The sequence below is a fragment of the Embiotoca jacksoni genome, unplaced genomic scaffold, assembly GCF_022577435.1.
Source record: "Embiotoca jacksoni isolate LCO1_2020_lvr unplaced genomic scaffold, fEmbJac1.0.p SCAF_2, whole genome shotgun sequence".
Classification (NCBI taxonomy): domain Eukaryota; kingdom Metazoa; phylum Chordata; class Actinopteri; family Embiotocidae; genus Embiotoca; species Embiotoca jacksoni.
The window spans coordinates 22,223,593-22,295,681 of NW_027185340.1; the positions used below are offsets into that span (position 1 = coordinate 22,223,593).

At 41.0% G+C, this 72,089-nt stretch overlaps 2 protein-coding genes across 3 annotated transcripts; one reads left to right on the forward strand and one right to left on the reverse strand.

The window, feature by feature from the left end:
• Positions 1–5,153: 5,153 nt before the first annotated feature.
• wdr3 (WD repeat domain 3) lies at positions 5,154–21,265 on the reverse strand. Its single transcript, XM_069155068.1, has 27 exons — positions 21,163–21,265; positions 19,497–19,698; positions 19,194–19,403; positions 18,796–18,914; positions 17,762–17,840; positions 16,989–17,084; positions 16,666–16,776; positions 16,211–16,312; positions 14,666–14,766; positions 13,998–14,102; positions 13,559–13,789; positions 13,377–13,470; positions 13,016–13,117; positions 12,758–12,840; positions 12,324–12,462; positions 12,155–12,211; positions 10,952–11,052; positions 10,324–10,435; positions 8,956–9,090; positions 8,818–8,868; positions 7,323–7,388; positions 6,983–7,075; positions 6,526–6,576; positions 6,305–6,348; positions 6,064–6,192; positions 5,595–5,688; positions 5,154–5,459 (listed from the first exon to the last, which is right to left on the reverse strand). The coding sequence occupies exons 2-27, from the start codon at positions 19,668–19,670 to the stop codon at positions 5,304–5,306; spliced, it is 2,835 nt and encodes a 944-aa protein (XP_069011169.1). The 5' UTR covers positions 19,671–19,698; positions 21,163–21,265; the 3' UTR covers positions 5,154–5,303.
• Positions 21,266–22,622: 1,357 nt separating this feature from the next.
• gdap2 (ganglioside induced differentiation associated protein 2) lies at positions 22,623–58,836 on the forward strand. 2 transcript variants are annotated; one of them, XM_069155070.1, is made up of 14 exons: positions 22,623–22,966; positions 24,622–24,831; positions 31,664–31,803; positions 33,447–33,600; positions 34,437–34,525; positions 34,820–34,896; positions 35,197–35,356; positions 38,520–38,670; positions 39,015–39,091; positions 41,092–41,168; positions 41,693–41,832; positions 47,925–47,979; positions 49,110–49,253; positions 55,900–58,836. In XM_069155070.1, the coding sequence occupies exons 2-14, from the start codon at positions 24,650–24,652 to the stop codon at positions 55,939–55,941; spliced, it is 1,488 nt and encodes a 495-aa protein (XP_069011171.1). In that variant the 5' UTR covers positions 22,623–22,966; positions 24,622–24,649; the 3' UTR covers positions 55,942–58,836. The 2 variants fall into 2 exon arrangements, with proteins under 2 accessions (XP_069011171.1, XP_069011170.1); XM_069155069.1 differs by having other exon boundaries at positions 22,624–22,966; positions 24,617–24,831.
• The last annotated feature ends 13,253 nt before the right edge of the window (positions 58,837–72,089 follow it).

Here is a 72,089-nt window from a genome sequence, read left to right on the forward strand (position 1 = left end):
TGTTACAGTACTCCACTTCAGTCAGACTGTTTGAGTCGCTGTGTAAACTGCTCAGCGGAGGAGCGGTCGCTGCTGTAAGACGAGGCCTCTCACTGCCAGCAGCATCTGTCTCAACTGTGGGTCACACATTTATAGCTCCTATCACATTCAGCGGCTACAGACACCACCATATCAAGTCAGCATCTATGAGTCGATGTTATCCTGCGCGACATAATGTCATACAGACCATATGATGACAGACTATAGCAGCGCAAACCACATACAGTAACACAATCTCCTGTCCATCAAAATGAAATGTAAATAGAGGCCATAAAACAACGCATATGGGTGTTGGAGGGGCGCTGCACGCCCACTGCCTGGTGGCTCCTTCCAAGGAGAAATAATCTGTTACACAGGAAGTGATATGTTTTACAAGTCCCATTTGTTTACAGTATAGGAACTATAGATAATTAGCAGTGAAAGCTTTCAGCCCCACCTTCCAAAAAACAGACAGTCAGTCAGTGACTGAGTGCAGGTATACAGGGCAGATTCTCTTGTGACCTGCACACATGGTAGCTGTGGTAAAATGTGCCAAAGGCGATCAACATTAAAAGTGCCGATGATGCCATGTGTGGACGTCGGTGCAGAGATGACTTCCCCTCTGATCTGAGCGCTGCAGCAGGTGGCAGGAGGCGTGAGCTCTGAATATGGAGCAAGATGTGAGCCCAGATACCAAAAGGTGACAACCTGAAACCGGTTTAAGAAAAGGCAAGACTGCCATCTAGTGAATGAAGGAAATGTTTCGGTTTCTCCTTTCTTTGGTCTTTTCACTACTGAAATAAAAGCGACTGCTGCCTTCTGACAGTTTATTACAGTTTATGATGGGACTGATTTCACAACCTAATCAAACTTTGAGTCATGATTTCAAATAATTTAAGCTAATTTAAAGAAAATAACCTGCCAAGTGATGGAAAATGTTTTAAGTTTCACATGACATTAAAGACTGTACAGCATGTACACATAAGGCAAAGCCAGATGAAGAGGCTGGATGGAGCACATTACACAGCTCATGAATGGATGGAAGGCATTATCATACGGGTCAAAAGAAAAGAAAAGAAAAGTTTGTGAAAGTCAAAAACATACCACAATCCAGTGGTGGAGGAAGTACTCAGATCTTTTAAGTCAAAACACAATGAAAATTTAAACTGCAAGCAGTGCTATGCGGCCCTCGCACGCTGCACGTCGGGGATCCAGCGGGTCGGGGCCGCCGGCTCCCCGACGTGCAGCGTGCGAGGGTCCGCATATTTCCACTTGCAGTTTAAACTTTTTTTCTCGATCTCGTTCCTTATCCTTCTTTTAAGAAAAAAAGGCTTTTTTTTTGGCGGCTTTAACATCTTCAAAAACTCGTGAAAGTTGGTGCCTGTGCAAAGTTTCGTGAGGTTTGGAGCATCGTTTGACCTGAAACATTAACTTCCTGTACTATATACAAACATTTATTTTGGGTCACTTTTTGGACAACATGCTATAGTATGACTTTTTGGAGTATGACCTTTAGTCTGTGTGGATTATCTTGAGCGGGGCTCGAACCCACATCCTCATGAGGTCATTTCCAGCTCTGAGGTGGTGATCTTAGAGCACTGGATTATCTTCAGCGCTGAAGAATGAGTGGTGGCGGAGAAAGTGTTTCACAGAGTTCACTCAGAGCTTCCAGTGACTCAGCCGACAGTCTGGTTAACTCAACAGGTAAAAGATTCTACTTCACCAAGGTTACTATTAATGGTTCAGATTCCACCTTGGCCTGTTGATGGTGATTCAACTTTTAGTGAAGTTGAAACATTTGGAGGAATTGAAAAAGTTTTGCATACACTACACATTACAGGGAGATATTTAATATCACTGCAGACCCTCTTGAAAACACGTATATCTACTATCCAAAGAATGTCTGTAGCAATTTTGGTCGCATTTGAATGAATATTTGTGGACGGTGGAGTTATAGGTTGCAGTGAGCCAAGGATATGTCTCAATGCAGAATATCTCCTGAGGAGATTGGTGGTGCACCAATCTCCTCAGGAGATATTCTGCCGTGCTAACCACTGGTGCAGTGGTTAGCACAGCTGCCTCTCAGCAAGAAGGTTTGTGGTTGGTTCGAGCACCCTCTTTGTCGTTACTTTAAAAAAATAAATCGTACTATACCATGTTGTCCAAATTATGAAAAGAAAGTCATGTTTAGGGAGCGCCAGCGAGCCATTAGGCCACGGCCACTCGCAACTCCACTAAAATAAAAAAATGTTCACCTGGAGAGACATGTGTACCAACTTTCATGAGTTTTTCAACATAATAAAGCTGCCAAAAATGCAGTTGTTTACGGAGAATAATAACCGCAGAATAATAATTCCTTTTTGCACTATCGGTGCTCAGGCCCTAAAAACTAAATTACAAGTAAAAGTCCAGTATTCAAAATACCATGATTTGAAAGTCAACATGGAGAGTTTAAAAATATTAATTAGAACAGATTTGATACCCAAAAAAAGAGAAAAGAAAACAGAAACATAAGGGAGTTGTTTGATATTCAGGTCAATATGAGAATCTGAAACAGATTAAGGAATAAAAAAAAAGAGCTGCAGTATCTTTGTGCATGAGCTCATGCTGCCTATTACATTTTTCACTGTGACAATGCCCCGCCTGTCCCTTCTCATTGAAATGTGTCCTTGTAGAGCAAATACAGTGGTAAAAGTGCATAAGTACTGTCAGAAAAATGTTACTTAAAATATAAAAAGTAAAAATGCTCATTATTTAAACTAGCTTAGTTTAAAGTGTTATATTTATCAGATATAAATATGACTTCTTTTTCATGGAGCCTACATGGATAGTTTTTTAAATGCTGTCATGGTTGAGCTGATTTCACCACATGATGCTGCTGAAGTGTCCAATCAATGTACATTAATGTATATATAGAAATTGAAAATGTGTTTTATTTATAAAATATTGATCTGACAAGTAACAGGTAACTAAAGTTGTCAGATAAATGTGGTGGAGGAGCAAAACAATATTTACCAGTGGAAGTTGATGTATAAAGTAGCATCAAACTCAGGTAAAGTACAAGTATCAGAGACCTAATTCCTTCCTTTGAAGGGCCCAAAATTAATCTGGACGGAGGGCTGCGGTCCAAAAACAAATATTTATGTTATGTGAAATTACATTTCAGGAAAGTGTAAATTATTTTTCAGAAAATTTGCGTTCCAAATCTGAAATAAATAATCTGCGTCTCTGTCTTGTCAATTTGTTCTAAATGTTGTTTTGTCTTTGAGCCACTGCCTCAATCTCTCATGTTGACTGGCAGCTCAAAGTCAGTGAATTTTTCTTTTTGTTCTTTTTTTAATGGATTATAAATGACCTCGGTAATCTTTTTTGTGTTGGAATTAAAAACTTAATTTTGTAAAGTATAGTCTTATTTCACCTTAATGTTGTATAGGGGTTTTAAGAATGTATTTAGTTGTGTTTGTAGAAAGGTTTCTTTTGAACCACTTTCTTCGCATTCTCTTTGTGTTGATCTTTGTTTTGGTTTATTTTTCTTGTAAACGTTTTCATTTTTCTTTAACTTTTGTGCTGTTTTTGTTTAAGTCCACAATGCAGGACTCACTAACAGCACATGAGCATCAGCAAGAGAGAGACAACATTATCTTTCTTTGTAGATTAGATGTCAACCAATGTAATTTAATAGGGAAGCTTGACAGCACTTGCAGTAAAACTCATATTCTGTACATTTTAAGTCCACAAAGTTTATGGTTCGTATTCGTAGAGAATAAGCACAAGCTTGTCAAATGCTGTTGTGGGCTAAAATAAATCCTTAGAAAAGCAGTCTTCATTATATTTAAATGTTTAAGCATCTGCTCATAAATCAAGATGATGTATTTAGGGTTAGGTCATTTAACATTTTACTAGAAATAGATTGGAAATACAAGTCAAACCTAAAGCCTGATGTAAACACCACAAACTTGAAAATGAGGTTTGCAGTTACTCGCTCACAAACACACTGGTGTGTAAAACATTGTAAAAAAAAAAAAAGAAGAAGACTGTTGGGCAGATAAGTAAAGTTCATTTAATTTCCTTTGCATTAGATTCTGTTGCTGATCAAAACACACCTCAAAAATACAGCATTTAGATTTCATATTCAGATGATCGCAACTACATGTTGTACTCTCACCTCTCTACGGTTCAGTTAAATGTCACAGTGATTCACATTTTGGCACAAATTAAAATGAATCACACTGGCAGATTGAAAGCTCTCACTTAATTGCTGCATTTTAATCAGTTGGTGACGATTGATCTAAACCCCTGCTGGGTGCTAATACCGTGTCAGTGCTGTGAGAGTGTGTGAGAGCGCGGCCCAGGATTTTCCCGAAGAATTTTTAATTTTGGAAAGGTGTGACATTTACAGCTTTGAGACCAAATCCAGCCTCATAAAGAGCTGCAGGCTTTTTTTTTGTTTCTTTACAACCCTCTAAATACAGTTAATTTGTTTTTTGTCCTCTGTGAGATTAAAACATGAACAGTGAGCGAGAGGTGTTTTATCTTCAGGGGAATAAACACACCTGTGGAAAATGAAGTGTCTGATGTGGGTGTGAAACTTCTCTGAAGGCCAAAGGATTAACATTCAAAAAACATTTTCAGCAACACACACAACTGAAAACTGAGAAGCAAGATTTTTCTCCCCGGCTATGAAATATATTTACCACATCTACAGGGCCATGGGATCATAAATTCAGGTCAAGTTACTGCAGCCATAAAGTCAAGCCACATCTCCCTGGTTTCAGTGGTGGATGGCAGCAGTGAGGCCACAGGAATCATGGGAGTTTAGCTCAGTGGTCACACCCAGGTGGTCTGCAGCTCAGGTAGTCTCTGACAGGTTTCCAAACTCCATTCATGTCCAGACCATCTTTAACCCGGTCCGGCTCCGGGCCCGAATGGCTCCCTGTAGGCTTGTAGGACAGAAAGCATCTTAAATCATACGTGTTCTTTGTGTGTGGTGTTCATGAACGCAGCGCTGGCATCCATTTAAAGATGAAGTGTAGAAGCAGGGGGAGCTGCTGCTGCGTATGCTCACTACATTTCTCTCTGTCGTGGAGGATTTATTTGTTTTTTAAGGCCCCCAATAAAACCCGAAGAGCTGTGAGAAAAGCTTGGACGCCGTTTATTTGGGAAATGAAGCGTGTCTCTGAAGAACACTTGGTTACATCAGGATTTCATAACATACAAAAAATGAAGCTGAAAGAGATGAAGAGTTGATGTTTCTGCAGAAACAAATCAATAATCTTCATTATAATTCAGGCGATGGTGAGGACGGCCTTCTCCCTCTTCCTCCTCCTCCTCTTCTTCTCGTCCAGTCGGCCTGTGGCGTCAGCGAAGAAGGTCACGTCCTCTTTGCTCTCAATCTCCCGCTGGAGGAACTGCAGGGCGGCGCTGTTAAAGCCCATCACATCCTGAAACACAGGGAGAGAAGAGCTGGTGAGGAAACGGGACGGTGACGATATGTAACGAAGACGAGACTCTGTGAAGGTTAAAACCACCAACAGCTTTGTTTGGTGACTAAATTCTCGTTTCCAGATGTTACTTACTCTGATTTCTCGCACTTTTGAGAGCGTGTTGGTCCGCAGCTCGTCGATGACAGAAACCAGCATCTGGTTACTGGAGATCTGACCAAAGTGGATCCTACAAAGAAACAAACAACAGTGTCAGCTAACAACAATGAACAGCAGCTACATTAACTATTGGCTTTGCTCTACCAAACCTGGAGAAGCAGACAAAGAAATTCCTCACACAGACATATTTTGTATGTTTTTTCTCAGCTCAAAGTTTTGGAGGCTAACTGGTGACCAGGAGCAAACAGAATTAATATTTCATTTAAATACCACACAAAAAATATTTTCTTTTTCCAAATCCCACCACTCCACAAAACTGTGCTGAGAGCTGCACAACAGCAGCAGAGCGCTCGCGCGCGCACACACACACACACACACACACACACACACACACACACACACACACACACACACACACACACACACACACACGAGTAGGTCTCACTTAAGAAGGAAGAACAGGCAGCGGCAGACGAGCTCCACCTGCAGGCCCTGCTGGATGTAGCTGTTGAAAAGCTTCAGCAGCTGGGGAACGTAAGGGAACGGCAGCACCAGCAGAGAAACCTCCAGCTCACTGGGGTCACAAAGAAAAGGAGGGAAAAACCCCACAGGGTGTTTTTAAATGCACAGAACAATACGGACGGATGGAAATCAGCTTCACCGGAAAAATCTGAGTGAAATCTCACCTCGATCGGACCTTCCTTATGACTTCTAAAACGTAGCGGGACGGCTAAAAGAGGGATGATAGAGACTCAGTTATCAGATAAAACAACTTCAACAATAAGATGTTTAGGTTTATTTTTTTATATATCAATTCATATAATATCTATATTACTGATATAAATAATATCAGGTAGGTAGAGGCAATGTTAGCCAGACATTTTTTCTTCATCGTCGTCTCACTTACTGAAATATTTCCAAAGGCCACAAGGATAGGATTAGGTTTTGGTGGAGGAAGCTGCAAAACAAAAAAATGATAACACTGACATCAGTAAAATGAAAGAAAGAAAGAAAGAAAGAAAGAAAGAAAGAAAGAAAGAAAGAAAGAAAGAAAGAAAGAAAGAAAGAAAGAAAGAAAGAAAGAAAAAAAGAAAGAAAGAAAAAGAAATATAATGAAGCTGAAAGAAAGTTCAAAAAACAATAAATCTATTTAATACAATTTACAGCATCACAGCAAAGTTTTGTATTTGTTCAAAAACAACAACAACAAAAAACTCAGTTTTAGCTGCTGGACCAATCAAACCTGCACAGCATCGACCTGCCTTATTCAGACAGGATGTTAAGCTCCACCCCCTCACACCTAATGTTTCTAACATGGGGAACACCCAAGCTTGCAAAAAGTACAATTAGTGAATCATGTCTACCTCTTTGCCTGCATGTTCACAGGCATATTTGTGCTCCTCCATCTTCCAGCCTTCCTCTTTGTAAAGCTCCAGAGCCTCCATGATCCGTTCTGCCTGCAAAGAGATCGCACAACAGGAAGAATATCAACAAAGAGCACAAAAACCTGCTAATCTGCAGATTTAACCATCAGAGACGTGGTTTTCACCTGCCTGAGTACCCGACAGGAGGGTTTGGAGTACAACTAATTCATTATTATATTGTCAGCAACATCAACTACAGCCTAAAACTAAAAGCTACAATCTTAAACTGTCTTGATATTCACATCACATATTCATGGTAGAAGAGGTGAAGTGAACTCACAGCTTTGACTGTCTCTACGGTCTTCTTGCTGGCCGGTGCCGCCTCTCCCTGAGTCTCTCCGGGTACCTGTGGAGGAAAACACTGCTTAGCACAACAGATTTAGACAGGCAACCAAACCAAACAAGCTGGTGGTCATTCTTAATTTTCTTAAATTCACCTAACTGAGCAGGTGAGAATAAGTCTATTGTTTAATTGGGACTATGTACAGCATGAATACACATAAAAGGTGTTAACTTAAGAGCTAACTGTGTTGTTTTTACAGCTGAGAATCCACTCTGACACAGATACTGTAGAGGACATGAGTCTACGATGCAGCGATGTCGGGTTGTGTTTTATTAGCAGATACTGTGAACTTGTCATCTAAGCAGGACTTTTGACTGGTTGGTTATGGGCTGTCATTTTTGGCAGAGTGTAGTTAATACACTGCAGACACTGTGTCTGTGGTTGTAACCAAGTAAAATAATGTTATATTGAGATATATAATCTACGTGGTTTATTTGTAATTGTTTTGTATAAATGGATCATATAAGCTTCCTCAGGAAGATCATTTGACTTAATTCAAGTAAATATCACTTCACTTTTCCCGATAAGCTTCTTTGTCTTTATTTAAGTTACTTTTAACTGGATACAAGGAAAATGTCTGTAAAACTTTACAGCTGTAGAAGCCTTACTTTAAGCAGCGTGTCTTGAAACTACAATTACTAACACTATAAAGACTTACAGACTAGTTAGAGCACGTTTCCCAGTAATTGTTAAGTCATTGGATGGATCGATTCCCAGTGGCGCACTGAATCCCAAGAGGGTCCTGACCATTTGTGTGTGTGTGTGTGTGTGTGTGTGTGTGTGTGTGTGTGTGTGTGTGTGTGTGTGTGTGTGTGTGTGTGTGTGTGTGTGTGAATAGTTGAATGTCAAATTGGAAATCTTTAAATTAAGTTCTGGTATTAAATCAAAATTAAAATATGTGCTTGAGGCAACTTGTTTCAAGTCACTACTAAATGAAGTCATTTCAACTTAAATTAGTGATTTATTCTCTTGTTCCTTCCTTTTTTAGTGTGGTAGTATTATTTATAAAAAAAAAAATTATAAAGATTTTTGCTAATATTCTGTGTGTTTCTCTTATTACTCTGCTGTAGTGAATCTGATCTCAAGTCATTTCATCTAAAAAAAAAAATGTTTTCTCTCAATAATCAGAGTTTAATTATTTCTACACTGGAACCAACTTAATTTAAGTTTTCATGTAATATATAATAAACTAGCAGCATAGACAGATAATTTCATTAGTATTCAGTCATTATTTCCTCAAATTCAGTCCTTTCTTCTTGTATTTTGGCCAAATCTTTTGCAGTTTACAGGAACTGGAATCTGGTTTTGAACCATCCCTACAACCAAAATCTCTAATCTGACTCTAGAAAAAGGCCAGTGAGAGGCGATGTCATTCATGTAGGAAACATTAAGATGGCTGATTAGATTTGGAGGTTGAAAACGGGGCGCTCACCACAGGCACATCTCCTTTAGCCATGCTCTCCTCAAACTCTGCCTCTCGCTCCTGTGAACACAGACATTTGTTTTAACAAAGTGCATTTATGTCAATCATTGTTCATATGTCTGCGTCAGCTCCGCCCTCCAACCTCACCATCTCCCGCTCCTCCTCCAGGATGATGGGCTCCCGCGTCCTCTCCCACAGACGCAGAGACTTGTCGTGAGATGAGGACACGAGGTGGTCGCCGTTTGGGCTGATGGCCAGACACCAAACCTCCCGATGGTGGCCCTGCGAGGAACAGAGGACAGGAACAGTGTTACAGTGCAGACGAAACACAACGGTACAATTCATGCTGTGTAAAGACACAAACTGCACAGCTAGAAACATGGACTTCCTGCCAACTATCAAGAACCATCTAGAAACAATCTAGTAACACCCTAAAAACCACCATCAGTCCATCTAGAATTGAAACCATTTAACAACTATTGGATGGCTTGCCATAAAATTTGGTGCCGACATTCAGGGTCACCTGAGGATCAACTCTTTCGATTTCTGTAACAAAGTGACGTTTTCCTCTGATGCTAGTTTCAGGTCAAATCTTTTTACAAAATTGTGTCATAATGTACATTAAATGTTTATTTTTAACTGACTATTGACAACCTACCAACCTGGGGGATCCCCAGAAATCCTTTGCTGTATTGTCGGCCAACACATGGAATCCAGTTTACGAGTTATATTTTAATGAAGGTGCATTTAGGATGTCTCCAAATCATCTTGGTTAAAGAGGAGAGGAGTGCAAGTACAACATACATACAGTACATGGATTAAAGAGGTGTTACTTACTTCTTTAATGAATATTAGGTATGTTTTGGGAGTATCATAAAATAATGAGACCGTCATCTTCCGTTCCTTTTAAAAGCAACGTTCACATGCAGCTTGGCAGATTGCTATTATAACAGCAGATTTGCCAAATAGTGGGAAAGAATGCTTCTCTGTAGAGGAAATGGATCTGATTGGGCAAACACTGATATAAACAAGAATAATCTTTCACGTTGTCGTTCTATTTTTCATGGTTGTGTGCTGCTTTTCATCCTTGTGTGTGTAACGAGCAATGAGTTTGTGAAGTTGCAATAAAAACTGCACCAGCGACATTAGACCAAGTTTTTGTTGGTCTGTCACTTCCTGCTGCCTCAAGATAGATGTGCAGCAACAATGCACCTGACCAAACCTCATTTTATGATCGATCAGAGCTCAGATGAGCGCAAGCACAATTTGCTATTTAAACAATGTGGGGCTGGACAGTGAATGAAAACTGCCTCAGTCTGAGACTAATTAAAGACACTTGTGTTGAGCTTTTGTTGGCACCAGGTGTTGGATACATCACTTTGTGTGGTCAATCTGTTTCACAGCTGATGAAGGAGGTGTAGTCAGTATTTCATATCAGTATTTGGGTTATGAAGGAACCCTGCCAGGTGACCTTTAGGCACTGGAGCCTAAACATCATGGAGAGAAGAGAGTCACCTCAAGTGTTTGGATGAGCTCAAACTTGTCGGCGTCCCATTGTTTGATCTTCTTGTCCTTCCCCGCTGTGAAGAATAAATGAGTCTTGGGGAGAAACTGGAGGAACATGACGCTGCAGAGACACAAAACAGAAAGATGGAGGAGAACAGATGTCAGACAAGTAAATAAGAAATCATTTGAATAATTTGTAAAAGTAACAAAAAGACAGAATGACAAAATCAGCAGGAACTCAAAAGGAGGAAACAACGAGAAGCAGGAGGGAACGCAGATCAAAAAGGACACGAGGAGGGAAAACTAAGATGGAAAAACAGAAAGAAATTGATAAAATAAAAGGCTGAAAGTAAAATAAACACTGAAGAAATCAAAATGTATGAAAAGGCTGACAAAGAAAACACCAAGGACAGGAAGTGAGATGATCCATGACAGAACAGATGAGCGGTGAGATCAGAGAACAGCTCGGGTGAAGTCACAGGACGAGTTACAGGACACGGATCAGAGTCCCTGAGTACGACACACGAGGTCAGAGCTTGAAACTAAACAGCTCTGAAAATGATGTCATCACCACATATTTGATCAAAAACCGTCCTTGTTGCAGTGACCCTCTGACTGTTTGGCTGTCGGGCGGTACCTGTCGTCGTGAGCAAACATGGAGCGGTGACAGTCGCCGAAGTCCAAACCCCAGATCTTCACGTTTCTGTCGGCGGAGCCAGTGGCAATAAGAGTGCTATCCTGGTTAACACAAACAAAAGGTCGGGGGGGGGGGGGGGGGAGGGGGGGGGGTTATAGTATTAGTAAATAAAGAAGTCTTGAGAAATTTTTAAAGGTTCACTGGAGTTTTGGAGCTCTAGTAGAGCTATGGAGCTGTTTTTTGCAATTTTAGGAACTGTTGGAGGAAGTAAAACTGTTTTGTGTCGCACTACAGGAAATAAGAAACATCATAGTTCTAAGGAGTAAGTGGACGGTGATTGGGTCCCTGTTTTACCTTGCCATTAGACACCTGTTCTCTTTAAAGCCACCAGACTCTTACTCTTACAGTCGCTGTTGGTCCACTGATGCCTCAATCGGTGACTTTGGTGTTGTTTAAACTTATGCTACTAGTTTTGGTTAAAGGAGTCTGGTGGCTTTGAAGAGATACAATGCTACAGAATGGGCTGTCTGACAGGGTGAAAATATTCTAAATATATTGACCAAATGGATCATTGTTGTTGTTGTCTGTCTGTCTGTCTGTCTGTCTGTCTGTCTGTTATCTACTAGCGGAAAGCTTCCAGCATTTCAGTGTTGCTATTGGCAGTGTGAATGCAGACAGAAAAAAAAGCCCTTGAAGGTGTGTAGTTCTAGTGGGAGGTTCCTCTCAGGGGGTCCCTCAATCTGTTTGGTGCCAGAAAGAAGAAGGCTGCTAGAAAGTAAACATGATGCACGATGTTTCTCAGACCTCAGGGATGCTCAGAATGCATTTTGGTGCAGAAACACTGAATATAAACAAAACTTTTGTTTGCTTACAAGAAAACTCCACAGGACCTCTTTAAATGATCACAAAGGCAGAATTACACAACAGATCTGATCAAGTTAAGATTACTAGAAAATTCAACTGTTTCTAGAGCTGATTAAAAAAAACCACAACAACAGAGTACTTCATCCCAGCTTAGATGTGACCATAATGAATGGAGATTGGAAACTGGAAATGATCTGGCTACTAGTTTTTTTTTTTTTTTTTTTTTTTAAATGGGTACTAATTGTTATACTTGTTGACTATGACTGTGTTCCAAAGTAAAGTGTATCATCACCCTTGTTATTATTATTATTGTTAAAAGCAGCTGATAAGAGTACTCACATGAGTGATGTCCAGACAGAGCACAGGCAGCTTGTGTCCATACAGAGACAAGAAGAACTGAAGGGAAGGAGAGCGGTTAGTTATGATGTATACATGATCTGACACCACTCATAAACACTGAGTACATCACACACGCTGTTGTATTCTTCTGTGTGGAGTGTGTGTGTACCTTCAGTGTGTCTGTGAAGAAGACCTTCACAGTACAGTCTAACAGAGACACAGCCAGCAGTCTGTGGTCAGGAGAGAACTTCACACACAGGACGTCCTCCTCCAGCTGCAGCGTGCGAGTGTGTTGCACCGTCAGCCTCCTGTATCACACACACACACGCGCGCGCGCGCACACACACACACACACACACACATACACACACACACAGAAGTCGTCTCATGACTTAAAACCAACTACTTCTTTGTAAAAGCTAAACTAAAGACTGTTTTTCCACATCTTCAATTCAATGATAAAAGAAGTAAAGACACTTTCTACCAAGAAAAAAAAGTTTTGTTGCAGTAGAAAACCCCTGTTGCAGTTGATGACTTGATTTAAGATGTAAGGGTCATATGAGGTCATTTGAAATCTACCAAAAGAACAAGGTTTTGACTTACTTCTGGCCCGTCATCTGGTCCTTTATCAGCTCAAACTCCCAGAACTTCACCTTCTTATCTGCACTTCCTGAGATGATCCCCCTCTACAGGACACACACACACACACACACACACACACACACACACACACACACAACAAATGAAGCACCATACAAAAGCCAACAATTCTAATGTAAAGATATGATGTATTAGGAACTAATAAGAAAAAGGATAGGACTGCAGACAGACACTCAGCCAGACCAGCAGGGTGAGGTTTACCTGGTCCGGGGCGAGGCACAGGGACCACACGGCTCCGTTATGGGCATCTACAGTCTCCAGAAGGCTTCCTGAGGCCAGCTCGAAGATCTGCAGCTTCCCGCTCTGTCACGGGGAAAACAGCATTCAGCGACCACAAAGATGAGCAAGAGACAATTTTTAACAGGCATAAAAGTCTACAGCCTCACAAACAGCACCTTCCCCACAGGTAGTGATTAAATGACACGTCAGATTAAAATACAAAAACTGGGATCTGCTCAGGTCTACATGGATGAAAATTTAAGCCTAAATGTTTCCTACAAATTACATCAACATTTGAAGTGACGTCTGACTGAGTTGAGCAAATGGGTTTATGTCCAAATACCTTTGTTCCCAGGATTATCTGTCTGTCTCCGGGCACAAAGAGGGAGCAGAGGGCGTATTCGCAGGCCATGGTGCGAATCACCTGCAGAGTTGACCTGTGACAGGATGGGTGGGCGGGACAGTTAGAAGACCAATCACAATCACAGACATGTCCAGGACTCGCTGGGTCTGAGGCCGCGTCACCTGTTCCACACTTTGACTGTGTCTCCGGAGGCGGAGAGGACGGCCAGGTTGTCGGAGCTGAAGGACAGCGTGCGGACGTCGGTGCGGTGACCGCCGAGCGTGAGGCGAGCCGTCTTGTCGGCCGTCGGGGTTTTGTTGGAAGTCTTCAGGCTGTAGGTCTCGATGGTGTTGTTCTGCAGCAGCAGCGCCACCTTCAGCTCACCGCCCGCACACGACAGGCAGTCCACCCATCTAACAGGGGACAGAGGAGATGTTTGTTACCAGTCATATTACAGCTAACACAGGTAATTCAGAGTTTAATTTGGGGGACTCGACTGAGCTTTTCAGTGCTTCATTTGGCGTTTTTCTAAGTCTGTCTGGAGTTCAAACCTGGAGTCTGCTGGCCACATGATCACCTCTCTAACCTCTAAAGTGTTGATATGTTTTGCTCCACACTGACCTGATCTTGGCAGAGGCATTGATGTTTGTTAGTCTGATGATCTCGTCCTTCAGCACCCTCTCCACCACCAGCTCTGCAGTTTCCTCGCCTGCATCCTCCTGAGCTCTACAGCAGGGGGCAGCAACACAGCATGTAACAACATTCGACTGCATTTATGGGCGAAGTAATGTCATTGTCATTGGATTTTGCCTCCCTGCTCTATATGTAAATAAACACATTCATCATTTTCATTTGACCAAAATACATTGTTGATTTTAACGTGTTGGGAGGCAACAACGCACTTTCACTGACTCATCTGAAGTAAATTAAAAAAAGAAGAAGAAATCAAAACAAGTGGCTTCTTCTTCTTGTTTCGTACTGTAATATGACATCATTGGCCCGTGAATGAATTCCTACTTCTGCTTATGAAGAGGATGTATGCTGAGTAGGTGGTTGTTCAATGTAGCTTAGGAGATATTTGTGTTCACACTGCTAAAAGAACAGGACCATGTGTCCCAGACCCCGTCTGAATGAGGTCTGAGCAGATCTCAATGGGTGCGTTCACAGGGTCAAAGTGTATACTCAGCATTATTATCAGTGGTATTAGCTGCAGCAGTGGTAACAGCAAAAGAAAACATGTAAACCTCCCAAAGGAACTAAACAGAAGTAACAGTCATGTGTGTTCTTACTTGGCTGCCTTCTTCTTGGCTTTCTTCAGCTTCTTGTTCATCCTTCTCTGCACTTCCTGCTCTGACAGCACGGTGAAGAGCTCCAGCACCGAGTCATTGCCCTGGCAGAGGCGAGAGGGGTACGTATAGCATTAATTAGCCTGTAACTACAGTGGAAAGTCAATATCAACCATTCATTTAAAGTCCCAAAGTGCACTGACTGTATTTAAAACTACTAAACAACAATGTTAAGATGTCCCAGTGAATCCAGCTTCTGAGCCTGCAGACGATAACAAAGTGCTGCTTCAAACTGCTTCATGTAAATGGAACCGTTTATTTTACAGCTGGCAGCCAGCTGAGTGCTGAGACGCACCAGTCAGCATGAGAGGAAATCAACTGTTAGCAAACAGCGTTCCTGTTTAAAAAAACAACAACAAAAAAACAAGGCAAATAAATATTTTGAGTCCATCTTGAATCGTATTAAACAGCCCAGTCATGTGGGCAGAGGTAAAAAAAAAATAATAATAATAGGACAACAGTTGGCAGTTGAATCTGAACATTTTCTTCCTTCAGCATCATTTACAAAAAACAGTTCTGATATCTGAGCATGTGATGGTAAAATGATGACCTTTATATGATATAATGAGCATTCCTTCTGCAAAGGGACTTTCATAAACTGAAAACACATTTCTACATCTCAGTATAAGATGCAATCAAATAGTTGCCAGACTGCTCCTGTCGCACATTAAGGAATACAGCAGTGATACACGTCAATCAATATCAGCGCCGTTACATGTGTTTTTGGGACTACGGGTGTATTTGAGACCTGAACACAATGTGCATATCAGATTTTGCGTCAAACTTAGAAAATCAATAACTGGAACTCTTGAAATGCTTCAGAAAGTGTTTTGAGTGACATTTGCATTTCAAGAAGGGCAGAACTTCACTGTCCAAGACAGGTTGCATCAGGTCTGGAGCTCAACCAGGAGCAAGCTGGTGGTTCTCTTTGACATTGGCAGGGTTGTGTACCGTGAATTTGTCCCCCAGAGTCCAACTGTGAACAATGAGTTGTACTTTGATTTTCGGAGGCGTCTGACGGGAAAACATTCGCTGCAGACTACCTGAACTGCGGCACAATGGCACTTCGGTTCTCCAACATGGGAATCTGCCAGCTCATACCGACACCATCGTCTGTCCCCGCAACACCTACTTGTTAGATTTGGCTCCCTGCAACTTCTCATTGTTCCCCAAAATGAAGTTCAAGCTGCAGGATCACTGTTTGATGCCGTGTGAATCACAGATGGTGCTTGACCTCCAGGTGGTGTTCCCAGCATTCAGTAGTGTCGGGAGCAGTGTATCGCTGCACATGGGGGCCACTTCGAAGGGCATGCTGGCCAGATTTAAATCAGGTACAGTTTTTTTTGGTTGTTATAGATGTGGATTATATTACATTTGGTTTCTCTTAAAATTCTCCGACTCTGAAGGAACTCAAGACATTTTCTGCACTGTGTGTTCCAGACATTTCATGACCAGTCTGAGGGAACCCGAAGACGCATCGACACTCACGTGGCATGCGATGACTCTGGCCTTGGAGTCTGTGGTCAGCGAGACGGCTCGGTCTCTGGCTTCTCTCAGGATGGAGCCGGCCTTCTTGCAACTCAGGATACGCTACGGAAGAAAGACAGACGAGACAACATTTAAAGACAAGAACAGGAAGAAAAGATTTGAGTTCGGTAAGATATTTTGCTGTTGTTGGGAAATGTGAAACATTGTTGGAAGCCTCCGCATAAAAAAATCATCAGCGAGAGTAAAAATCTGGAAGTACATCTTAAAATGAATCACATTTAAACCGACTTTGTTGCTTCCTAGTTTGAGAGAGTGACTCATGGCTCCATCTGATCAACCAGAGATGCATTCTCTATCCGTCTGACACATTTATTACGATTAAAAGGAACAGAGTCCTGTTGAAAATTTGATTGCAGTGTTTTCTCAAAAGAATAAATTAATGACTACGACCGTACCTCTTCAAGACTTTCATCCACCGCTTCCTCATTGTTTTCATCATCATCATCATCATCATCATTCAACAGAGTTTTCCCCTTCTTCACCTTTGGCTCTCCCTTTGCTTTTTCCTGAGCAGGATGGAAGCACATAAACAGAGTCTTTACAACATTGCAACAGCTGCGACAAATCCTAAAAGGACTGTTCGATTTCTCTTTTGGTAAAGTTTCCGTAGGTGGAGCTTTTTATTCTGCCGTGCTGGTTATAAGTTTCAGGCAAACTTCCCAAGTTAGTGAGTAGAAAAGCTGCTGAGAACAAAGGTGCCTGCTGAGTTCTTCCTCACCTCCTCCAGGTAGCTGATGTCCCAGGCTCGAAGCTCGCTGTCTGCCGAGCCTGTTAACAGTCTGTTCTGCTGGTTCAACAGCACCATGCCCCACACCTGAGACACACACACACACACACACACACACACACACACACACACACACACACACACACACACAAGTATATACTGTCACATAGATTCGGTAGGACAAAGCCAAGTTAGACATAATATTAACATTCCACTGGGATGTTTTTGTTTGCAGCCGATGAAGAATCTTAGAAGACCAAAGAAAAACCTCTAAAACTAAAACATGTAGTGCAGATGTTAAATATAGTTAGTGTCACTATCCAACACATAATATCTTCCCCTGACTATAACTAACTTTCAGTGAACATGGAGACTCAAACTACATTAGATTTGCTCCAGGAACCAGCAGGACTGAAAAGCCAGAGGAAATCAAGGTGCGTGTCAGTAACGTGGGCTTTATATTAAACAGGGTTTAACTAATTCAGACTAATGTTTGCCAGATAAAATAATCCAGGTAATCTGGTTCTTCTACTACGTACCTCCTTGGTCCAAACCATTTGTGTCATCCTCTAACCACCAAGTAAGGCTTCCTTCTTTTGGTCAATTTAGAACCGTTACTTAAGGAAGTCAATGCGGATCAGCGTCAGGTGCTGATTGGAGGAGAGCCGTTTTATTCCTCTACAGCATCCTCTGTGAGGCTTTTAAAATGTAGCAGTCAGTGCAGTTATGAATGACCGTATGTCGAGTAGTAGGAAGCCTCTCACCTCACTGCGATGGCCAACCATGGTCTTGAAGCAGTGCTGTGTGTCCAAATCCCACCACTTCACAAAACTGTCCTTAGAGCTGCACAACACACACACGCACACACACACGCACACACACACACACACACACACACACACACACACACACACACACACTGTTAGTAACACTGTAGTTACTAAGACTTGTTTTGAGCAGTCTTACCTGAGGGTGTACTTAATGTTATTAAAGGTTATATTTGTAGAATCCACGACTAGATTACATAAAACATAATTTATCACATCCCATCTAAGATCATAATGTTTGAGTCATTTTATCTAAAAGTATAAATTAAACCCACATACAGGTTTTAAAAGCGGCCTCTTTGCATCGAGGTCATGTAGTGGAGCAACTCAGCACATCACTGTACGTGTCATTACAAAATTACCAAATAGATAGGATCAGCGGGACGATCAGTTGTTATGGTTTTTAGGGTTTTTTTTGACAGTGAGACAACCAATCACAGCAGTGTAGTCAGAGCCAATCACTGGACCGCCATGCTGCCCCTAAATAGTCCAGAGAAACCTCTGCTTATCTTCACTATGTGTCCTCACAGATCCTCGTTGAAATATTTTCAGTTATCTATTAACCAAAAACTTCAGAGACTGCACCTGTGACAAACCAAAAAGGTCTTGAGCAGTGAAGTTCTTCCCCTCAAAACACCTCAACCGGCTCATTGCTTCATCGCCGTAAACTTTCTGAAGCATAAAGGGTCTAATTGGCCAATTTTTGGAGTTTCACACAAACTTTGATGCACACCTTTGCTCAAATCCATAGTGCTGATCAAGCTGATCAAGCGACATAATTTGGAATACTTACAACAGTTTTATCTTCCCACCGCTTCATGTGCATCACTGTGCTGCACTCCATTCACGCACAACAGGAGCAGTCTCTGAACTTTTTAATCGCACCTTCTGTTGTGTTGTTTTTAGAGCCTACTTTATATCAGTAAATCAATCAGTCAAGACATCAGGGCTTCAGGTGCAAGGACAATTACCATGTGACCAGGAGGTTCTTGTCTTTAAGGAACAAGGCCTGTGTGATGAGGTCTTTGTGGCCCTTCAGCCTGTACAACCCGCACTCGTTGATGATGTCCCACACGATCACATCTGTGTCCTGATGGAAGAGAGAAGACATAATAGTGTGGCAACCAATCAACAAAAGAAGAAGCAGTTTTTTTAGAGCAAGCAAAACCCGTCAACAATCTGAACGCCAATTTATCTTCTTCTGATTTGAACACATTTGTCTTTGGTGACATTTTATATCATGTGTAATTAAATTCTCATCTTGATCTCTGGGGTTGCTGTTTCCTCAACACCCCGTCACAAAGAACACTTTTAAGACATGTAAACATGTAAAAAAAAAAAAAGACGGAGACAATCCCGCATTCCTGACCTTGGATCCGGTGACGAGCCGCGCCCCGAGCGCGTCGTAGCGTATGACGCTGACAGCCGACTTGTGGCCATTGAAGGAGACGTTGCTCTCGCCGTTCAGCAGGCTGAAGATCCTCACAGCGCCGTCCTCGTAACCCACAGCGATATGAACGCCATCAGGTGAAGGACAGAGGAAGGTCACCTCGTGTTTCTGGCCCGGCAGAATCAGGACCTGGACGGAAAGACGACGGCAGGAATTTATTACACTTTCACCGGATACCTGGATGTTTCCTCCTGTGCTGTCGAAACCGCGCCCGAATCTCACCTTCTCCCCTTTTCGGACATCCCAGATGAAGACGTGCTCACACGCAGCCGCGGCCACGTAGCGGCCTCTCTCCCCTCCTCGGAGCGTCACGTACGTGATGTTGGCTTTCTGGCTGCCGATTACCCCGAACACTGCGCTGGAGACGTAGCGCAGATACTGCTTGGTCAAACCCATGACGGGCAGTCTGAGGTGATGTTTGATCCTGCCTCACAAGAACACAGAAGAGACGTTGATTGATCACACTCTTCATGGAATAGAAAAAGCCCTGTGTTGATCCTTGACTACTCCCCGATGAATCTATGGCGGGTCTGAGGTATTTTATACCGAGTTCAGGGACTTAATCCTACTTTTGTTTAGTGGTTCTTAATGTGTGTCCTTACAAAACGTGTTTTAATTGTTTATGTGATTGGTCCATGTGAAAATATTGTCGCCTCAACCCCAAACACAAGGGCACGCTCCTGCTCCACACACACACACACACACACACACACACACACACACACACACACACACACACACTTAGCCTATGCTCCAAACTTGTCTATTTGCTGAAAAGCTAAATAATAGAGTAGTTGAGAAAGAATTGTCACCACATCAACAAAAGTTGCTCCAATTGCCAGAGTTCATTGGACAAACAAATTAGCATTTCCCAACATGCCTTCTTCCTTGGAAACTTCTAAGAATGAGGCAATTAAACTAAATAGGTCCAAGTGATGGGTAGAAATAACAGTCCAGTCATTTTTAACAAAACATGCGTTTTTGGACAAACATTTGAATAAAGGCAAATAAAGATACATAAAATAGGCTTTGACTCAAAACCAAAACTGTTATACAGAAGGTGGAAAAGTGATATATATATATATATATCTAGAGAGAGAGAGAGAGCTATTATAATAGTCAAAGTTTATGATGATAATTAGTCACAATCAAAGCTGGTCGGGCTCACCTCTAAATTCTCACAGGCCCCCGACAGGTTTCGGACCACCGGTCCCACAAATAGTGACTATAGTTACTTATCGATTATCCGTAAGACACACGTGAGGAAAAGCACGTGAACACCATGATGGTTATACATCCCAGATCCATTGGGATTCACATGCAGTCTGACCAGCCTCCATACTGACCACCAGATTTTAGATACAAGAGCATCAGCGAGGTCAGACATTGAACTTGTGATTTACCACAGTGAGCTAAACAACATTAATAACATGTTTAAAGTATTGAAACACAGCTCATAATGTGTCAGTCCAGTTAGTTTGTATTTCATGCTACATCCATCTCCTGTGGTGTAAATGTTGTGTTACATATATTACGTATATTGTCATGTTGCTGCATCTAACGTTTGTACATCCTGCTTTTTAAATAAGAGTGATTATACAGCAAACTTTTAAGTAGACGTTTAGCCGAGTAGGCTTCAGTCAGGGGAGCGTTCGTTTTCAAACCAGGAATCGCCCGCTCGGTCGGGGTTAAGCGTCTCTCGCCTTAGAATCAGCTATAATCGCGTCAAACCCCGCCCGCCCGGCTGCCGCTGCACCACACATCGAGTCCACCCAACAACACATCCCGGTTGATTCTCTCCCCACGTGGTGACATCGTCTCGTAAACGTGCATCATGTAAACAAACGTAACGTGGCTTTATGTCTGCAGGTGTTACAGACGACGTTACCGTTTCTGTCGAAAGCGCGACGTGTCCGCGTCAGCTCAGTTCGTCTTCTTAGCTCTGAACCGATGCTACCGGCTAACGTGCGTCGTCTCCCTCGCGCAGCCGCATCAGACCCAACCAGTCGATCACAGACAGACACGAGCAGTGACGGGAGGATCCAGGCGTGTCTGGAGGATGTAACGTACCATGTGAGCTTTGTGTACGTCTTATATTTTAACAGGATTCATAAAACATAACTGTGTACAACACATTTTGTGTTTGTGGTTCTTTTAGTTTTTTTAGTCGCGATCTTTCTGTTGGTTATGTCTGCAATACCGAAAAAAAAAAAACGTTGTACTTTATTACACTGATCCGATTCTCGGAAAATATATTCCAGAATAATCCACAGATGTAGTTGCAGGTCATTATTTAGTCTGTTTAACGTTGGTCAGAGTTGTTTGTCTCGCAGGGGTTTTACGGTTTGTAGAAATGCAGTGACTTTCCATCGGTCCCTAGACAACAGCGGAAGTGTTTTTTTGCTTAATAGTCAGCTGATCATGAACTGAAGGACGCACGAGTTACTGACAGAAGTAACGTGACCAGAACGGAAGTTTGTTTGTCTGGTCGTACAAAATAAAAGCGCGTGATACTATTAATTTTGATATTAGGACATGACAAAAACGTCCCCGTGGAGAAAGGAAAGTGAGAGGCTCTAGACAAACACATTCAACATGTACCACACCCTGATTCACCATTCATGGTAGGTTAGGTTAGGTTAGGGTAGGGTAGGGTAGGGTAGGGTAGTTACTTTATTCAGCCCCGAGGGGATATTGTTTCACTACAGCAGCATACAGAAGCAATAAGATAATAATAGAGTAATAGAAAAGCAATAAAATAGCAGTAAAAAATGTATATATATTATACTATACTATATATATAGTATGTAATATATAACATATAAAAAATATGTAGGTAAGAACATATGAATCAGGTCATGTTACGGGCATTATTTCATGACATCACAACTTGTTTGAAAACCAAACACGGTCCAATATGCAACTGTGAAGTAGACTCTTGAAACTTGTGTCTAAGTGTTGAATCTATTGACATTGATAAAGTCATAAATAATTCACATAATTAAAATAATGTCTCAAAACTGACCACTTTTACATCTGATACGGGGGGATTGTATTTTAACTCGTCAAGTCTCCGTTCATTATTCAGAGCCTTCAACTCACCTCTATGTGTTATGTCATTACACTAAGTGTGTTATCAGAACACACACTTGAACAAAGGGGACTTTATACCTCCAAAGCTGTGTGTACTGTTAGAGCAGCTTAGCAGGTCGAACCTGAAGATCGGTATGACGATGTGGAACATGCATGTTTACTGTATTTTAAAGTAGGAACAATAATAATAATAATAATAATAATAATAATAATAATAATAATAATAATAATAATAATACAAATTCCATACATGGAAAGGGGGAAAAAATGGTCCTCGTGTCTCTGAAAACCTGACGGCTTGATTGGATTTGTTTTATTTTGAAATTCCAAACCGGATGTTGTTGTATTTACTTTAGCTACCTTTACGTTGCAGCATTCAGCTCCTAGCATGTTTGTTAAATGTGTGAACCCGGGTAATTGGCACTTTTAAACTTATTTTTTTGGCAGCTGTCGAGGTCACTTTGTTCGCTGGTATGAGAGTTGTTAGAAACGACAATACTTCGTAAGTCTAAAAATTGTCGTGTCCAAATTTTGGATTATTCTTGTGAATATTTTTGGCCTGGACATCAGCTCTGTCAAGAGGAAATATCATCGGGAAGGTATGTAACTGCTTCTTTTTTGCAAGCCAAAATATAGTCTGCATCGGTTTGTGAAGACAACATGTGTCCTCCGGGGCCGAAGGAAATAGGTTGAGGAAGGACAGGAAGTTTAGTTTTTTGAGGGGGAATATATCTTTTTAAAAGAAGCACGACAGCTTGTTGGGGTCAAAGCTGCGACCACGTTCACGACCAATCTGTGTTTTTGTTTATTTGAATAATGTGCAGCTGTGACAGAAACCTGCTTCCTCTGATGCAGCTGTCATTAGTGTGGCAAAGGACGTGGAAGATAAAAAGGAAGTTCAACAACGACCCATAACACAAAGATATTAGATTTAGTAGACAGGAAAGAAGCAGAGACAATATGTATGTGATGGATTTTATGTCCATCAAGTAATCAGTTAATGGACTAAAACTATTTATTTTATGATTTAAATATCAGCGAGAAAAGCAGCAAATTCTCTCATTTTAGAAGCTGGAAAGAGCTTAAAATGCATTTCGTTTCTTCCACAAATGACTTAATCAAAATTCAATTTTGTGTCGAATATTATCCTAAAAATCAACTGACTGTGTGACCGCTTCAAAACAGCAGATAACTTCCAGCACTTTAACTGAACCTCCTGTGTTAGGTTGGGATCATGTGAGGTTCTGCTCTGCTCTCTGGACGGTTTGGATCCGGCGTTAACTTACATTTCTGAACACAGACATCGCTGTCATGCTTGTATACAATAAATCATGGAGCTCAGCTTCTGTAATCTGCTCATAACGTTGTTATATGCTGCGTTCTTGGTCAGTTTGCTGGTCAGACTGATGGCGGCACATGTAGTTTAAAATATCGGATATTCATCTTGGTGTTATTAGGCTTCTTAAAAAAAACATTTTCTGGTGTCTCATAGCCAAATACAAAACGTTCCCTGCATCCATCTGAAATCTCAGTTCAACTTGAGTACACCAAAATTGGATTTTTGTACAAGTGACACGCAAACTTTAAGTGCACATCCACAATATAAAAGTATTTTTCATGATAAAAGTAAAAGAAATTCAGTCGAAACTACCAATATCTGTATTTTACTGGAAATTATTAAGAGGTAAAGAGGAAGCACATATAACTATAAGAGTTTAAAAAAAAAAAATTCACATGAAAACAAACAAACATGAGCACAGTATTTTTTTTAATGACATGAAACATGCCTGAAGGGTGTTTTTAGTTGGAGGTTGAAGGCCTCCATCCATCTGCTCACTGGTGTTTTATAAGTTCATAGAAAACACCACTCACAAATGTTGTTGTTTACTGAAGACGACACACTTGATGAAGCTAAGCATAATACATAATTCATCACATAATGACAACATGGAACTATTACAGGATCTTTTGCAGTCAGGCCGGAGAGATGGATCGACAGGATTTGTCACACACAGGAAAGCCTTCAGTGTGTCTTTAATCCCGCCCGGAGACACTTTTAGACATATGGTTACTTGTTTAATAATCTTGAAGTTGAAAAAACAAAAAAAGCCTCTCCATAGCTGCATCCTGAGAGGAAACTCCATCACAGCAGAAGTAAACACCCACAGACTGATTTTAAGGCCCTTTGAGGCAGATTTCAGGTTTCTGACTTTAGGCTTTGTTAATAAAAATAAGTCTTTTGCTTGTAGCACAGCTGCTCGGAGATCGTAGTGCCCGAGGGGATGGATCCTCTGGGTGCTCGCTCCCAGTTTGTGGATGTCCAGACTCTCCCGACATGGCAGCAGCAGCTGGGCGAGGATGGCGAGGAAACCCCGCCGGAGCAGAGCGACAACCTGGTCAGCCAGCAGACCTTCCCTTCGCCCTTCCCCTTCAGACAGGACATCAACCGCAAGATCGTCCTCTTGTGAGTCACTCATATGTTTACACTTTGCTGCTGTTGGGTGTAAACCATCGTTTGAGGAGTGTCAGCCTCAGTTTTTCTTTCATTTTTGATCCAGTCTCTTGTTTGGGCCAAACTCCAATGAATATCAAGTGTTTAACCTTGTTAACATGTCCATGTGGTGTTTGTTATAAACTACAAGACGGATTATGAGTAACAGTAGTTGTGAGCAACATGGCTGAGTGTTTCTGTCTTGAAACTGCATCGAGAGCTGTGTGTCGATCGATGCAGAGCAGGGTGAGCAGTAAAAGCTGAGTGTAGCTGTACCTGTTCTTTTTGTAATTAAAATGATGCAGTCCAAGTAGCATTGAACGCGTTTTGTGTCGATACATTTTGCTGATTGTCGTGACACGAATGAGCTGCAGTTAATTCAAAGGAGCATTAAGGGGTCTCGGAGCTTTTCAACCCGCGGTGGAGGATGAAGCAGGACACTGTTTGAATCTTTAATCATTTACATATTTTGTTAAGAAATGACTGTGAATGTGGTTGTGAACTGACAAGTAACACAACACTTGGTTACGTAGTGAACTTCATCGTCCTTCGTGGTGGTTGACTGTCGACATCGTGTATCCCTAATTAACATGTCCACACACTGAGTGAAGGCGAAGGTGTTTGTTTCACCTTCACCACTTTAAGGCATTAAGGGGGTTCTGTTCTTGGAGGAAAAGCCTTCTAAATATGTGATTGAGAAGGATTTTGATAAAGGTGGAAAGAAGTAGAGGATTATAGAATATTTTAACTACAACATGTGAATGGTTATTTATTAACACACATTGTGAAATAGGGTTCGACCAACATGTTGATAATCCAGAACATCTTTTTGGATCATTTTGTTTCTCTGACGTGATGAAGTTATTTTTATTAATAAAGCTGTGGAACACAATTCTTCACATATATTCATTTACTGTTAAAATGTGTTTTTATATCGTAGTTGTCCTGTGGTGGGGCATCACAACTGTGAGCCAAAGATAAACTCCACAGTCTGGATGTTGTGGAAGGTTTTTGCATATATTAGGATTTAAATGCTGTCTTTTGTGGCTCAGGATACTTTTCTTTACATGACTGTTCTACCTTTGACACGATGAATAAATCACTTTGTTCTGTTGTGTTTGTGCCGTCACACTTATGATTTTTTACATATTTTGTTACTTGCAGAGGCTCAGAAGAAGTGTGATCTGACCTCAGTCCTGTCTGTAAGCCTTTCACTGATATCAGCAGACTGAAACATGCAGCTCAAAGTCTTCAGATGATCCAATCATGATCCCTGAGTAAATATTTATATTACACAATGCCAATCTCTGGGAAGTTTGATCTCCATGCATCACAATCTTAGTTTAGGTTTGAGGTGGGCACTGAGAGCAGATTGTTGTCTTTAAATGGAAAGTAAAGAATCACTTATCATGTTTATCTGAGTTTTTGTTTGTTTTCCTGGAATCAGAGTCTAATGCAGCCACTGCTTTGAGTTTTACAAATTATCAGATAAACTGTTGTAAACATTCAGTCACAGAGAAATCCATGAAACTGTGACTGTAACTCTTAACCTCAGTATTACCTGATGTGCAACAGGAAATAACGGTTGTTCTGCTTTTGTAATAGCAGCAGACAGTGAAACTTGTGTTGACTGGAACATTATGTTTCAATGGGATTTTTTTCCCCTACAGCCAAATAGGCCTTTTAAGAAAAATCTATTTTCATATCAAGTAAGAAAATGTATTTCCCCTGGAGATCTTCCCAGTCAACGGCAGTAGTGGGTTTGTAGCAGTTGTTTGTTTTAGAGTTGCCATCTTGTTTATCAGTAGCTCTTAACATTTGCAAGATACATATTTGCAGAATTAGCGTCATGTTGAGGTCGTGCTATTCAAATTTCAGTCATTTAGATAGATAGATAGATAGATAGATAGATAGATAGATAGATACATACATACATACATACATACATGCATACATACATACATGCATACATACATACATACATACATACATACATACATACTTTATTAATCCCTCAGAGGGAAACCTAAATAACAGTGCGATGAATTAGAATAAAACAACATACAAAACAACAGCGCAAGGGAGTTATTGTTGTGTGATGGATTTTGCCAGAGGTGACTTATTGTACAGTCTTATTGCAGTGGGCAGGAATGATCTCCTGTATCAGGAATGATCTCCTGTATCTGGAATGATCTCCTGTATCTGGAATGATCTCCTGTATCTGGAATGATCTCCTGTATCTGGAATGATCTCCTGTATCAGGAATGATCTCCTGTATCTGGAATGATCTCCTGTATCTGGAATGATCTCCTGTATCAGGAATGATCTCCTGTATCTGTCCTTGTGACAGCGGAGCTGGAGGAGTCTTCTGGAGAACGTCCTCCTCTGTCCCTGCAGCAGGTGGTGGAGAGGGTGGTCAGGATTATCCAATATGGACAATAGTTTGTTCAGCGTCCTCCTCTCCACCACCTTTTCCAGACTGTCCAGTTTGTAGCCGATGATGGAGCCGGCCTTCTTAACCAGTTTGTTAAGTCTGTTGGTGTCACCGGCTCCAATGCTGCTCCCCCAGCAGACCACAGAGAAGCCTTGATCTATACAACTTGGATGGAAGTTGTAGGAACAGTTTGTCAGCTTTGCTATGACAATAAAATATATACATGTTACAATATTCAGCAAATAAAAGCTGATAACATGACAGTTTTTACGTAGTGAAGTAAAAGTCACTAAAAGGAGAAAGAAGCACAAAGTACAGTGTTTATCATTCCTCTACTCATCGCTGTCACTGTCATTTATTTACATCAGATGTTATTTGCATTGTAGAATTATCACAGTGGTGTAAAGTTCTCCGGTGTTGGCTGTAGTTGTGTGTGTAGTATAAACGCTGTCTGTGTCCCTCCACGTGCTCACACAGACCGGTTCAGAGTCCAGACCACCTCATAAATCCTCTTTGTGGAGTAACCCATGACCACCTGGAGTCCCACACCGCAGCAGGTTTTCTGTAAGAGCCTTGTTGCTGTCGTGTCCCTCCTCTGCTCGGTCATCAGGAGCACATTCTTGCTGCAGTAACATGACCAGAGCTCGGGAACAATTTCCCCCCTGAGCAGTGGCACCTTTTCAGCTCGTGACCGCATAAAATGGAAAGATGCCCACAGGATACATTTTTCATTCCTGTCCTGATGGTCAGTGTTTGATTTTATTTTTACTGCAGCTCATCAACTCATCGTGGCCAAGAACTAGTTTTAATAAAAATGTAACTTGATTAGTTGGTAATTATAATACTAAGAACTATAGTTATACAGCTGTGAAATGTAATAACTTCACATACTTAATAGATGATTTTACTGGCTGTAATGGACAATAGCAGCCCTCCTCTCTGTTTTACCTGCACTCATCAGGCTCTACAACCCTTCAGTTAGGGGCTGTGGCTCATGATCTGGACTGCTGCTTGTCCCTGTCATTGTAACTGCTTTATCTGTGTCAGGGCTTTGAGGATATAGAGGGACTTTGTCTCTACTTGGTGCACAATTGACTTTTATTGGCTGTTTATTTAATGTTTCTGCCTTTTGATCCAGATCACGTGAGCTGCTCGACATTAAGTTTCCTTGTTTGGATGATTAAAGTATTTATCTATTTATCTATCTATCTATTTTAGACCTAATTTTTCCGACATATTTTTTCTGTGAGTCTTTGACTGACTGAAATTGAAAAAGGAATTGTCACTTGTTTGGTGAACCCTCTGGTGTGACCAGTCACCATAATCATTATATAGTCAATGAAATAAGAAGGGCTGTCATTGTCTTCAGAATCAGACTATTGAATATATACAGTGCATCCGGAAAGTATTCACAGCGCTTCACTTTTTCCACATTTTGTTATATTACAGCCTTATTCCAAAATGGATTCAATTCATTTTTTCCCTCAAAATTCAACACACAATACCCCATAATGACAACGTGAAATACATTTTTGGAAATTTTTGCAAATCTATTAAAAATCAAAAACGAAAAAAATCACATGTACATAAGTATTCACAGCCTTTGCTATTACACTCAAAATTGAGCTCAGGTGCATCCTGTTTCCACTGATCATCCTTGAGATGTTTCTACAACTTGATTGGAGTCCACCTGGTAAATTCAGTTGATTGGACATGATTTGGAAAGACACACACCGTCTATATAAGGTCCCACAGTTGACAGTGCATGTCAGAGCACAAACCAAGACATGAAGTCCAAATAATTGTCTGTAGACCTCCGAGACAGGATTGTATCGATGCACAGATCTGGGGAAGGGTACAGAAAAATGTCTGCAGCATTGAAGGTCCCAATGAGCACAGTGGCCTCCATCATCTGTAAATGGAAGAAGTTTGGAACCACCAGGACTCTTCCTGGAGTCGGCCGCCCGGCCAAACTGAGCGATCGGGGGAGAAGGGCCTTAGTCAGGGAGGTGACCAAGAACCCGATGGTCACTCTGACAGAGCTCCAACGTTGCTCTGTGAAGAGAGGAGAACCTTCCAGAAGGACAACCATCTCTGCAGCACTCCACCAAGCAGGCCTGTATGGTAGAGTGACCAGACGGAAGACACTCCTCAGTAAAAGGAACATGACAGCCCACCTGGAGTTTACCAAAAGGCACCTGAAGGACTGTCAGACCATGAGAAACTAAATTCTCTGGTCTGATGAAACAAAGATTGAACTCTTTGGCTTGAATGCCAAGCATCATGTTTGGAGGAAACCAGGCACCGCTCATCACCTGGCCAATACCATCTCTACGGTGAAGCATGGTGGTGGCAGCATCATGCTGTGGGGATGTTTTTCAGCGGCAGGAACTGGGAGACTAGTCAGGATGGAGGGAAAGATGAATGCAGCAATGTACAGAGACATCCTTGATGAAAACCTTCTCCAGAGTGCTCTGGACCTCAGACTGGGGCGAAGGTTCATCTTCCAACAGGACAACAACCCGAAGCACACAGCAGAGATAACAAAGGAATGGCTTCGGGACAACTCTGTGAATGTCTTTGAGAGGCCCAGGCAGAGCCCAGACTTGAACCCGATTGAACATCTCTGGAGAGATCTGAAAATGGCTGAGCACCGACGCTCCCCATCCAACCTGATGGAGCTTGAGAGGTCCTGCAAAGAAGAACGGGAGAAACTGCCCAAGAATAGGTGCCAAGCTTATAGCATCGTACTCAAAAAGACTTGAGGCTGTAATTTCTGCCAAAGGTGCTTCAGCAAAGTATTGAGCAAAGGCTGTGAATACTTATGTATGTGTTATATTTACATTCTTTATTTTTAATAGATTTGCACAAATTTTAAACAAACTTTTTTCACTTTGTCATTATGTGTGTAGAATTTTGAGGAAAAAAATTAATCCATTTTGGAACAAAGCTGTAACAACAAAATGTGTAAAAAGTGAAGCGCTGTGAATACTTTCCGGATGCACTGTAAATTTAACTTAACTGAAACTTCAGTTACACTTTACAAAATTGTCACCTCTAGTCCAAATCTGACGTGTAAATATAATGCACTGAAAGATGACATGAGCCATAACTCTATTTGTGTGTGTTTGTTGTATTTTGTTTTCTTTTTAACACATTTAATAAAGTTCACAGCTTTTAAAGGTGTGGCAGCATTTCTTTATAACATCCACAGATGTCTTGTTTTCCTGCAAGACAGACTTTCAACAGAAATTTTTTTTAGGAAACAAACATTTCATTTTATACAAATCATGTATTTACTGTATTGAAAGTTGCCAGTGTAGTTTGTCTACTATATTTGAAAACATCAGCTATTTTGCTCATATCATATTTATGTGCGTGTGCCTCCTTCAAATGATGAAGTAGATTTCCTGTTTTGTCCTCTTGCCGTCTACTTCCCATATACATGTTACCATGGCTTATTGTAGATCTCACTTTTTACAACCAAACCACTCCCACAGTGAACTAGAGAGCTGGTAGCAATCTTACTGTGGCTCTCACACATTCCTGTTGCTGCCACATATTTATGCGATGACGGAAATGTGTCAACGTGTCATTATTTATTACATTCAAATCAATGCCACTGTTTCTGTGAACAATTTGATATGACAAAATCCTTTATTGTTAGTCATACATGAACGAGTGAGAGAGAAGTTGAGTAATTTTTGCAGTGTAAGGATTTATACCGACGAAGATACGAGTCGATAAAAGAGGAACTCTCACTGCCAACGAGATCCGTTTCTCAGGGAGTTATTTTCTGGCAGCCGGCTCGGCTTTAGATTGTAACTCCTCTTTTATTAGCCTTAAAGGGATGATCTGAGAAAAACGCCCTTCCTTCTTGGTCCTATTTGCTGAAATAGTCTAGTGACCAAATGCTTTCAACACATGCTCGAATTCTTCCTCATTGTTCTTTCCAAACAAACCTGAATGGCTTCAGAGCAAAGAAAAGACTTTCCTAAAGCGATAAAGGAGCCATTATAGTTCAAGGTTTCTTGGACAAATGTGTGCAGACTAAAGGGTATGTGGGTGGCCAACCAATCACTGTTCCAGTGTTTGGAGAGGAGACAAATCTGAGGGTTTTACCCTTGTGCTCAAATTTGGGGATTCACTCCGGTAAATACTGCAGCAGAAATAAGATATTGATAAAAAATATAGCTCATGGAGCTTGTTCCTAATGATATATACCACACACACATCTGACAAAAGATTTTGAGTGGAATGAAATCTAAAAGTAGTTTTGATTTGTATGCCCTGTGCCTACATGTCTCATTCATACATATGTATGTCTATGTATTATTTTAATAGAGTAACTATTTTCGTTCTCCTCAACAGCACTGGTGACGTTGCCCTGCTGAATTGCACTGCCATCGTGAACACCAGCAACGAGTCACTAAACGACAAGAATCCGGTGTCTGACAGCATCCATCAGCTGGCCGGGCCCGAGCTGCGAGACGAGCTGCTCAAATTTAAAGGTACACTTGAAGAGACGAACTGTAGAGACCTGAGATGTGATTCACAAGAAAAGCTAGATTTGAACTTTGCCTGCTCACTGATGCTGCAGGACCAAAGTCTGAAGGGAGAAAAGATTTAAAAAAAAAAAAACAACCATCAGATATAATAGTGTCTATAATGGCTTATTGATTACATCTAAATGGAATCAAATTGACAAAAGAATTGTCAATATAAAGTACAACTTCCTTTTGTTCTCACAGCTTTAACCTTATCTCGTGACCTCACTCAGTTGATGGAGTTGTCCAGGTATCATAGAGATGGTTTACTTCATTCTGCTTAACTTGTATGCCTATGATGTTAGATACACACATGTATAGTTTAGTATTGTTGATTATAGTCTGGCCAAACTCCATTGGGGATTGTTTCCAGTTGTTGCATCCAACTGGGCCTCAGGTTCATTTTAAACTGTTGGAGCAGCCTTTTAGCCCGGCTGCACCGACTCTCACTCACAGCTTCATTTTCTTCGCTGTGATAACAGTCTGGAAACTCAACTCGTATTAGCATTTGCGCAGCCACTTTGAATGGCGGACCAATCATCGGCCAGTGTTGGTGGTTAACCGCGTTTGTCCCGCCCCTCCTTCACTGTGATTGGATGGCTGGTGACAGTGACGAGTACAGCCTCGTGAAGCTGCTGGCGTTCATTAACACAATTTAAATATATGCTGGACTCAGGAAAAAACACTTTGGTGGACACGGTAGGTAGTTTCAGCGGCGGCAGAGTGCCGACAGCTTTCGACTTCCAGTAGGATGGAACGACTGCAAACAATTCCCAAAGGAGGGTGCCGGAACCATATTTCACTGGGTCAAAGAGGGTGTGGTTCACGCCAGGCTACCAGCCTTTAACCACCCGGCATTGACCATCATATGATGTTTGTTGTGCGTTGCAGCTCACCAAGCTGTAAACAACCCTTCCTCAATGTGAGCACCAGGTAACGCCATGTTAACAAGACCATTGCAGACTTTCTAAACTCTGGCTTAAATTCCTCAATATCTGCTTATCCAGCTCTGCCGCCGCCATTGTTGGAACTACATTTGAAAACAACTACTTCACTTCACGTCACCACACTAAGCCACCAACACTGCTTGTTGATCCGGTCGCCCCTCAGATTTGCTGAGCAAACCTTATTGCGAGCAGAGGTTTCAGACTGTAGTCACAACAACAATTGAAGCTGTCAGTAATAGGTGGGCGGAGCTGGTATCTAGCCATCCAGAACATTTTGGTTTGATCTATTCAGGTTTTAATAAAGATCTTGGTAAAGTATCTACTGCCAATCGAATACAAAGAGTAGCAAAAAGTTCACTTTGAGGTAATACATTGGGTTGGTAAAATACTGCTGTTTTTTTTAAACCAAAGCTTAGAAATTTGGTGCTGAAAACCTAAAATATTATAATATTTAAATTAAAATATGTACAATACAACATCAGAAGTATTTTTTGGCAAATTAGAAATTCTGAAATTTTAAAAGTCAGCATCCATAACTGAGAATTCAAATTTTAGAAAGAAAAAAGAAAAAAAGTTTTTGCAAACACAGCTGTGAGATTTCATTCTTAATGATTCTCATACTAAACGGTAAATCAGTTTTATCTGTGCGTTTTTCTGTAGGATGTCGGACGGGAGAAGCGAAGCTGACCGAAGGCTTCAACCTGGCGGCGAGGTTCATCATCCACACAGTGGGACCAAAGTACAAAGCCAAGTACAGAACGGCAGCGGAGAGCTCGCTATACAGCTGCTACAAGAACATCATGCAGCAGGCAGCGTAAGAACCCGCAGTTCCTTCAGTCTGTTGGCCCATTCGTATCACACCATGCAGTTTTCACTGCACCCAACTGTGTTTTCATCCAGCAAAACAACATGTCACATACTGTAAGTGATGTGAAAGCAATTAGTTTCATGTAGAGTTCAGCTGTCGTGACTGAAATAATCAGATATCAGCTTTTTTCTTCCCCTGAGATAAGACTTTGATTTCTATTTTTTGTCCCTAGCAAGTAGAAATAACATAATAATAATTAGATTACATTCAGAAAACTGCTTTAATAATCATGTCAAAAACTGTTTATAGAAAATCTTCACCTGTTTTTTGGGACTGGTGGTAAAACCTGAGCTGCAGCAAGAAATATCAACTCATTCCCATTGTAACAAATGAATTCAGACAAAAACACAGGATTTGTGTAATGTTAAAGGTAGTTAAACTTCTTACTACACTTTGCTGTTTGTGACTTGGTTTGCTTGATGATTCGGAGGCTTTGTGATATCATGGGTTTCCGTTCAATGAATCCATAGTTAAATACTGCAGCCCTGCATGTCTCAAGTGTTTAAATTAGTCATATAAAATGTTATGTTGAATGATACTTTATTTTCACATGTAAAATGCAAATATAAAGAATAATACAGAAATGCACTGACACAAAGTTATGGAAAGTTCTTGTAATGCTCTAATTTACGAATTACTTTCGCAATAGTATGTGTGGTTGTATTGATTTAAAAGACTGACAGAAAGTATGTTTGTGTTTTGTGTTTCTGTGTGAAAAATGTCAAACCAACACGTAAATGTGGTGAACACTATGTGCGTATATCTTCTTCTCGTCACCACAGAGAGCAGTCGATGGCGTCTGTTGGCGTCTGTGTGGTGAGCACAACCAAAAGAGGCTATCCACTGGAGGACGCTACACACATTGCTTTCAGTAAGACACACACACACACACACACACACACACACACACACACACCTGACTCCCTATTATATATATTCCAAATTACATCAACTAAATGCACACACAGACACATTACAACAAACTGTGGTATTTGACTGCTCACTTTAGCTCACATGATAGCCTGATAAAATCATAATCTGATAATAAAAACAAACAAACCAAATTTATAATTGCACTTGATCAATTTAAATTCTGTTCAGTTGTTAAGTCGATGTTATGTCTTGATATGTAGGGTGACGTGGTTGTGTGTGTTTCTGTTTCTAGGAACGGTGCGCAGGTTCCTGGAGAATCACGGAAACGGCATCGAGTCGGTGGTTTTTGCGGTGTCAGACACGGAGGAGGTTTGTTGACTTCAGTCTGTGCTACCTAACTTGTAACTGTTTTAAAAGCAGTGACAACGAATAATTTACAAAATGCACTTAGAAATAATTTCAACATGATAGGAATTTATCAGTTGGTTTCAGTTTAATTTTCTGAAAAACTTAATCCACATGTTCCTGTTTAATAATCAATAATATGAGTCTTGGTGTGTGTGTGTGTGTGTGTGTGTGTGTGTGTGTGTGTGTGTGTGTGTGTGTGTGTGTGTGTGTGTGTGTGTGTGTGTGTGCTTGTGCTTGTGTGTGTGTTCTTTCTTCTTTCAGTCGGTGTACAGGAAGTTATTGCCACTATACTACCCTCGATCTGAGGAAGAGGAGCAGGCCTGCCTGCCTCTTATTCCAGCTGACATTGGAAACTCTGAGGGCGAACCCGTTGTCCCAGAGCGACAGATCCGCATCGCAGAGAAACCCGGCAACCTGGACGGTACTTAACTTTAACACTATTCTTTTTTGTGCGATGCAATGAAATGTTTCCAGGCATCAGAAAAGGAACATGTAATTTTCATATCAGCAATCCATTTATAACAATTGGTGTAATGTTTTTTTCAAGTGGTACATATTTAATTTTAGAATCAGAGTCTCCTCTTGTGTCCAAGATCAACTGAATTCCCTTTATGGCTTCAGAAGTCAGCAAAACAAACACACACGGGCACAATTTAGTATTTTGTTCCTCCTGGTTTCTGTCATCACTCCTCTCCCACTGAAGGAAGAGAGTCATTAAGTGTTTTTTGTTTCCACTAGTTTGATTTTAACATATGAAGGCTTGTATTTTCATTTGAGGCACTTCAGATTTACATGCACAGTAAAGACACCAATTAGTAACAGGTTAACAAAGACAAGATTTTGCGGTTGTTTTAATGACGTGTCAGGTTAAAATAGTCTACTCCACTGTGGGTAGTGAGGTAACCAGTCGCTCTGTCTGTCGGGCAGTGATTTAGTTTTCCATGTGGCCAACAGCCTGTTCAAATACCAGTCAGCATTTTGACTGACCAGAAAATCAGTCAGCGAACCGATCATTTGGAAAGTTAGTCAGCCAGTTTCACACATGATTAGTCAACAATTCAGCAAGTCAAAGTGTCAACCACAACACTGAATACAGCGCAAAGATGAAGGTTTGGACAAGAATTTGATTTTGATGAGGACAATATGTTTCAGCTCAGTGAACCAGTCAGAGAACACGGAACAAGAACAGGTCAAAATAAAGTCTGCAGCTGAGTTAAGTATAGAGTTCCAGAGTGCTTTTATTTTGAAAAGGATACAGGAAGTTACAGCATCCGTCCAACTAATGGTCTCACTCACTCACTGTTGTGATGCAGCCAAATACAGTGAGGCAGGGGAACATCTGGCTGCCTGCATCCTTTCATCCACACCAGTACTTTTACACTCACACATCACACAGAAGGATTTCTTGCTGTTTTTAGACATCATGATTTTATTTGTCTCCCAATGAAATAACAGTCTTTCTTGTTTTTGTGAGGAAATTTTTTTATTAGTTTCCATAGCAAAGTAGTGTTATCTGGCAGTTTTATAGGGTTAATAGGTTCAAATGTATCAATAAATGTACCATCCAACACTGTAAAGAAGAGACAATACAAAAACGTGGATGGTTCTGGGCTTAGTCAGAACATAATAGCGTGAAGTCAATTCCAGTCTTTTCTAGGCTGTTTTTTATTTTTTATTTGGAAGACATCATTTACATCTAATCTGTGGAGTAATATGAAGAATGTTTCATCTATGTACATTAAACCCTTGGAGTCAATACAGGAATTGTAAAAGTATGAAATCAGGTTTACTGTGAAGGTATGAATTATGCCCTCTTAAATTGTTTGGGGATGTGGGGGGTCAGTAGGTGAGGTGCTATCTGGCAGCCGCTGACTACTCTGAACACCAACTTTGAAAAGTTGACACTTAAGCTGAACCCCAAGGTGGTTATTTTTATTACTTTGTAATCAGTATTTTATTGGCACTGCTGCTTTCTTTATATTTTGTGTTCCCTTTAACACAGCGTGCCAAACCACCAACTTGGCCAGACTTCAGATTAAGATGGTAAGGTACCAATTAAGGAGGCGGTGCTCATTTATTCACCCGCTGTAGACCTGGACTTACCATTAACAGCGTGCGTGTTCGCGTAAACGGTTAAAGTGGAGTGGCCAACATGCAAGTAAAAAATGAGGGACGGTCTGGGCACAGCGAAGCTTTTCGATAGGCTTGCCCAATGTTTTAATTTGCCCCCCATCATCCATCCATACCCGCTTTATCCTGAACAGGGTCACGGGGGGAGGAGTCTGTCCCAGCTGGTACAACCTGGACAGGATGGACACCCAGTCCATCACAGGACCAACACACACAGACAGACAGAAACAGATAACCATTCACATTCACACCTACATGCAATTTAGGATCACCAATTAACCGAACATGCATGTGTTTGGATGGTATGAGGAAGCTGGAGTACCCAGAGGAAACCCTGGCAGAACATGCAAAAGGTTCGGACCCAGCGCAAACCGAGGTTTGAACCCAGAACCTTCTTGCTGTGAGGGGACAGTGCTAACCACTGCACCTCCATTATTATGTAGGCTAAATAGTTTGTATGTAGTAATTAAAGACCTAAAAAAAGCTTCAGCATTTATATGATTGGATGTACTATAACTGGCTGTGTTGCAAGAGGAACAAAAAGAAGAAAAAAAAGACGGTTTGACTTTTGGTATCAACCTCTCTTTCAGGCTTCAAACACTTTTATAAACTGCCTTTTGTATGACCTCTCTGGTTTACCTAACCCAAGCTTTTGCCTGCACTCTAAATGTTTTGTTGAAGAGGATTGTGAAAGTAACACCAGCCCATATGTTAGGGAGTGATTGTGGTTTCCATGCTGAGCCTGCTGCCTCCGTTGACCTCCAGCCTGATGCCTGCTGGCTTGATGCTTCAAAGGAGGTGTTGATCCAAAGCAACCAGGCTGCCTGCGAGTACACCCAATAACAACAGGCTGATGTTTAAACGATGACAGACACACACATGCACCATTTGGATGTTGATAAAATGCGTGGACATGCAGACAAGTGATTCATGTGGTCACAAAGAAACAAGCAAAGAAACAGACTTGAACCTGAGCCTGGATTCTGTCCACTGAGTTTATAACCTTAGTGGCAGCTTTTATACACACACACACACACACACACACACACACACACACACACACACACACACACACACACACACACACACACACACACATATAAATAGTGTCATGTTTGCATATTAATTTAGACCCGTGTAATAAAATATACACAGACAAGCAAGCTCACCTATAAAAATGTAATAATCACATTTATCATTTAAATGATACAAGTATAGAAGCAATAACCTGGGGACATCAGAATGAATCGATTCAGGATTTATTTTATGTTTTTTATCCCAGAAGAAAGAGTCATGTGGGTCTCATTTGTGTGTGTGTTTTGCATGAGGGAGGACCAATGTGATTCAGTGGAAAGGCTGCAAAGATAAATATGCTGTAATATTGTGTGCATCCAACTACAATATCTCCTGAATCTATTAAAGCTGAGAATCATATAATCTGTTTGTTTGTGCAGATGAATGTGAAGAGGAGAACTTGGAGGTAGATCTGGGTCAGGTGGGGAATCACGCCTTCGCCCGGATGGAGGGCGACGTGGACAAACAGAGGAAACTGATCCTCCAGGGCCAGATGTCAGAGGCGGCAATGGAGAAACAGCACCAGAGGAAGTAAGAGGCCAAGCAAGCTCTAAAATAACTGGAACATACTGTACAACCACCAATTTGTTCTTTTGATTGATTTCATGATCAGATTTTTTAAGTATTTCCTATAGCTGACCAATAAAATCATGAACTGCATGAGAGACTGTTCATGAATACAAGTAAAATCAGAGATTATTCAGAGCTCTCACTTAAACTTTCTGCCTTAACATTTATCAGATAATCTGTGGTTTTATTTTGGTGTTACATGATAGTGATATATAGAGACATTAGTTATAGTGTGTTAGTATGCGTGTTCAGCCATCTAACTTCACACCATAAATTACAACTGCTTCTCTGTTTCCGTCCTGCAGCTACGGTCGCTGGCTGTGTCAAGCGAGAGCCGAGGATCTGTCAGACATCGCTGCGCTGAAAGCCTTATATCAAACCGGTAGGTGTTTGTGTGTGTGATGGACGGAAGGTCGGAGAGACAAATAAATCTTTTTTATTTCTCACTGCAAGTCTCTCAGTTCTGCAGTGTAGCTGTAAAACAAAACAAAGACACAAAAGGGCGTTTAGAGAATTGTGCAGCTGGACATTGCGATTGTATGTCATTACCAGCAGGAGGCAGTGTTGTTGCACAGTCTGGCACCATCATGATGGGATTTGGTCAAAAGGGGAGGAGGCCAATTAAGCCATGAGCTCAGGTTTAAAATGATATTTGAAAAACCTACGTGGCTCTAAATGTCCTCCTAACTCAAACTGTGGACCACACAGAATGTGTATTTTGTGTGTAGAAGGGCTTTCCAAAATCAGGTTCTTTTTATTGCTGTTTGTTTCATGATCATCAGATCAACTAACTTTTTATTCACCAGCATATATATGTGTGGATGTTCTTTTCAGGAACCCACTAACAGCAATGAACATTTGTATTGAAAATAAAACACAAAAAAGAATCATGATCTTAAGTTTAAACAAAAAAACAAAACGTGATTCTCATTTTATTCAGAATGGTGCAGCCCTCACCGAGTACACCGGCTCTGATATTCATGCTACAAAAATGAGGGTATTGTAAAGGACAAATTCAAGCTGTCTCACAGTATCTTAAGCACATTGGACACAGATAACATGCATGAATTGGTTTAAACAAAACACAGCTCTCAGAAGAATTTCACATGTACACCAGATACACACCAGACCGGGACTTCTCAGTCCGTTCCAATGTTGTCACTCCCTTTGAGGGGACTGAGACAGATTTGGATTTGGACCATGTGGTAAAGACGCAGACCGCAAAGAGTCTCAAAAAAACGGCTTTTACTCCAAATATCTGGGAACATGCCGAAGTGAAAACTACATAATGAGGGTCTCTGTCATTGTATGATTTTATTAGTTTAGAGTTGCAACTAACTGTTATTTTGTTATTGATAGATTGAGGAACAATTTTTTCACATTAATTGATTAATGATTTCATCAAAACAGCCATCTTTGAAATACATCACAAATTGACATTTGACGTCTTTGTGTGACAAATTATTTAAATGATTAATTGATCATACAAATTGTTGGCAAATACATTCCTGAGGGTAGACTAAACTACATCCAACATTGCAGATTCAGGAAATGTTCATCTGCAACATTTCCAAATAACTCTAAGGACTAATTGTAAGTCTAATGGAGACGACCTGGTCGGACTCGTGAAATGTCGGCGAACACCTGCCGTTGGTCGACTAGTTCAGTCGATATTCTCCTGCTGTCTGGGTGTTCCTGTTTTCAGTATACCTGTTGGAATGGGAGACAAGCTAACCACAAAGTGTCTGCTGTTTGGAGTATTTCACACTGTGTAGTCAAGCCCGATGACCTTATGCATAAAACAATGATCCCAGTCTCATAGTGAGGCATAGAGCTTATTAATTAATCAATCCCTGCTATAAGATTGGTATTCTGTATTGGCGAATACCCAAAGGCCAAGTATCAGTATCTGAACTAAAAAGTTGTATTGGTGCATCCCAAGTTATTTATCTATAATAACTTGACAGTGGTTACCATAGTTATTAAAACTATATTGTAATATCTTTGTTTCCATTTGCTGGATTACATGTTTTCATTAATTAATTATCCTGTTCATTATTTTTGCCAGAAAATAATTAATTATCTTATTATGTTAAAGAGTTACAAATTCTCAGAGTCCAAAGAGACACTCAAAAGTTCTTATTTTGTCCAAAGATATTGAATTTACAATGAAACAAAAGTGTGAAAAGCTGCAAATCCTCAGTTTGAAAACCAGTGAGGAAGAGGTCACAATAAAATCCTCACTATTTGTACGGGATGCATGTGAAGAGTCTCTCCAGTTACCAGGCTGCCTTTCTCTGTGAACAAGTCTCAGTTCCTCGGTTTGTGTTTGAGTGAGTGCAGAGTCTGATTGTGTGTGTAACCTTGACTGTGTGTCTCCAGGTGTGGATATGTGTGGCAGGACAGTGATGGTTGTGGTCGGACGAAACATCCCAGTGACTCTTATCGACCTCGAAAAGGTAACAAAAAATACGCAGTTGTTTCAATATTGAAGACTTTAGTTGATGCTACAGTCAGCTTTGACCTTTTTTGGGTTTGTGTGTTTGCATGTGTAACAACTTTGTGTTTTGAGCATCTGTTGTGTGTTTCTTTTTTCTTTCATTTCTGCAGCTGTATTCCCACATGCTTGTGGTTGTGTGCGAATTTTGTTTATTTAGGTTTTGTGTTGATGTGTTTAATGTCTGCATGTTCATGTAAATACTCAACTAATGCAACGAAATATTTCTTTAAAAGTAGTAAATAAGTTTGAAAAGAATGTACTTTAATTTTTTTTTCCTCAGAACCTGTTGCACAAAAACTTTAGACCCATTAAAACTACCTGACAAAAATGTATAACCCTCACAAGCCTAAAACATGAGTGACTCCAAGACTACCAAGTTAAACTTGGTCTTTTAAATTGAAATACAAATCTAGAACTCTTTAATAATAAACAAAAAGTTGCAGGACTATAAAAGAAATCAATTTTGTTTGTGTCTGCATGCAGGCCCTGTTGTACTTCATCCATGTGATGGATCACATCACAGTGAAGGAGTATGTGATGGTTTACTTCCACACACTGACCGGAGAGCACAACCACCTGGACTCCGACTTCCTCAAGAGCCTCTACGACATCGTCGACACCAAGTCAGTCTGACATTTCACACTCCTGGTTCCACTCAGCTAATAGTTGCAACGCACCCCTCCTCAAAGGGGTTTCCAGAATTCCAATGACCTAAATTACACGAAAGGCATGCCGGGAAGTGTTGCATTTCATAGATGTGTAAAACATGTTCCACTTTTTAGACTGGTTGTTTTAAAACAAAGCATTTCATCTATGTTTAAATGTATTTACTTTGAAATTATACACATGGTCAATTATATTCGTCATTAGCTTAGTTTCCATACTTGAGTCATCCCTTTTGGCCTCTCAGTGACAGAATAAGACAAGTCTGGAGCTCTTATTGCATAGAATTCACATTATTTGGCTAACTCCACTGACCGGCTGTCTCAGCTCTTTAATGTCCAAAACTAACTAAGAATCAAAGAAAGAGGGGGTTTCTTCTAAGAAATGACACAACAGTCTAAGAACATTGCTGTATACAGAATATACTACATGCATAAAGGTCTGACGGGCTTTGACAGCTCCTTCAAACTGTCATGGTTTCCTACCTACGTCTGGCTAGTTTCAGTACGTGAACATATGAAATGTGAGAGTGCTTTCTTGCCCTCAATGTCAAATGCAATGAATCCATCCTTAAGGCCATGCAGTAAAAAACGCAACATTATCTCTGAGGCTTGGTTGTCATTTGGCCCTGGTTTGGTTTCTCATTTGGCTCTCGCTCAGTCCTCCTTTGACAACACCGACCTTTGCAGCCACATTGAAGTTAAGATATATTGTTCACTGCCACAGTCTGACACCTCCAAGGTTACAGCGTTTAGACTTTTGGAAAAGCAGAACGAGCTGTGAAACGCTTTTGTTTCGTTGTGGCTTTTGGAAATCTGGCGGCCATTTGGATCAGAAAATCCAAACTCAGAGAATTCTGGGGGTGATGTGTTGACTCCGACGGCGCCTTAATCAAAGGGTTACAAGTTTTGTAAACAGATTATTGTTCTGAAATAAATCCAGATATAGTTTCCATAGAAATCCCTCCGAAAAGTCGTTGCTGAACATTAGTTTGCATAAGAATTTCGGTGGAAGAATCCACTCTCAGGACAAATTATCTTATTGAAAAAGCCAGTGTCAAGTATTTAAAGACAAACTGTAAAAATATTCCTATTATTATGATCAGTTTAGTTGATAATCTGTCATTGAGATGCCAGCATGGCTGTTTTCAAACACCCAGAGGTCAGACCTGGATTTAAGTCCCCAAAGATGTTATTTTTATTAAAAAATTGTGAGCATGCTGGAGGATGTTTGTAATCAAATACACGGCATTATCACATCAAATACCCAGAACACATGCAGTCACATGTTGTGTAAATACCATCCTAATCTGCTTTGAGGTTTGCCACTGATGAATATTTTCATGGAGTTTAATAGGAGCCACATCCTGCAAATACAAACCAGAATAGTTTACAGTTCCACGCAGCCATCGGAGTCGACCTTCTGCTCCCCGTCTCCAAACTTCATGTGATGCTCTCCTGCCCTCACACACTCACTGACAGCTGCATTGGTTTTACACTCTGTTCAGCCAAGACAATTGTTTAAATCTTAGGGTGTTTGGAATTAGTAGTCCAGTATACGTCAAGTGACCCTTTATTTGAAAAAGCGAGTTATTAACCAAACAGTTTGCAGTTTGTTGTAAATATTCATTCATTCATATTTACAGACCGTCCTGCTGTAACTTTAGCTACTAAACTGCAGTTTAGAGCAGACAGTTCTCCTTAGTGAGAGATTATCATCGACATCGGTTTATTTTCACATTTAGATTTATGTTTAAATAAATTATCCAAAACTATGAAAGTCAGACACAAGTGGTAACAAACTGGAATCACCTTTAGTTTTTAATTTGAAGTATATTGTCCTGCAGTTTTAAAATTCTTCTTTTCACATTGATTTAAACCCCTAAAAATGTATCCCTGTTCGGCAAAACTACATGTATAGAAGTTTTTTCTAATGCTTTAAAGTAGCTTACATCTACCCCCCCACCTCTGCTTTCATTTAGTAGAAATAGGAATATGCAAGTAGACCCCACCTCTAGCTCCACCCAGTCTGAGCTGTTCGCCTGCAGCTCAAACTGGCTATTCGATGACACTGGAAGCCCCGCCCACAAGTTGACGGGATAGGTTCACTAGGTGTGTGATGTATGAAACGCTAGCTGTCTGAATGCGTGTTGTAGAGGCTGTCAGACTGTCACTGCAGTTCCATGACAATTTGTTTAGTTCTTGTCTCTTTCTAGTTTCTAGTTACCTGCTTCCTGTGTCAGTGGGAAACTCCATACACTCATATTGCACCTTTCAACCGTCGTGTGTCATTGCTTTCTGTGACTGGTCATTCAGTTGGTTTCACAACACTTAACCATTGTCGGTATGGAAAGTTGCAAGCATTGCATCTTCTTAATGATTTATGATACATGATTCACCCAAAGGCTGTCACAGTTACCTGCTGCTTATGTGCTATATTTCAATGACGTTTTGGAGATTTAAGATTACAAACGAAAAGCGCGACACAAAATTCCCCGTTAATGCATTCATTGTTGAGTATGAATGGAAACACCTTCATTCAGCTTCCTTTTTTCAACTGAACACGGAAACCCCATTCAGTCATAAACCATAACTGTGAGCCTTTCATTACACTGTGCTGATTCATCACAGCGTGCTGTAGCTCAGGGCTTAATGCTAATTACCTTAAAATGTCAAGGTTATTTAATATTTCATCAACCCTGTGACCGAAACTGACCTCCACCAACTCGCTAATTCTAATATTTTGAAAATGAAGTTGAGGTTTTTTGGGGTTTTTTTACAACTTTTGGGATTTGCTCCCTGTCTGAATCTTTGAGTAGAAAAAGATACCGGTTTCTTGGAAAAGATTTGCTATTTAGCAGGGACCTGGGCTTGGCAGCTCTTTGTGTCTTGCTGTGCAGTCATCTCTGTTTCTTAAATCCATGATTCTAGGTTTTCGGATGGTTGTTTGTAGTGGATGCTTATACTGTTTACAGTATACGTAAACAGCTCTAGAGCTTCCTAGAGAGAATCCTTCTCTTTCTTCTGGGTATTTCATGTACTTATCCTGCCCTACAAGGTAAACAGAACAACGTGCTTTATGTGTCTTATATCATGTTCAGGGATTGTGTTAGACATAAACACCAGTTTTATCTGTAAATGTTATTCAGGACTCAGTTTCTGATCATGCTCCAGCTCTTTTATCAGGATCTGTGACTTATTCTGAAGCAATTTTCCTCGGTTTCACTTCTTAAGCAGTTTCTACTTTTTTGGCTTGGAGAGGCCGTGTTGATCTTCACAGGCGATGGAGCCGTGGCCTGGCATATCCAGCATGTTCAGCCCATGGAGCTATTTGACTGGCTGCAGATGCGTTTTGGCTCCAAATGACCTAACCAGCAGACTGAGGCCAAGCATGAACACAAAAGTTTCCAAAACTCTCTGGCTAAATGGGGATTTGTTGATTATTTTTTTGCAGGAGACAGATGAGCTTGTGAGGTTGATCATTAGTTTTGTCTCCTTCGGGTCCGGCGCTGGACCAGCTCAGAGGGCCCACGTCATGGTTTAGTACTCCTTATTCTCTCCGAGTTAGTTTGTCAACCAGAAGATGAGGTTCTTCCCAGCAGACACTTATTTTATGAGCAGATGTAATCTACCCCAGACAGACCACCACTAGCTGCTATGAAAGGAACAGCCAAATCTGTGTTACCAAGTGCTCTTCTGTTACTGAAATGTGACAATAGCCGCTGATATATTTAGGGTTTCATTTATTTTTGAGCCCCCCTTGTTTTTTTGTTGGATGGAAATCAGAGACATTGACTCATGAGCAGCAGAAGGGGTTGGTGGCTCCCAACTTTAAAGCAGAGAAGCAGAGCTTTGCTCCAGGAACTCGGGGAATCACCGACCAAACAGGCTCGTACCGGTTTGGTGACCTCAAGACTGCATCTGTGCTTTTTGCCAATGATGTGGTTCCGTTGCTTCATTAGAGCATGACCTCCAGCACGCAGTGGGGCGGTGCAGGGTTGAGATGAGGATCAGCACCTCCAGCTGTGAGTTCACGGTCCTTTACCAGATAATGTCGGGTCACTGCTGCCTCAAATGAAGGAGTTGTGAAGGAGAAATGTCTTTGGGTCCTTTTCAACAGTGAGGGTAAGATTCATGAGATTGACAGGAAGTGTGGTGCACCATCTGAGGTTTTGGCTGCCTTGAACCACACTGTCATGGTAAAAACAAGGCTTTGTTTTAAGGTGAAGTCTCAACTTTACCATTTGATTCCAGTCCTCACCTCTAATAATGAGCTTCAGGTATGAGATCATGGAGACAAGTGACTAAAGTTTCCCTCTGTAGATGGTTTTGGCTCGCCATTAGGGACAATTTTAGGGCTTCATGTTAGGTGGTTCTGAAATCTGATATGATGGGGCAGAATAGAACAATATTGTACGATGACAGCTGCAGGAACTGGCAGTCAATTAACACATCGGTCCAATCAAAGAAAATACCATGTGAGTATTTCAGGAACAATTATAGACAACCTTTTTCAATTAAAAATTACTTTTAAAATTGATTAGCTGCTGGTGTTTGGAAGAAGTTTTGTATATCTTTAGAGTCGAATCCTGCTTCTACGTACTTCATGTTATCTTGGCAAGAACCAAAAGGTTGGATAGATGTTGCCAACCTCGATGTCGTGGTGGCACTGCAGGGAAAGTCAGGGCAACCGAAAAATATTAGATCGGATACTCTGGAGACCATCGTGTTTTTTCACAATCCGTCCAATAGTTGTTGAGAAATGTAACTTTGGATGAACTTTGGTGAAGACAACCACCAGCGTGATTAAGATACTTCATCACAAGACAAAGTCATTAATCATCAGTTGGTTGAACAATTGCAGTGAACTGACTGTTGGATACATTGACTGGTTATGTTGCATTACATCCAAAAGCCCTATTTAGTAATTGAACATGCAGTTCATCAAATGGAAATGATGGGTAAATGCAGTAAAAAGGGAAAAAAAAAATTTAAAATAATTTTTCTTCTCATGAATTTAATGGGGATTAAGTCGACAGCTAAATAATCCCCCACTGGATTCAGGGTTTACAATCTGTTTCTCACATTACGGGTGTCCCAAACGTGTCATTTTCAACTCCAAACCGTAAAATATCTTAAACTTCCTAAGTAGGAAAATGAATCATTTCATTTCAGTTACTGGAACCTTTTCAGTTCATTGATCATTTTTCTAAATATATTTTTCAACTTCCCCAGCCTCTTCGTAGCACTTTAACCCACAGAGGCACTCCTTCTACAAAAGACACAGATCATCTGATATTCTCTTTAGCACATTCAGTGCTTTAGTGGGTATTTAGAGAAGCAGGATTAACAGTGAACATGTGACCAATGAAGAAGATCTATAAAACGTGGGAAACACACACAATATTTGTTAAGACTAAAAACAAATAGTTTTTTGTCTTTTCATTGGATTTTTTTATTTTTTTTTTACAATAAGAAATGTATATGATTTATATAATATAATTTAACATTAATAGTGCAGCCTGCACTATTTCTTTGGTATTAATCTGTTGTTATACTTGTACATAGCTGGGTATACACATAAGAAGTTGGTAATTAGCATTTACACCGTTGTCACTGTTGAAAGAAGAAAGTATTTGCACGTGTTAAAAGTTAACCAAACCGCGTTCGTCTGTGCCTTTTTAGGGTATTGAATATGAGTTATAAATTACATTTACCTGATGCAGTCTGCACGCACGGCATATGTCTAAAGGCTGGTGTGCTGCGTGAGGAGGAGGAGGAGGAGGAAGAGGAGGATGTTTGTATGTGGTGTATGTTTCCGTGATGATTGACAGGCTGGAGCTGATTGTGTTTTTTGGGAAACACCGCCACAGTGACCTCACACACAGAACTCATCTTCTCTTTCAGACGATTAATCCTTTTCACTTCAACCTTGCCACAGTCCACATTCTCACACAAGTTCGGCTTTTCTTCTGGGTTTTCTTTCCAGAACAGTGAGTCATAACCTGGGTGAAAAATATTCTTCCTTAGGTCTTCTGTTTTATGTGTTGCAGGTTTAAAAATAATTTGAAGGCCTTCTACTTTGTACATCCAACATTTCGCTCAAAGGTAAGATAGTTGAATCTCTGCATGCTTTTATATGACTGACAGTGACGCTGACTTTTAGTATATTCAGGCCGAGTCAGGATCCTTTAGTGTCGGCATCTATTACTCAGTACTAGAATATCAGTTCATGTTTCAGAGGTAGTAGCTGTAACTTTGATAGACATGGTAGTTATAACCTCTATTAGTGACTTTTTATTTATTCATTGACTGGTTGCTAATTTTCCATTCATACATACAAAATGTACTTTAATATATTCTTTGGTTTAACACAAACCCCAACTATAAGTCACTCTCATTTTTATTGAAAGATATCTTTCATCTCTTTAAATATCACCCAAACTTTTTTTGTAATCTTACATTAGAAGACCTTTTGTCACTCTTACAATAACAGATTTTTGGCCACACAGCTGTATTAGTTGTGTACGCTGCAGTGACTCCGTGGCCTCTAAAGGCTTCTGTGTGCGCTGCTTGCTATCTAGCGTCAGCCGGTAGTCTGCATGTGATGTGTTTACGGGATAGCTGTAAAATTTAACTTCAGAAAATAACCCGGGCCACACTGTCCCCCTCTAAGCTGCATGAGACTCTGTAACACATCGCTTCTTTCAAACAATACAAATAATTCTCCACCTGTTTCATATCTCGTACTCTTTGACCAGACACATTTTTGTTTCATCATGTTTTACTTACTCTGCCATTACCCTCATTGCTCTGTGTGAATCTGACTTGCTTAAAATTTTGCGTTGAAACTTTGAATAATTTTGTCTTTGGACATAATCATAACGTTCCCAGGATGGAGATTATTGATGTTTTGAGATGCTCATCCTGCTCCAGATACAAATCCAAAACATCTAAATATTTTTCCTGTTGGCGAAGAAGTTGACTCTGAGTGCTTTCTGGTTTATATCTGTTTCTTTATTGTTTACAAGTACTGCACTACATTTTGCTCTCTACTTATCTTTCCCTCGATCATTAAAATTCCATCAGAGTTCATTATGTTTCATTGTTTTCTTGAGAAAGCTATTTTCAGTATTTTCTTCTCCAAGATGAATGTCTTGGTAATATAAAATTGAGCTCAAATCCTATCTATAACTGATGAAGTGTTCCTTCTCTTTATGGTTCACAACTTAATCCAGGTCTCCACGTGGTTCTTCACCACCTTCAGCGTATCTGGCATGAAGGACAAGGTGCGCTACCTGTACAACCTGCAGCAGCTCTTCACCTGCATCAAACCCGAGCAGATCGACATCCCTCCGTTTGTCCTGGAGTACGACTCACGAGTAAGCAGCAACACACACACACACACACACACACACACACACACACAGAGAGATCAATGACTCACTTACTTATACACACACGGGTGTTGCTGGCTCATGATCTATGAATATCTTATGAAAATCACTTGAATTCATTTCAAGAAGTAATTCTTGAACTACTGGTACTGACCTGACAGCAGCAATACACTGATATCACATTACCTTCAAGTTTTTTAATTCTTCAACTTCTAAATATTCCCTCAGTTTCCTTCATCTTCAGATTAATCATGTTGGTGTGTTTTAATCAGTCGTGATTGTAAAATCTGTATCTGCTAATTGTCTGAACCTTTCAAATGCTCTTTAAACTAAAACACTCCCTCTTTGATTTTTAACTAATGATACAATCAGCCCGTCATATAAACAGCTCACATTCTCCTGTGATATTCATCCAGTTTTGGCTTTGTTGTTATTTTTTAACAATGCATGCTTTGCTAAAACAACCAGACCATGTAGGTTGGGTTCAGCCAGACTAAATGTTTAACCCCTCACTCTCTGTTTAGAAGTATTCATGGAAATTCTCATTTAAGCAACAGAAAACAGGTCCCACTCCCTGTGGTATACAGGTTACCTGACGTTATGTGTTGTCTTGCCAAAATACTCAATCGATGTCTCAAAACATCTGGAATAAGAGAAAAATGATTGTGTTTTTAACTTGAAAAGGACAGATACTGCAACTTTAAAGAGTTCTGATGTCCTAAACTTGTAGCCGGCGACTGACCTTTGATAAGTTTGATCAATTTGAGTGTTTGTATCTGCAGTTTCTTTTAAGTACTGTATTTCCAATCACTCTTGCATTTGCAGGAAGTGAGGGACATGAAGCCTGAGTTTGGACTTGCATACTGTACAGCCTCCCATCTGCTCTCTGGCTCATTGTGTTTTAATAGAAACCTAACCTCCGGCTGATCTCCCTGAATCCTTACGTGCCAAACCTAAACTCGGAAATGTGTTTACTCCCATGTGCATTTTATTTTGAGCACCACTCATCAGCTTTTTTTTTTGAAGAAAAAGAGAGCGAAAACAAATGAGAAACTCTTTTCTTTTATCTCCATTTGATGTTTCTCTTCTTATATAAACCAGAGCTGGTGGAAACAGTCAGCTAATGAATTGTCTGTTATTTGTTTTTGTCTGTTATGCACATCTAAAAATGACACTTATCAATCAGTTAGCCATAATCAAAATGAGATTTCCCAGGATGATGTTTGGGTGTCAACATCTGTGATTAAAGAAGATTCTGAAGCTCTAAAACAAGGTAACGTTACTGAATAGTTTACCCAGTTTTTTTTTGTTTGCTCTGACCTCTGGGAAAAAGTATTGTAAATCCCTCTGAAACACTGTACATTAGGGGCCTGATTTACCAAGATATCAAATAAAGGGTGCTAGATTGCTTGTTTATTCCAAAAGTTTGCACATTTATTTTGCACCTGTTTTGCAGGTGATTTATTAAGAGTAATTGCGTCTTTGATATCAGGTGCAAATCGTTGTATTTAAATGAGGTGTTTGAAGTGTTGAAGTGATTCCAGCCATGAAAAACACAGAACGACCGCAAAAGCAAAAGAAATCTGATCCCATTGAAATGAATAAATATTAATATAACAAGAACAAAACATTATATAGGAGATTATCAGCGAGGAAATCAATGCTGTGGGAATAACAAAAAGATCAATAGATTAAATTATGTGAAGTTGGCACGATATTAGGCAAAAAATAACAACGGCTTATATGTTGGCAAATAAAACAGGAGGAACGGTGGATGAGATCCTCTAACAAACAGCGATCAGCAGGTCCAGATCTTTCTGTGATGAGCAGGTAACTTTTCATTCAGTGGGAACCTGATGAAGCTACCTGTGAATTCTGCGGGACACATTCAGGACCTGTGACAGCACACCTGAATAACGGGACTGGGTGGACGTCCAAGCAGCGATAAACAGAGGCGGGAAAATGCTGAGTCGGAAGAAGTTTTTTAATTGCTGGTATTTCGTGGCTCCTCCTCGTTGTTGGCTGTCAATCATCATTTGGTTCCTTCAATAACTCAGAAATGTCATTGTTTGTTCAGCGATGAATAATTTCTGCCTCCACGGGTGTAAAACCACATTCTTATCTATTCTTTGGTTTCCTGCGTCTCCTTCTCACCACAATAAGAGCAGCCGACTTGCCAGATGTTCACATCTGATTAATACGTTACTTTCAGTCGTACTAAAATAAACAACAATCACTTCTCCTATTTCTACTTTCAGGTTTAGTAAATATCATTGCGGGTGCTAACTGTATGTATTTGCATGTTTCCCTCCCAGTATTTTGCACCTTCAAGTAGAAACGGCCTATATTACATATTCATGCAGGCAAACATGCAAAATGGACAACGTGTGTTAAATTGCACATTTGAAAGAGGAAATCCTCACTGCACGTCGTTAGTAGATCTGCTGGGACATTTTTTTGTAGGTGATGAGAGGTTTGCATGTGATTTTACACCTTTAGTGAATCAGACCCTAGATCTGTTTATGTGCAGGAAGGCAATTCGTTGAACTAAGACATCAGAAAGATTTCCATTCCTAAGAAATGCACTGAACATGTTTGGCTTTCTCATGAGTTACGGTTGTTTGGCATCTGACTAGTTTGACTTTGTGGTGATGTTTGGTTTGTGTTGGCTGATAAAATGTAAATATTTCTTCATTCTGGTCTAATATTGGATCTGGATGAGGTTGAGAGGTGGCTGGCCCAGTTCAGCAACTTTAACTCACCCACTGCTCTTCTATGTCAGTATTTTTAACATTTTGATGTTCTTCAGGGCACATGTGAGCAACAAGTGAAACAAGATGTCACAGCAGGACTGAACATTTTAGAACAAACTACAGTCATGAATCAGACTCTTTGAATTCAGTCAGTTTTAGTCTCTTGGAAGCATGTGAGCAAATGGAAACAATATTTTTGCAAACTGATATTTAAACCCACATATTGGATCCATTGTACTGCTGGCATTGTCAGTAAACATCATAATTAGTTGCCCCCAATTTTTTTTCTTTTTTTTTTGATATGTACAAATCTATAAACACTGAATTTTGGACACATGGCATCAGGAATATGAGGTAGTGTTTACGTGAAGTGTCTTTGTGAGGTGTCGTGTGAGGACAAACTGAGCTAAAGGATACACATGTTCCAGATTACAGTGTGTCTGTTGGACCCCGTGACATCATGGATGTATTAGTGACTGACTATTTAAAGGAACTTCTGTTCATGTCCCATAAACATAGTTCATTCAAGCAATACATTACAAGATTCAGTCTAACAGTCAGACTGTTAAATTGAGCTTATATTGCAGAGGTTATGCTGTTAGTTGCCATGGTAATTGTAAAGCATGCCTGACCTCAGAGAACATGCCGTATCTGTCACTTTATATTAATATTAAAACGAGCAACACGTTCATATTGACCGGAGGAGCTTTAGATTCTGGTGTATAGTACAACTCGTTATTTGGTGCATTGGACTCGATGTAAAATGAAGTCACTGTACACTGTATACTGTGTATACTGTGTATACTGTGTACGCAGAGAATATTAGTGGTGCAACACAAATACAGAATAATGTAGTATAGATTGTTATTCGGATATTGATCCCACCTAAGTATCATTATGTGTAACGGTGAGCTGCTGCTTGGACTCGTCTCAGTAGTCGACAGTAGTAGATGCTGCTCTCTCTGTCTGTGTTGGTGCTCTCTCAGGCTTAGCTCTCCTAAATGGACCGTATTTTTAGGTCAACCTCAGCCTTTTACTGGGAGTCTAGCCGTCAGTACGTGAACACAATGGGTTGGCTTCCTCTCAGGCTGTAGTATAGTAGCATTTTGCCTTCTCAGCACTGCAGCCAGACAACGAACTGCGCAGTAACATTCACATCGACACCTGTGAGCCGCCGCTACCCAGAAATAGTTCTGACTGCCAGGCTGAATTACAGCGCTGATGGAATCCAATGTTCAGTAACACTAACTTCTTCAGATAAAACTCTGTTGAGGCCTTAACCAGGATCAGATGGACTTCTTTTTTTTTTTTTACAGTAAGAAACGGTTTCTTACCGTACTGTAACCGTAAGAAACCGTTACAGTACGACACAGACTGACAGACTGACACAGTACGAAACAGACACGAGCCGAGAGCACGTCTCCGTCTGATATGGGGATTGTAATAACTTCAAAGTGGTAATAGTCTATTCTAATAAATAAGAAGGTATAAAACAGACTGTATATAAAAGTGGACGTAGCTTCAGGGTCTGATAAAATAGGCTTATGTGGAAGTGCCATGAAGTGCAATACCACCGAGTGCCACTAGTTGACTTCAAACGGCTCAAGCTCCATAGACTCATTTAACTTGTCTCAAGAAATGCAAAGTCAATCATTTTTTCCACAGGTTATTATGGTGGTGTCAGCTACAATCCCTCCTTATTTGTTTTCTAGTGGTCCATCTCAAAATAATCCCTCATTAATTAGATATCAGGCCTCAAACAGCAATATGTTTGGGGGGGGGGGGGGGGTGTACAGTCGGGGTTTTTGCTATAGGTGGGCGGGACTTAGTGTCTCAGTTAGAGTCAGATCCACCGCTCACTCCTCCCCAGCTCGTCCAAATATGGTCACCTCTGACTCCGAAATGCTTCGAGCTGGCAAGTGTAAAATATAAATACGCAACCGTTTGCTAAAAAGTTAGTCAAGGTGACATATCAGGATTTTGTTCTCCTGCCTTCAACTTGCCAAGTAATTCACTTACTGCAGGTTTACAGCTCCTTCCTGAGGAGGAAAGGGGGTTTCAGAGCTGACAGCGGCATGAGGTAGTTCACTGCATCACCAGTCCCACAGATGAGCAGTGAGAGAAGTACAGGTGAGCTTGAGTTACTTCTGAGCTCAGATAATTGTAGCTTTCTTGGAAAGCGAAAAGAAAACGTCACCGAACGCCTCCCAAAATAAAGTTGTGGAAAAAGACAAAGACAAAATAGAAATGAGAAGATGTTCGGTTGGAGGACACGGCCAATGATGCAAAGGCTGACACTATTCATTCCCTCCAAATTTCATTCCAGTAGCTGTTGTATTTCACAGTCTAATGGAGTTTGTTTTGAAGGGGCATGTCAAGAACACGGGTGTCCTTCCAACCTCACATGGCAATCTCGTAATATCTACAAAAATTGAACGTGCAGTGATGAAAACATTCATGCAGCACCGTACAAACGGTGAAAGCCTTTCCCCCAGTCTGCTTTATATTGGCAAAGCGATGCACTGAAACATCTGTAAATACGTAGGACTGAAAAACTTTCAATGACACAAACAAATTTGACCTGTTCTCTTCTCTGAATCTGGATTACGGTGACAGACAATCTGCTGATGTTCTGCTTCCCTCATTGTCTTTCTCTGAACAAGAACATAATTACAGTAGCTCATATTTCATTTAGCAATTGCTCTTCCTCGTCCCCCTCCTCTTCCTCCACGTAACCCACCTCCTGCTCTTCCTCTGTCCTTCTGTCCGTTGTTGGTATGAACAAGCTGTGCACTCGGAAATGACTTTTATTGGTTTTTGCAACAAGTGTCATCAATTTTGAGTTGTTGTGTTTGAGCTCTGACACTTGTGGCGCATCACGGTGAAAACGGTGTTTTATTGAGTGAGAATGTGTTTAGAGTTTTGCAAAAAGATTCAGTGAGATTTACAAATTGTGTTTAACTAGGTGAAAATTGTTCATGGTTTCGCCAAAAGAGTTTATGATTCAGTAAATGGGTTCAGGCTACTGAGTGTTTGGTTCAGAGTGTTTTAACTGTAATACCTGCCAGAAGCAGAAGAAGAGTTTCTCTTTCACATGACTTCACCAATTAAATAGATATTCTCCAATCCAGAGGGTTATTTGTGCTTATTATTTACTTATTTCAAACTCGCTGTGGAAATGCAGTTTTAAGTCGGTTAGAATCATTTATTCATCACCAATCCTGAGTTAAGTCTTATTTAGAAGGTGAGCTGCTTTCTTCCTGTTTGCTGTTATTCATGAACTGTTGCCGTATTTTCTTAAGTGATCTTTCTGTAACTCAGCTGAAGAGTCAAACCTTTACTCCAAACATTTATTTCTAATTTTGCTTGTTTTATAAATATATATTTAGTAGGAGGCCTCCCTGTTTCCTAATCTTACATGAACTAATCTGATATTTAAATTTCTGTTGATGATCACGGTTACTGGAAACTCAAACCTTTCTCCGTGTTCACCTGCTGCCTTGGTGCATATTGAAAGTGTGCTTCCACATGTTCTCACAATTGTGCTTTTCTTTCTCTCATATTCCCTCGTTTGACATTATTTGAACCGGTAAAGCATCTTTAAATATCATGAAAAGCGCTGCATAAATAAAATGTATTATTAATATTGTTAAAGTACAACAAAAGTCATGTAGTCGTGTTCAACTCGGACAAAAGGGCAGTTTTCATTCACTTAATTAAAAGAACCAGTGTGGAGGATTTATGGAGATCTATTGGCAGAAATGAAATGTAATCATCATGATGTTTTTAATTGATGCCCTCAGCTATTATTTAATTGACCCCATGATGTCCCTACTTCCTCCTGTGACCCGTGCGACTTTATTTCTCGTCCATCTCAGGTGAATGGACCCTGTCATCCCTCCGAGGCTTCCGGTCTGTGACCGGAGACCGGTGGGACTCTGCTGAGCTGATGAGGTGAGGTCAGCCCGTCAGCCCGTCAGCTGGACGACATTTAGGGACATCGTGTTGCCCTCGTGGTCTGACCTCCTGAACCAGAGTGAGGACGCTCTGCTTTCGTTCTGTTCCTGCCAAAAAAAGGACCAAACTGACAGCGGCAGCCCTCGCTGAGCTCGGTCGGCCTGCCGAGCCGTCGTCCCCGCTCACCACACACTATTCTTGGACCTGCTATGGTTTCTTTGGCCTTGCACACATTCAGCAGCTTCTTTCAAGCATCCCTAAATATGAAGTCTCATGTCACGCCTGACACGACACTCGAAGCCTTTTCCTTCGTGCGGTCGTATTGGTCATCCTCCCCCACGTCTGAGAATACCGTCAGACGTTTCAGATGCCGTCCGTCTGGGTTTCCACACCGTTTCCCTCCGCACCGCACCACACTGGGCGGCAGAGACTCTGAACCCAGTGAGGAGTAACGACAGGTTTCACTCAGCTGGAAGTTGGGAATTCCCATCTGGTATGTTGTAATAATACGGTCACAACGGGAGGAACATGAACGCTGGGAGACTTTCTCTGACAGACAGAAACCCTGCTACCGTCAGTCCGAGGCATCAGAGAACATCAACCTAAGGTCACGAGGTTATTGTGATCCGTTTCACAATCGGTCTCGACCAGATGATCCATACTACTCTTTTATTTGTGTGTAAATTTGAAGCTGCAGCCAGGAGATGGTTAGCTTAGTTTAGCTTAGCACAAAAACTAGAAGCAGGAAAAGGTTTGTTTGGACACTTTGGTTTCAGTACTGATGACACTACCATAACATTTCATTTTTCATCTTTAAAGGTGTTTAAAAGTGGATTTTGTTCTTTCACACAGCTGTAGCTTTATACTGAAACACACCGATATCAGGGTGGGAGCAGTTTAACATTTTTCGGACCTTTTTACGAAAAGCTTTAAAGCTGGAGTTAAAGCTGGAGTTAAAGCTGGAGTTAAAGCTGGAGTTATTTAAGCTGGAGTTAAAGCTGGAGTTAAGGTGACGTGCTGAAAATGTTTTTGAAGTACCGCTGAAGAGCTGCTGCTCAGCATTACCAGTGTTGGAAAGACATCAGAAACCGTGTTTGGCTTCATGGTGCGTCTGAAAGGCAGCGGGACAAACTTATCTAGCAGCCGACGAACTCCTAATATTGAACCTTGTTATTGAAACAACTAATCAATTAGTCTATCGGAAATTATTCAAGACAAAAATCCAATCAGGAATACAAAAACATTTTTTCAATTGATTGGTTGAGTTGTGCATTTAGAGATAAAAGACTACAAACATTAACTGGTTACAGTTTCTCAAATGTTTGTTTTATATTGTTAAAAATTTTATTTAACCAAAAACAAACACATTTTTCTCACTTTTTTTTTCAGTTTTTCATCGTCTCTTGAACTTACATCTAAAGACCAAAAATAAGAATTAATATTTAAACAGTCGCAGCTTGAATCACAAGGCTGTCAGTCAAAAGGTTGTAGTATATGTATCCTTTGTTAAATCCGCCCACAGCCTGCAGTTTTTAACCCTCAGGTCAGGACATGATGCGTCAGACGACTTTCTCCGACTGCACTCACTTAATTATCTCGTTTATTTGCTTACAAATTGTCTCAGTTGTGCTTTGTGTCTTGTAAAATGGTGACAAGTTTTAAGCTGCTCTGCTTCCTCTGCTTCCTCTCAGGACGATAGTCCTTCCTCACCCTCGCATCACCAAGGAGACCAACATTACCAGAATTTTCTTTTTCTCTTGCTGACATTTGTTTGGGTTTTTTTGGCTCTTCAAATGAGCGTTTTCTCACTAATTTCCTTTCATGTTTGCGGCACAAATGTTTTCATGACCCTCAATAGTTTGTTTTAACTTGGACTACCAGACGTGAGGGTTTACTTTATCAGGACAAATGTATTGAACTAAACTTTGAAAACATTCCTCTGATCGTTTAAACCTTCGAGCAGTGGTTATGTCGTCCAGCCCATCTGTCACCGTGAATCTGGATCCTGTCCGACTCTCAGCGCTCACCGCTGGCTGATTTCACCTGCATGTAGGTTCTGTTTGCACCCTGCTGTGGTCCAACGCACACACACACACACACACACACACACACACACACACACACACACACACACACACACACACACACACACACACACACACACACACACACACACACACACACACACACACACACACACACACACACACACACTTGACACTGCGATACGGACTTCAGCTCGAAGGTTTGAGGCTTTGTAACTTACATGTTGGATTTCCTGGGTTCATCAAACGGATGTCGCCCAAGAACATTCCTGTTTTCAATCAATACTCAGTCGTCCTGTAATATAAATATAAGCAGTCAAATTAAAGTAGATTTGAACAACTTTGATCAACTATTTAACAAACAAAAAAAATAGATAAATAAAAACCATCTGATGGGGCGGGATTATTACAAGTAGAACTTAATTTTCTGACCTGCGCTGAAACAATGCCCTCTTTGCTTCTCCGAAACTAAAGATTTAAAGACTGTGAGGACATCCGGTGTCTCGGAGTGTTTTCCTCTCAGTCGTCTCTACTATGAAACCAGAGATTTATCTTCAGCTCACTGAAGTCCTTCGAATACACTTTATTGTTAAAAATGTGATTATTTCAGAATGTATATAATTGATTAGCCTGATTAAAAATTCCTATACATGTATATAATGTTTTTTTTTTTAAATCATTTCAAACAATTAAAGGGGGGGTTGGCTGTCCACAATTTTCTGACATTTACAGGAAGTGACATCAACACTTTCTGTAGTGTCAGGTTTCATTTTGGGTTTGTTTACACTGATTAAAGTGCTTTCCCTCCGTGAAGCTGTTTTTTGTTTCTCTACTTCAGAATTGAAGACTTGTATCATCATTTTAGAAAAGAGTTGATTGTGTGATGGAACGTTTAATGTCTTTAATTGGAGGTCATAGATAAACACTATGAAGCTGATTTCGGTGCTGCAGAAAACAAATTTGTTTTCATGATATTCTTCAAATCAAGGTGAGCTGCTCTCTACTTCACATCTCTCCTCATCCTCTGCATTATGTGCACACACACTCAGATTCAACTCCACCTTGAACAACTGGACCTCAGTGACATGTACAGTGGAAGCTGTGATTTCCTAGCAGCGATAATACCGAGCACAAGTCATTATGAATGTACAAAATAGATCCTCTGACTGTCTATGAAGTTCAAACACTGGACCAACGGAGGAGAAAATAAAGATCGATAACCTGCAGCTGAGGGGACTCCAAGTCAGAGTGGAAGTGATCAGTGGTTAGCACCGTCGCCTCAGTGGAAAGGTTCTGGGTTCGAATCCGGGCTTGAATTCGTTGGTGATGCCGGTAGGTATGAACGAGGGCCTGAATGCTCTTTGTTTCTACGTGTTAGCCCTGTGATGGACTGGCAACCTGTCCAGGGTGCCTTTGCCCAAAGTGAGCTGGGATAGGCTCCAGCCCCCCCTTGACCCTGATCATACATGATGGATGGATGTGTTGGAGCGCTTTAAGTGTGCGCTGCACCCAAATCTGTGAAGTGAGAATCCTTTAAATCGAGTTTACATGGAAGTCCTCGAATTAAAACACTCCAGTTCAGAGAACCTCCTGCAGCCTCGACTCAAAGCATTTTAAACACTCACAGTTTGTCAGCTGCGACACTCGACTTGATTAAAGGGAGAAGTGTGACGAATGAAGGCGGAAATCTTCAGATTTTCTTTATGCTCACTGAATAAGATCCATTTGTTTGCATCGCTCTTCTGTTTGAAATCCAAACGTCATCTAGAATCAGTGAGGACGGTCAGCATGAAAACAACACGTTTAAAATGACTAGCGTTCATGACTAAAAGTGAAAAGTAAACATCGTCATACCCTGTGACTACGACCATGTGTGATATCATATTGTATAAAATGATAGGATCGTTACAATGATGTGTTTACATATAAGAATACTGTAACTTTAATATTAAAACATGGCAGAGATCATTTTATAATATTACGACACACTTACACGCTCTTACCTTCTGACTATAATGTAATTTAAAGTTTAACTTAAAACTACTTTCATCATTTATTCAACATCACTGCTTTCATTATGCCGTGCACGTATGATTCAACACTTAATATGCATCTAGGTTAGAAGTCCTGTTTTAATGATGTCTGTTGTACAAACTGCAGTGAGTGACGTACCTGCAGAGATCAAAACGACACCGACTCCAGAGCTCGTTTCCCTTTAAGAGCACAGGAAAGATGGAGACACGTAAGTGGCTGAATGAGAAGGACAAACAGCAGGTGTTGCACTGACTCCCAGTTTTTTTTTTTTTTCCTTTCAGTCTCACCTTCCCTTTGCAGAAAACCGCATCACGTTCCAGGAAGTGAAGAAGTGTCCCTGTGCTGATTAAATGCATGTCTGCCCTCCCCACGTCCTCGCCGCCTCACCTGCCCGCATCCCACTGACCACCGTGATCCTCTTTCATCATCTACAGCATCTTATTTTAATCTCTCTATGCGTTCCAGCTGGATTAGAGCGCCGAGTGGGGGATGAGGACGAAGGGACGCTGCTGTCTGTTCTGTAAATGAGGAGCTGTGGAGAGTGGAGGAACAAATCCATTTTATACGGACCTCCCTCCGTGACAGGCGGGGATTAGCTGGTTCAGGTGGGCAGAACACCGGAAGTCATCAGCTGCTTCAAGCAGAACAATATGAACAACAATAGAAGACTTTGGATGACAAACTATATCGTTGAGTACATGGATGATGTCCTTTCTGTTTGTTAAAGTTAACGGCTTCACCGGTGTATCTGTGGGAGCAGCAGGGAGTTATCAGTTTTTAAAATTACTATAATTAACTATGCATAAGCTACTGTTTACACACATACTACTGTGTACACACTGAATCAGTTTAATCAACCGGTTTAATCATGAAAAAACATACAAACCAGCGGTGTAATGTGTGCTCCTGATTAATATCTATTCCATAAGCAACTTTCTGTTATAAAAGATACAGGCCCGAGCAAATCTAAGGAGGAGGATGTGGCAGATTCAGGAAAGTGGTTTGCCTTTCCCGGATATGAACCCTGTATGTACTGAGGCCTCATCACCGAGATCTTACAGCAAACTGATCATTATTATCGGTTGTAGAAATCCAAGATAACATCAAAGAGAATTAAAGAATTGCAGAATAAAGCTTCTGGGTTTTTTGGGGGGGGGGATTTATATCTTTTCATAAATCTGTTAAGTTTTATGTCGTTTGTGTGTGTAAAAGTGCTGCAGTGAACACAACTGCACGTCGGGACTCCAGAGCGCAGCGTTTAATGGAACCGCTGCGCTGGACCTGCGATCCTGCAGCAGCGACATGCTGCCACTCGATGCTGTTTGTGACCCCACAGCTGCCACCACCAAAAACAGCATGAGCCTCATGTCCTCCACCTCGTCCATAAAGACCCAGCGTGACCAGGTGGCTCACTTTATGTAGCATTTTTATCACTTGTCCCGTGTCCCCCATATTGAGACAATGTCCCACATTTTGATTGCCTCTAACTTTTCAAAAGTCAAAACTGCAGGAAAGGTGCTTTTCTGAAAATCTGGAAACTTAAAGATGATTTCCAATAAGAAAAGATATATTTAAGGCCAAATAACTATATAAATATATACTATAGCCTGTATCGTAACATTTGTTTTTATTTTCTACGTTGGATAGACATCAACGTTTCACTACTTCTCTGTATTGGTGCGTGTCCCACATTGTCCCACACAAATAAAGGCTACTCTTTGTCCAATCACCTTTGGCCTGTTTGCATCTGGTCACCCTGCAAACATCTCAACTTCAGTGTTGGAAAAATTCAACTTCAGTGTTTTCCTCTGTTGTTTTCATGATTCCTCTGAGTCACACGGCTGATTTTGGGTGCATTAACGTTCATTATGTGCTTTGCTTAAATGTTGGGCGTGTTGAAGTGAGGCGCACATTTCCACATGGCTGGTGATTTATGAAGGGAATATTGCCTGCAGGTTTGCAGTCATCAATGAGATATTTTGTTTCTGTACTTTTAGTGTGGATCCTACGCACTGTTTTATACACGAGGTCCCGGGACTGTTGCATGTCCCCCGTCCTCTCCTGTCTCTGCTCTCCCTCCACATTCTGTTGGATTGTGCGTCAGCTCAGGACTTCCAGGACTTTGTGAAATTGTGTTTTCTTTATGTAATAACGTAATAATTGTGTCATGATATTTCAATGGATATTATTTGGAGACGGGGACAACACGTATCCTGCGGTTGGTGTGGAGGCACGTACTGCTCGTCTAGTTTTCTGTATTTTGTCAGTAAAAAAGGAGGCAAATTGATCGTGTGCCCGAGTGGACTGGAGCTCAGCAGCTACCGACACTGGAGGGTTCGTTAGCCGGTCGACGGGAGCAAATAAGGCGTGTGTATTGTTATTGTTTTTGGTTATGATGTCAGAGAAGGAGGACTGCCTCGCATTTCTCAGGTCCAAATTATAATTGCGAAGTCTTTCTTTATAGATCTCACAGTGAACCTTGTTTTTCACCACCTGCGCTCAGCTTTTCGACTCTTTTCCCTATTCTGACCAGCGTGGCATTTCTCCAACGAGACCTTTGTTTACCAGAGACAACCTTCACTTCAGTGGGTGCAACAGCATCAATAACATTTTTTACTTTAGAATTGAAGTTATCTACGAGCTCATTGACTGAGATGCCAGAGAGGGCTGGTGTGGAGGAGAACCTCCGAGTAAATAGTTCACTGGTGTTTCCAGAGATGTAACGCTTTGTCACAACCTCGGTTTGGACATTTGTGTCTCAAGAGATTGAACTCTCAAAGAAAACACAGGAATGATCGGAGAGTGCAACATCAGTCACAGCAACCTTGGAGATGTTTAGACCTTTGGTGATGATGAGGTCCAGAGTGTCCTCTGTTGTGTGTGTGTGTGTGGGGGGGGGGGGGGGGGGTGTCCTGTCACATGCCAAGTGAGATCATAGTTATCAAGGACACCACATAGTTCAATAGACCTTCTGTCCTGAGGATTATCAACACGGATATTAAAATCACCCACACAGTCAAAATCCAGACAGATTATAAACAGCAGCTCAGTAAACTCATCAAAGAAGGTTGCACAGTATTTCGGTGGTCTGTAGATGTTTGGGAATAAAACTTCAGAGGAATTCAGAGCTACATATTCAAAAGAAGTAAAATGACCAAAGGACATCTGCTCGCATTGAAGAGAATTGTTAAATAAAATATCAACTCCACCTCCTTTCTTATGAGCTCGTTTCACTCATGAAACTGAAGTTGTGAGGTGTTGACTCAATAAGATCAGCTGCACTGTTATTTCGGTCCAACTAAGTTTCAGTTAAAAACAAAAAGTCAAGTTTGTGCCTAACAATAAAATCATTGATTAAAAGTGTTTTTCCTGATAGAGACCTGACATTTAATAAAACTAAGTTCAATGTGTTTAAAGCTTTATTTGCCCAATTTATTTGGACAGGCTGTGGCTGACGAGGAATGAATGTTAAGTTTGATAACTTTGCAGATTTACTTGTTTCTTCGCAGCCTCACCTTTCTTTTTCTATAAACTATCAGGACAGGAATTGAGAAGGCTAGCTGCATATGGGGCCCTGACTTTTCCTGGAGAGAATCATTGGTGTCATTAGCCTTTAAGCCTGGACCCAGAAGATATCAATTATTGCCTTTATCAGGTAGGGGAGACGGAGGACGGTTGTGGATCTGTAGTGGAGGTGGGGGAGGGGAAGGGCGCTTTAACTTCACCGATTGAGTCAAAACTGGCTGTGGACTTAAAGCCAGTGGCGGAGGTGGAGCTGGACGTGGAGCTGGACGTGGAGGTGGAGCTGGACGTGGAGGTTTTTTTATTTTTTATTTTATTTTATTTCACTCTATTAATCCCCGAGGGGAAATTTCTTCGCTACAGCATGGGGGGCTCTCAGGGGGGAGCTGCTGCAACAGGCTGCCACTAGCGCGGCGCCAGGTAACCTGACCTGAGGTGCATGTTTTTGGATGGAGCTGGACGTGGAGCTGGACGTGGAGGTGGGCGTGGAGGTGGAGCTGGACGTGGAGGTGGACGTGGAGCTGGACGTGGAGGTGGAGGTGGAGCTGGACGTGGAGGTGGAGGTGGAGCTGGACGTGGAGGTGGACGTGGAGCTGGACGTGGAGGTGGACGTGGAGCTGGACGTGGACGTGGAGCTGGACGTGGACGTGGACGTCAAAGAGGGTTTATAGGAGAGGAAATGGGAGTGGGGAGTGAGTTTGGTTCCAACAGTGACCAGCTGCTGGAACCAGGATGACTTTTTTTTTTTCATATTTCGGATGGGAGGAGGATGGGAGGAGGATGGAAGGAGGATGGAAGGAGGATGGGAGGAGGATGGAAGGAGGATGGAAGGAGGATGGGACGATGGGGAAGGTGGATGTGAGTGGAGAGGAGGGAGACCTCGATGGGATCTGGGGGGGTGGAAGTAGGGGCTGTTGAGGGAGGTAAAGACTCCTCCTCTCAGAGGGGGGGAGAAAGTGGGTGATAAGAGGCAGTCCCTGATGATGAGGTTGGAGACTCCTCCTCTTGGCTCTGCTTTGGCAGGGGAGGGGGAGGGAGGGAGGCATCCTTCCCTGAAGGTCTCTACAGCGATGTTGTGGGGTTATCTCTTGTTTAGACTCCTCTTGTCTCTTGTCCTTGGCAGTGGGAACAGACGGATGACGCAGGAAGTAAAATAGATTAGAGGTAAAGCCTTACCCCTGACTTGTTCAGGCAAACTTCATCTGCCTTAAAAAGATGTCTGAGCTCCCAGAGAAGGTAGAAATTGTTGATCAAATGTACTGAATGTTCAGTACATAGTTGACAGCCATTTGTTCAGTGCAAACAGCCTGCTGAATCTTTCATCTCTGACAGGTGGAAGAGGGCCACTGATAAACACCTCAGCACTGACAGCTGACTGTTCAACAGATCAATAAAGTCTCGCTTCAGAACTTCAGACATCACATCTTCCTGTGTGCACCGTGATGTTGTTCACCGCGGGACGGTCAGCCACGATGTCCACGATTTTGTCTCTCATGTTAGAGACCATATCTTTCGGAAAGCAGAGCATTTTTGTTTAGTTAGTTTTAATTGAATTTAATTATTCTATTTTATTGTATATACTGTGCATTTTTATATTTAATATTTTACTGTTGTTTTATTGCTTTCTTGTATCTATAATGCTGCTGTAGCGAAAAAATGTCCCCTTGTGGGATTAATAAAGTATCTATCCATCCATCCATCCATCCATCCATCCATCCATCTATCCATCTATCCATCCATCCATCTATCCATCTATCCATCTATCTATCTTGAGGATTCATTATCTGCTTCACAGTTAGTTGTGTCTTGGCTTGCATTTGTCCAATGTTTTGAGTCCATGGTAAAGTGGCATCATTCCCACACAGTCCATTTACCTCCACGTTCACTTCTAGTCGGTGGATTTTTGTCTCCAAGACTGCAATCTTCTGCAGGAGTTTGTGGCGGTCGTCCGTGGAGAAGGGAAGGCATCTTGCTGCTAATTAGCCGTAGCAACTGTTGGCTTTGCTCCCATAGTAACGAGGTGAAAAAGTTGTTTGTTTTTTGGGAGAAATGGCAATGGCTTAGTTAATCTACAAAAAATAAAATGACCGAGTGATCTCATAGATTTTCACAAAAAAGAAAGGGAAATAGAAGCAGAAAAATGCAAGAACATGCAGGAGCAAGCAGAAAAGCATCTTCAGTGCTTGAAGGAAACCTTGTAAAAGTCTGTGAGACGACAACGCTGACAACTGCACCACCATGTTGGCTTTCTTAACTTCAACAAGTCATACTTATAGCATGCCGTCAAAAATAGCACAAAAAAGTCATCCTTCTTTAATGTTGTCCAAAATGTGATAAAAAAAAAAAAACAAGTGTCGTCTGAAATATGACAAAAAAGTCTTATTTCAGACGACATGCTGTATTATGACTTTTTTTCCCCTTGTTTTTAATTATCCCCCGACCCGCTGGCTCCCTGACGTGCAGCATGCGAGGGCCCGCATATCACTGCTTGCAGTTTTAATTAATCCTTCTGTTCTTAGTCCTGTTTCTTGGGGGCTTTTCTTTTTTTTAAATGGACTTATGTCGCCTATACACGTTCATTCAAGACATTTATTTTCCATCAGGCATTAAGCACGTAGGGTTCTTCTGTAAAATTGTTGAGGATAACAGTGTCCCACAGACATGGTTCAGATATTGCCACATTCGACAAAATCTAAAAAGATATCTGTACTGACAATATTTTATGGTGACATACAAATAAAAACAAAACCATTTCATAGGACAAAATTGGTTTTTTCCTTGACATAAAGGCTAATATAAAAATTCTCTAAATATATCAAATTAAATGATGAAAGATGTGGATAGCCTAGACTGTCCTGAAAAAAACAAGATATAGCACGAATGGTTAACCATTTAATACTGATCTGTAGAAATGCTGCAAGATGTAGTTCACCTTTGGACGCAGCCAGACGTGCCGTTTCCCCCATCTCCAGTCTTTCTGTTAAGTTAAGCAAACATAGCATTCCATTTCTCATTAAGCTCAAAGCAAAGAAGAAAATAATCATATTTCCCACCTAGTTTAAGAGGTACATGGAGTCCTCTCACCTGGTCCAACCAAACCCCACCGAGCACGCTTGATGTGGCCTGATGACTCATCTGTGCTTTCGGGCTGACTGCAGCGCGGACTGGTGCGCAGCTGTTTCACTTGTTAATGTGGGAAACATTATATTATCATAGTCCACCGCTACTTCTGACACCGGCGCATCACCTGCAGGAGAGGACGACAGGAAGGCTGTTCATCGGGGCGAGTCATGTTCAAGCCCAGAGGATTTACATGTCCGCACACATCCAGACTAACAAACTGCTGACAAATTAGCTAAACAGCAGCATCGAATCAAAGGCAGATTGAAACAGTTCAAATAATAAACACAAAGGCCTTCAGCGTCCATGTGTGGGTGCAGTTGAACCTTACGTGACCGACACATGCTGACAGGCATCGGGTCTCAGCAGAGCCTTTGAAACTCAGATTTAGATGTAACCGGCGCCAGGCCTACGGGAATCTGGACCGTAACATGTGACACACAGGCTGGACAGCACTGTGGATCTGTGGTTCACTGGATCCGTGGTTCACTGTGGATCTGTGGTTCACTGTGGATCTGTGGTTCACTGGATCTGTGGTTCACTGTGGATCCGTGGTTCACTGTGGATCCGTGGTTCACTGTGGATCTGTGGTTCACTGTGGATCCGTGGTTCACTGTGGATCCGTGGTTCACTGTGGATCTGTGGTTCACTGTGGATCCGTGGTTCACTGTGGATCCGTGGTTCACTGTGGATCTGTGATTCACTGTGGATCCGTGGTTCACTGTGGATCTGTGGTTCACTGTGGATCCGTGGTTCACTGTGGATCCGTGGTTCACTGTGGATCTGTGGTTCACTGTGGATCCGTGGTTCACTGTGGATCCGTGGTTCACTGTGGATCTGTGATTCACTGTGGATCAGTGGTTCACTGTGGATCTGTAGTTCACTGTGGATCAGTGGTTCACTGTGGATCTGTAGTTCACAAGCACAACATGGCGGTTGGTGGCGGCTGAACAGCAATATAAAAGAAACTAAACAACATTTGATGGTGAAACTCATTTCTAAACACTGACAGCTGTAACATTTTAAGTAACATGAAAATACGTCTATATGCATATAAAATAATTTCTCAAAGTTACACAACATTACATCCACAACCCAGCTTTACTACATGGAACGGCTAACTGGCATCTTAACGGAGGCCGTTACTTCACTCGGTTTAACTACACACTGCGACATCACACATCTATCACAGTCATCTCAAAACACAGCAAAGTTGTTCCTCAAATATTCACCTTAGTGTGAGAGTGAACTTAAAGAGTCGTAAACATATTTTACAGTACCTGTGGATCAATGAAGAAACGTACATGAGGTAACGTCTTCATCGAGCCAGCGCCATTTTATTCTGACTCGCGCTACATTGGGCTTGAAGGGAAACGTCACGATGCGTCAACTACACTCGGTTAGTGTAGTTTCTTCAGTGGTATCTCCAAAAACAAGAGGGGTGTCTGTTTCATAATAAAAAAAACTTTGCTACAGCGTTTTCAACCTATTACATAGACAGAACCGTGTGACCCCTGGATCAACCAAACCAGCTCTGATCTCCAGATGATGAAAAAAATGTAAAACTGTCCATATCAGAAATTAGTAGCAGTACACCGAATAAAAAAAGAGGGGCAATGTTGGAGCACATGTGGAAGCTGTGAGCTGTTTGTGGAGTGTGTTCGGTCAACATCAGGCCAAACCCATAAAAAGTGTGTGGGTGCACTAATGAGACCTCCCAGGGAACGCAGGGGAACAGTAGTAGTTTCCAGTGTCATTAGCTCCTCTCCTGCTGATACGATTCCCCGCTTTACACTAACGCCGATACAGCTGCAGAGAATGAGTCACTTTCTTCACTATGTCCATTTTATTTACTGTCACCGGGCCAATGTGGCGGTTTGCCCCTTTTAACCACTTGTAACCACACTCCAAGTGCTTCTGACCCCGAGTGAAGTCTGCACTGGGGAAATGTCTGGTCTTCAATGTAATAAGAGGGAAGACTTGAGTGTGTAAAGAGGCAAACCAGAGGAAAATCTGATACACCGCTCAGTGACGTGATGCAAAAGTGCAAGAATAAACAAGACTAAGAGTGGACAGTCATGCAAGCAGCTCTGAGTCTGTGCTTGGGCTCAGCCATACATCTATAAACACATAGATACTGGTGGCCATTCACTGCAGAGATGCATCAACCATATATTTGTATTTTCCAACTGTTTGGTTTGTTGCAAATGTCAGATATAAATTTCATGATACAGGATACTTAGTTGAATTAAAATGCAGGTTTTTATAAAGCAGACAGTAACAGTAATATTTGTTATAAAATTCTTAATTATTATATCAATTCCTTTTTAATTTAAGAAATACTAATTAGCATAAAACTAAGAAATAATTACAACAATCACACAACTTAAATGATTACAAACATTTATGGAAGGATTTACAATTGTGCTTTTTGAAATTTCTAGTCTAATAGTGTGCTCACACATTATACAATAATTATATATCCAGTCTAACAACTGGGCTTTGCACAGTTATGTTACAGTTATGCATTCTCACAGTAAACTACAGTTTTGTGCAGCTAAAACATTTAAAATGTAATAAAAAAAAATTCACCTGATAGTTACTTGAACTTATTGTAGTATCAATAGTAATTTTCCGCTTAACAGAAGGATGACTGAATGTGATATGTAAAATTCATGCTTAGAACAGTTGAATATTTCAAGATAATGTTTCACCCAAGTGGAAACCCACCAGGATGTAACCCATTGTTTTAATTGTTGCTTTAAAGCCTCAAGTGTAGCATTTTGGTTGTTACTATCTGTTTTGTTTTGGAGTCGGATTGACCATATTTGGATGAGCTGGGAGGAGTGTCCTCAGATCTGAGGACACTATGCCTGCCTACCTATAGTGGAAGCCTGATTGCACCACACGCCGGTTTCACCTGTGAAAATAAAGACTGTATATACAGAATTATCCGCACTTATTCAGCCAAGCAGTGCTTCAAGATAAATGGTAACATGAGCTGTTAACATGCTCATAATGACAATGGTAGCTTCATATTTAGCAGGTATAATGTTTACCTGAATAAAAGTCAGAAGAATACCAGGTTATGTAGGTTTTTACTAGCTTTAGTGTGTTTTCAAGCCAATAATAGTACATGAGGATGATGGGGATATTAATTATTATAAGTAATTCGGTAAAAAACATCTGCATTGGAACAAATTTAAATGTTTAACTGATGATACTACTGGATGACAGGTCAGTGGATCGACGTGATAATAATTTATCTGACAATCAGTCCAGTAGTTATTGAGATTTTGTAATAAAAAACAAACATGTCCACCTCACGTTGATTGACTTGTGGAATAATGTGGGATAATGAAAGTCATTGGAATTCATCCCATGAATGTCTGTATGAAATTTCATGGCCCTGCAGCCAATACTTGTGGACATATTTCAATCTGAACCACAAATGTCAACCTCATGGTGGGATCAGTAGGATTCTGGGAACCCGGTGAGGTCTGTACAAACGTCTTTTAGCCAGTCTGTGTGACTCATGTTCAGATAATTGACAGAATACATGAAACTCTTGACCTACTGCTGCAAGAGGAAATGCCAGAAGATTACCATCGTCAATCAAATTAAACCACCAATATCTATACATCTATTTCACTTGAAGGCACAAATATCAACCTCAGGGCAGCGCTAGAGTAAAAACTGTGGGATCACCAAAGACAGTAGGACTTAACATCTGGAGACAATGAATGTCAGTGCTAATTTTCATGGTTTTCATCCACTAAATATCCAGATATTTCAGTCTTGAGCGTCATGGATCCAATAAAGTGACTGCATTCCCAAGACAGGAAAAAGGTAAGAGGGCACCAAAAAAACCTACCAATCCACCGATACACCTAAACTCAGCCTTAAAGACAACTATGCACCTCCCTGCTCCGTAACACAGAATAAATATTGTAAATTAAAGAAAAACAGATGGTGTTTAAGCATCGCAGAAAACAACTTCACGGAACACAAGTGTGCCAGCATTTTGTTTGTGAGTGAATGTGCTTGTCTGGTCTGTCTTGTAACACAATCCAGACATGTGGCCGGGTTTCAAACTGAGCATGTGCTCGCTTGATTAAAAGTGCACACCCACCGCGGGTCTGCCTCTCGGAGAGCTGTGTGACATGGAGGAGGGCGGGACGGGGTCAGGGTGCGGACGAGATGTGGCCCCTCGCAGGACGTGCGGGGCTGAAGTGCAGAGGGAGTTTATATCTGCAGGGTTCAAACTGAAACACAGAAGCACTTCGGAGTCGGGAAAAGATCTTCTTTTTTCCTCCTTTTAACATTTTTTGATCTTGCCTTTTTTTACCGTGAATTACACATTTCATTGGGTTGGTGTCTTTTGTGAAGCACTGCCTGACCTGTGGCTAAAAACTGCTATATAAAAGATGCATTGTGTTACTATGTGTTGTCTCCACCCACACACAGCCAGACATGCTGCATCTGACTGCAGCACACATACAGTGCATACAACCCCCAGTACAGATAAGATGTTGTACTGATTATGAGAAACTCACATCTGTTGCATGTTGATACGAGCGGAGACACTGAGGCATATAAAGACGGTATCCATGTGAATGCACTCTGTTTTTAAGGAATGCAGCTCTTCACTTATATCTGCAACATTTAAATGATGTATTTATTTACAGTGTGTACATCTTGCAGGAAGGAATAACAGCTTGTCCCATATGACAAACACAACCTAGAAACACCCACAGATACGAACAGAAGATCAGACTGTAAAAAGTATATGGTACAAATTGATCAGTTTTCTTCACATTGGAACATGTGAATGAATACAACACACTACTGATGATACATAACCAGCAGCCCTACTATAATAAACCATAAAGATCTTATGCAATTAAACAGAAATAACAAACTACAACAAAAGGTTATTCCTAACCATAACCCCAACCATAACCATAACCCCAAACTTAATCATAAAATAACCCTAATCATAACCCCAACCCACAGGAGTGTTTTCTACATTAGCTTCCCTAGTTGGGTTCAGAGACAAACCTACTTAGAGTTAGGAAAGGACAGTGTTTTGGGTTTAAAAAATGTTTTGTGTGATAGTTAGTACTTCCTTCAATTTATTTACCTTTCATCGTCATGGCAACAGTAAACTAATTTTGAATAAACTGTCCTGACTCGTGGTTGGAAACAAGCACCAAATGGCATCTGCTGCTGTATCAAACCATCCACCCATTTCTGTTTTCTACAGGGAAAAACTCACATTATATAGATGATATCTGAACTCCGTCAGTTCTCCAGGAAACCTGATTGTCATTATTTACAAGACCCTAGAGGTTGCTACACTTTAAAACACAACTGTGGGTCAATAAGCT

Bases quoted from the DNA above. Each gene is read 5' to 3' on its own strand.
- wdr3 (XM_069155068.1), bottom strand. From the start codon at position 19,670: ATGGGTTTGACCAAGCAGTATCTGCGCTACGTCTCCAGCGCAGTGTTC. The intron at 7,076-7,322 runs GTGAGTTCACTT...ATCTCTTTGCAG, and splicing joins CCGTAGAGACAGTCAAAGCT to GCAGAACGGATCATGGAGGC. The intron at 6,349-6,525 runs GTAAGTGAGACG...TCCCTCTTTTAG, and splicing joins TGGCCTTTGGAAATATTTCA to CCGTCCCGCTACGTTTTAGA.
- gdap2 (XM_069155070.1), top strand. From the start codon at position 24,650: ATGGATCCTCTGGGTGCTCGCTCCCAGTTTGTGGATGTCCAGACTCTC. The intron at 39,092-41,091 runs GTAGGTGTTTGT...GTGTGTCTCCAG, and splicing joins GAAAGCCTTATATCAAACCG to GTGTGGATATGTGTGGCAGG. The intron at 49,254-55,899 runs GTAAGCAGCAAC...CGTCCATCTCAG, and splicing joins TCCTGGAGTACGACTCACGA to GTGAATGGACCCTGTCATCC.